This window comes from Sminthopsis crassicaudata, chromosome 1, assembly GCF_048593235.1.
Source record: "Sminthopsis crassicaudata isolate SCR6 chromosome 1, ASM4859323v1, whole genome shotgun sequence".
Lineage (NCBI taxonomy): Eukaryota > Metazoa > Chordata > Mammalia > Dasyuromorphia > Dasyuridae > Sminthopsis > Sminthopsis crassicaudata.
Window position 1 is genome coordinate 306815100 of NC_133617.1, and position 72089 is coordinate 306887188.

Sequence of the window (72089 nt, forward strand, 5' to 3'; positions counted from 1 at the left end):
TTTCTGTCTTTTTATCTCACCTTTTCACTTTTTCTCATATTATCCCCTTTCCATTTCTACTTCCCTTTTTTAATGTTATAAAGGTAAAATCAAATTATACATGTACTCTTTATGTATATCCACAACAGAAATACAGTTCTCAAGAGTTTTTGTTTTGTTTTGTTTTGCTTTGCTTTGCTTTTGTTTGTTTGTTTGTGTTTTTGTTTTTACCTTTTACTACTTCTCTTGAGTCCTATGTTTGGAGGTCAAAATTTTTGTTTAGTTCTTTCTTTTGTTTTTCCTTAGAAACAAGTTGAATTCATCAATTTAATTAAATGTCCAACTTCTTACCTGGAAGAAAATGGTCAGCTTAGCAGGGTAGTTTATTCTTGGCTGCATTCCAAGTTTTATCTTTTGGAATATCAGGTTGCAGGCCCTTTGATCTTTTAATGTGGAAGCAGCTAATTCTTGAGTGATCCTTATTGTGGCTCCTCAGTATTTGAATTGTTTTTTTCTTGGAGCTTGTAATATTTTTTTCCTTAGTCTTATAATTCTGAAATTTAGCCACAATATTCCCTGGAGTTTTTATGTTAGCATCTTTTTTCAGAAGGTGTTCAATGAATTCTTTCAATGCCTATTTTACCTTCTGTTTCTATTGCATCTGGGAAAGTATCTTTGGTGATTTCCTGTAAAATTTTATCTAGGCTTTTTTTTTTCATCATAATTTTCAGGAAGTCCAATTCTCAGATTATCTCTCTTAGATCTATATTCCAGGTCTGTTGTTTTTCCAAGTAAATATTTAATATTTTTTTCTTTTTTTTTTCCTTTTTTTTTTTTTTTAGTTTTGCTTTACTGATTCTCCCTGTCTCAATAAATCATTCATTACTAATTGTTTAATTTTGATTTTTAATGAGTTATTTTCTTCATTGGCTTTTTTTTTTTTTTTTTTTTTTACACTTCTTTTTGTATATGTCCATTTGAGTTTTTAAATGAGCTGTTTTGCTCTATGGAATTTTTTTTCCATTTCACTCTATTTTTTAGTGAGTTATTTTCTTTTTCATCTCACAAATCTTACTTTCTTGCAAGTTCTTTATTTTTTCCAGTTCACAAATCCTACTTTCTTGGGAAGTTCTTTACCTTTTCCAATTCATGTTTCAGGAAGTTTTTACTCTCTTGCATAGCTTCTCTTTCCTTTCTTCATTTTTCTTCTAGCTTTCTTTTAAGGTTTATTATAGTTTCTTTTAGGAAAGCCTTGTGTGATAGGGACCAGATCACATCCCTTTTGGGGTATTGTCTGGAGACTGTCTGCTATTAGTCTCCTTGAGGTTGAAAACCTGATCTCTTTCTTTATAGAAGCTATTGATGATCTGTTTGATTTTTTGTTCAGTTTTTTTAAAGCCCTAGTCTGACTTCAGTGCAAGGAGGTTATCAGCTTCCTCTGTAGAGCTGGGATAGGTTTATGGACAGTAGCTATCCTGCAAATGAGCTGAGGTGCAGAAGTGCCCTGGGAAAAGCTTCCAAGCAGAAGTGTCTCTGCTCTGGGTAGCATGGCACCAGCTGGAGAGGTTCCCTGCTAAGAAACCACCAATGTGGATTAATGACTGCCCTGGGCCCTGAGCACCTAATGTCATTGCCCCAGGCAGAAGCCCACAGTGGGATTAGCTGTTGTCCTGTGGATAACCTCTGCAGGGCATCAGAATTGTCTCTGCCCTGGGGACCACAGTTGTGCTGTGAAAGTTCTATTGCCCCAGGCCAAGACCCCCACTGTGCAGATTAAAGGCTGTCCCATGCTGTGCCCCACTTCCATGCAGATTTGTGACTTCCCCAAGGGAAAGCCCTGTGCTGTAGAATGGGGTTGCATAGCTGTGCTGTGGTCTGTGCTGAGTCTCTCACTTCCAGTTCTGTGTGGATGTGGCCATATCCTGTTATATTTTGGCCTTTTTTGATAGTACACTCTTCCTTTGGCTTTAATTTCTCTGCTGGTTTACTGCTTTGCAACCAAAGCAGAACAGCCAACCTATGGTAGTCCTCTTTGTTTGTTTTTCAACCACAGAGACCAACCCCACAGGCACAGGGTCTGCTCAATATGCTAACCTCTCGTATCTCCCTACTTGGGCTGGCCTGCTCCCCCTGCTTAGGACAAACCTTTTCTGGCAGTCTTCCAGATTATCTTCAGCTGGTAAATTGTACTTACAATTTTCATGAATTTTATCAGTCAAACACTATTTTTGAGGCTGAATTTGGTAATTAGTACTGAGGGTATGAGAGAAGTCTAGAATGTTGTATGTGTCTTCTCCACCATCTTGGCTCTGCCCCCAGAACATCTGATGTTTTTTTTTTGTTGTTGTTGTTTTGTTTTGTTTTGTTTTTTTTAGATCTCTTAACTATTGTGTTTCCAATGGAGTTATTTAAATTGTTGGTACAATAGAAGTTACTTGATAGGTACCTCTTCTAATTAAATTTTTAGTTATTGTCCATGATTTTTCATTGTCAATATGCTGTTGCACGTTCTTATTTATCTTCAAAATTTCTTTTGACTTTGCATGATAAATTCATATATTTGAGATATTTGGGTATTCCATGAAATAAAGTTGTAACATAACAATGACATAATACTGGTGTTAGAAATAAGAGATGTTTTAGTTCAATAAAAATACTTCTATATTTTTTTAAAAAGTGAGGGAAAGTTGTGAATTCCATTAGGTGATCTAATGATAGATTTTTGGAAATGGAATTAGGTATCATGTTAAATCCTGCCTTATGGCAAAACCTCTCTCAGTATCAGTTTTCTCATATGTAAAAGGGAAATATTATCACAGGATTATTGTGAAGGTCAAATGAAACACCATATGTAAACTATTTTTAAACCCCAAAGTTCAACATAAATGATAACTCTTTTTTATTTTTAATCATTATTTATCCATATATGATCCAAACATTTTTATAAATCCAATGATATGCTGTTTAGTATTTAATTAAATAAAAAGAATATTATATATGATGATCAGGATTCCACATAAATTACATTTTCAGTATGATAATTAGACTTTTACTTACAGTTCCTATAATGCAAAATTCAATCATATATTTTTATCATGTACTCTGCAACCATTTTCTCTAGAAAAACCAACTAAATGAATTAAATTTAACCCTTATGGATACATCACTATAATGAATGAAATTCAAATATCAGAGGGATTCCCAGTCAATAATAGCTTCTCTAGATGCCTCTTTTTATACACTGTATGTCCTGATTGCATTAAGTCCCAGAAAATTACAATGTCTCTTCTACTGAGATCTAGAAACTTAAAAAAAAACAAAAAAACAAAAAAAAAAACAACTTTGTTATTTTTCACTAATCAGAAAATACTGACTGCCACAAAATTAAATCATCTCCTCCCTAATCACATGCCAAACATATGTTCACCACAGATGTTTGTATCATTGATAGCCCCTAGTTTTCTCAACTGTAAAATAAGGCATTTCCATCACATGGTCTCTGATGACCCTAGCAATTGTAAACTTGTGGTCCTATTTCCAAGGTACATTTCCAAGGTTGCAAGGTAAATCTAAGAGAGATTCCTTATAGATGATGAAACCTTTCAAATGTTCCTGGTTTTGACTGAAATTTTGCTGAGCATAAAATTGAAGTTCTAGAATAGTTCAAATTTCTTAAATGAAATCCATAATCACTTAAAAGAGTACAGCCTAATTGTCCACACAAGGAAAATTTGGTGGATAAAGAGGGGGAAGTGAGCTATATAATTACATGCAGTTATATGTGTAACACCTTTAGTTGGTTGATCTATGCATATGTTTTAGATAGATAATTTCAATGGACTATAAATTGCTTCCTCAATTGAATTGTAGCAGATTAGAGATTTCCTTTAGAAACTAATATTTTTTGGGAGCATGTGTATGTGTATATGTGTGTTGCAATAAAAGACTGCAAGTATTGTAACAAGGTTTCTTCCCCCTCACAAAACGTGACTGGAAAAATAATTGTCATTACTTTTATAATTGTAATTATTGGGGGAAGGGAAGTAAATTTTAATCATATATCAAGAAAGGGTAACAACTAAAAGTTTATATATTCCATTACTACCAACAAAATTTCAAGGCATATAGAAAAAATTCATATCAAATTGGGTAGAAGTTCTATGGGACTTTTACAGAAACATAAAGATGGAATTTATATACAAGATAATAAGTTTGGTATATACTGAAATATGCTCCAGTGGATACAGTATCCACATTGTTAAGATCATAGATCCTTTGAAGTATATTTACTATAAATGTTATATGCCTGTGTATGAAAAATGGCATAACAGTGTACCAGCATAAATAAAATTATAAGTGACTTCAAAAGGTATTATATTTTTACATGCATGTATAACATATAAGCAATAAGATCTTTCATATGGGAAATGACATTAAATACCTCTGCAAACAGGCATAATAAAAAAGGAAATTAGTATATCATATAGCACAAGTACAAATGTATTTGTGTTTATATGTATGAATGTGTATATATATACATGTATTATGTTTACATATGTATATAAATATAATATGTATAATATGCTCCTCTGCCAAATATATATTAAAAGATGGAGTAGGTTTTTCCATCACATTGGAAAATAAAAAGAATATCCTTTCAATTTGATAAATAGTACTCACTTAATAGAAACATTCATGTAATCAATTTATTTCCAAATTTTATGATTTTCATGTTAATACATGGGCATTTGTAGAACTACAAATGTTTTGGTTCATTCAATGTAAATAGTACTTACATACCTGAATAGTCTCCCATTCCTGTGTTTGTATGAGCCTGTGTTTGTGAGCGTGTGTATGCATATGTGTGTGTGTGTCACTCATAAAATTTTTGTTGTAAGAAAGACTAAATGAATTATGGGAAAATATAATTTCAATGTGACACTGGTAAAATCCTACCATAGAGAATTTTGCATTAACCTGTCAAACTGAGTTTATGAATTTAATGCCCTCTCAGAACCTTAAGGCTACCAAATCATACAACATAAATTTAATGATAAAACCCTGAGAGGTAAGACTTTCCCCAGTAAGTAGGTTAACAATATATGTCATCTACTGATAATAACACTTTAGCTTTTGAAATAACTCTATTTGTGGTTTTTAAAAAAATCCAAGTCTTTTAAAAGAGCAACATTTTATCAATCAATATTTGCTTATTTGCTGATGTTTTGATATAAGAAGTTAATTTTCTGCTGATTGTGTTTTAAAACAGGATAGCTCTCATAACACACTTATTATGAATTGTAGTCAAATTGTGTTTTAGCCAAATTGTATTGGCTATTTTAATGATGCAATTGTTTTCATATTAGAAATGTTATTCTGGCATGCTTTATCAGATCCATGGGTTAAAGTCTTGTTTTCAGAGATCCACTTCATAAGATAAGATGAACATTTTACTACATATAATAGTTTTTTCCTCAATTTCCTTTTTGCCAGGGCAATCAATGATACTCTTAAGTTTTGGAAAAAGCAGCCTACTAAATTCTGAATGTCAAGGAATTGGAAAAATAAGAACACTTCAACCTCCTAAAGCTAAACATAATGCAGCTAGAATCTTTCCGATTCTAGTAGAATGGAATCAAATTAAATGTTTATTTTCTTGGGGCTACACTCCTTCCAAATGACTTTGCTTTAAACCAAATTTCCCTCGATAGCTGGTTTTCATGTATAAGAATATAGTACTTATTCTTGTCAGAATAAAAGGAATCAGCAAATATAAAATAAAGAAATGACCTTAGAGATTATTCAGTCTAACACTTTAGTTAATATGAGATGAAACCATGTCTAAGAGGTGAAGAGTTGTGGTTTTTTTGTTTGTTTGTTTGTTTTGTTTTTGTTTTTGTTTGTTTGGGGGTTTTTTTGTTTGCTTTTTTTTTTTTTTTTTTTTTTTTGTTTTATTTATTTATTTATTTTTTGTATTTTAGTACAGAATATAGAACCAGAAGCATTTGATAAAAAGTTCCAAAGAGAGGCAGATTTAGGGAACATAAGAAACTCAATATGGGAGAAATAATTCTTACAATTAGAAATCTCCAGGTACAAAATAGTCTACCTTTTGAGTTTAGTTTCATCTTTTTGGAAATCTCCAAAGAGTATGACTGAACATGGTTCAATGTATTATAATCATGATTTTTTTTTTTTTGTACTAATTGAACTAACTGACTCAAAATTCTTTGATTCTTTAAAAAAAAAAAAAAAAAAAAAGTAACCAATACAACATAACTTGTAGATAGGAGAACTTGGACTAGAAATTTGTTATATTGGCTCTACTGTGGAACTCTTTCAAATATACATGCTTTTTTTTCTCTTCTTATGACTGACATTATTATACGTTTTAATCATATTAAAAGCACAATTAATTAGCAAAATAGTAAATAGTAGTGATACCATCTTCTTTTGGGGAAAGATACTTCCCTTAAAGTATCTTCAGATTGAGTGATTGACTAAGAAGTCATCTATTTAACACTTACTAAATGCCAAGTACTAAGTTAATGATGGAGGATATAGTTATAAACAAGGGTAGTCTCTGCTTTTGAGGAACTCATACTCTAACATAGAAACAACAAAATGAGATTTCTGCAGGAGGCCAAATAGAAAAGCTCATTTACTTTAGTTTATAGAAATCAAACAGATAGTAGTACATCTGGTTACTTCATAGACTTAATGTATTTGATTTGCCAACTTGTCTTTTTATTTAATTGTTTTATTATTTTTAAAATACACATTTCTTTATGTGGCCAACACTTACAGTGATTAGCTGCTGAGTTCTCTACAAGGTTTGTTTTCTTAAACACTGGCTGTAATGGTCAGGTTAAAAAAAAAATGTGAACTAGGGAGTTGTGCTAATTCCAGGTTGTTCAAGAAAAAGTTCCTATAGCTACTTCTATGGGGATAAAAAGAAAAGTGGTAGGTCCTATGATAGAGTTGGTTTAATTTATCTACAATGTGGTACTTCCTATCCTTTCCTCAGAGATAAAACATAACCTAATTGAAATTAAAGATTTACAAAGATAAAACACTGAATTTCTAGAAGTCACCATTCCACAAGGACATATTATTTGGAGTAGTCCCTACCAGACAGTCCAATTCTCTATTTTCACCTCACTTTTTTTTCATTAAAATCTATTTTTCATATTTTTCTCTTCTTAAGACCATATATCTGCTTTTAAGGTGATGCCTAGATAGAAAAAAAGTAAATCTTCACTTGTACACCAAAAATAAATCAAAGTACAAGATAAAGAACAGATAATTTTCAGATCATGAAACTGAAATCATATATAGTCATATGAAAAAATGTCCTAAATTGCTATAGATTAATGAAATGCAAATTAAAAACACTCAGGTACCACCTCACAGCTCTCAGGTTGGCTAAAATGGCAGGAATAAATAATGACAAATGTTAGATGGACTAAGGACTAAGGACTAAGGACTAAGGACTAAGACTGATACATTGTGGAGCTGTGAAATAGCCAACAATTCTGGAAAGCAATCTGGAGTTATACTCAAATGGTTATAACATTGTGCATATTGTTTCATCCAGCAGTGGCACCCAGATAGTGGGTCTGTATCTCAAGGAAATCATAAAGGAGTTAAAAGGTCTCACATGCTTAAAAATATTTGTAGCAGCTTTTTTTGTGGTTCTAAAGAACTGGAAAAAGTTGGTAGATGCCCATCAATTGGAGACTTGCTGGAAAAAATTGTAGTGTGTAAAGATAAATGGAATAGTATTGTTCTATAAAAATGATTAACAAGCTAATTTTAGAAAAGTCTAGAAAAATTTCTAAAAATTGATGCTCAGTGAAACAATCAGGACCAGCAATACATTGTGCACAAAATAATAGTAAGAATATTTGATGATTTGTCATTTCTGCAGCTTTTGTCACAGAAAAAGAATTGAGAGAAACATATTTTAGTGATTTTCTTAGTCTCATACAGATAATAAGTACCACATTTAAATGCTGGTATTCCTGATTCCAGACTGGCACTCTGTTAACTGTGAAATTTAAAATATTATCTTATTTTTAAAAATAAAAGAGAAGGAAGAAGGGATGACATTGGAGAAGATACAGGAAAAAAAAATAAGTAGCATTTATCTCCTACAATTTGGGTTGTGCAGCACTGTAAAGGGGGATGGGAGAGCAGGAGACAGAAATTGTCCTTTGACTTGTAAGAGACAAATGAGGGTTAAACACTTTTATACAAAAACAAATAATTTGTTGCTAAATACATTAACCTTAATAAAGAATCAGGAGGAAGAGATTTAGAAGCTACACTGATTAAGAGAGGGATCAATCATATAAAAAAAACATTTCAAAAGAAAAGTTTATTAAACTGTGATTTGAAAGGAAGAAGCAGAAACTGAGAAATAGCCTATTAACACAAATATTACTAATGTTGAATAAGCTCCTCGTACCATCTTTTTTGAGGGTGGCAAGAGGTATGGAAGGAAAGATGTAAGAAAATATGTGAAATGTTGGAAAAAGATATAAATTAACAATCATATTTATTCTTATTAATGAATGAACTCAAGCATAAAATGGAGGAGTATGTCACAATAGACTAGAAATCAGAAATCAACAAGATATTGTTTACAAGAAACATAATGGAAATGAAAAAAAAAATTATACCCAATTAAAATAAGAGGTTTGAAATATATACATATCCAATGAACTAAAACAAAATGAGTAAAAATCATAATGTTAATTAAAGCAACAATGAAATGATTTAATTAAAATTAAAATTAAAAAGAATACAATATGATTAAAGTATCAGAGATAATCAATTCTAGTAATTAACACATACTTCAAGTAGACTGTCATCAATATAGTTAAAGAGAAAAGAGAATTATTCTTTCATTGTTCGTTTCCAACCTGGTATTTTGCATAAATTATTGGTCTTGATAAAGTATATGAGTATACATAAAGTTCTCTAGGTCCCTCTCCGGACTTATGAAAAAAATATCCTCATATGCCAAATGTCTAAACCTTTGTTGTTAGTTCATAATTTATTAGTGTTCCTCACAGAGATGTCAGCTTAGTTCAATTCCTATTGTATCTTTGTGTCTTCTCAATGTTATTGGTGCAGTTTTATGGAATGCTATCCTGGTTATAAAGTCATCCTCTAGTTCAATGAGTAGTATTTTTTTTGTTTTATTTTGTTTTGTTTTTTCCTTAATGGAGTCTAAATGAGGAAAAAAATTTTAACATCATTGGGAAAGAGTGAAAGAATTCAATAGATTTATAAGGAGATCAGGTCCTCCACTTAACCCAGGTGAGAATAGGTTGGGAATTTACAGGAATTTTAAAAATAAAATTGGGAAACTCTGAAAGACAAAAAAAAAAAAAGTAAATCCTAATATTCAGGCTAATAGTAATTAGACCTAAAAATAGATTTTCAAGTGTAATGCTAATAGTGAATTATATAATGGAATTTAAGCATTACTCAAGTCTTAACATTAGGTATTATTGTTATTATTATTATTATTATTATTATTATTATTAAAATCAGGCTACTGTTCCTATATGGCATTCTGTTTCCTGTTTCCACAATTTTGTGAAGATTTTTGACATTGTTATAATGCATTCTCTCTACATTTCTGCCTGTCAGGATCTCTAGGTTCTTTTTAATGTAGCTCAAGTATAACTTCTTGTAAGGAGCCACTCCTGATCCCCACAAGTGCTAGGAACTTTTTGAAATTATTTACCTTATATTGATAAATATAATGCATTGTGTTATATTCCACTACACCTTTGGGAACACAATCCAAAAGTTAATATTCCAATGTATCATTTTGAATATATTACCAAAAGAGCAATAAGTCCTTAAATTCTTAATATGCTATTAGCTTAGTTCTGGAGGTTCTAGTATATAGAGGTATTTTAGTGGGTGAGGGTTTGTGGTATACTGATAATTGATGCAGTTAGGAGTTGGTAAATCATAAATATTCATGCTAATTTCAAGAATCATGAGTGGCTAGCAGCCAATTCCATATTGATTGAATATTTATACAACCTAATATTTTGACCAAATGTAAAATACATGCTTTAAGGACAAAGATCCTATACAAACATAAACCAAATCAAACTGTTTGCCATCCATTCTAAGTCCCACCCCTAGGGGTTTCATATATGGTCCTCTAATAAAGCTCAAGCTTATCATCCAAATTTTGTGTGTCTTTTCTTTTGAAATTCATGACGCTACCTATAGGGCACTTTGTTAGTTTTGCCAGTAAATATTGGAATAATTATCAGGATTCACTTGACATGGGATAGGCAAGAGAGGGAAAGTGTCAAAGAGATTCTAAGATGGCTATCTATAAGAATATGGGTACCATTAACCAAAAGAATAAATTTATTTGTGTTACCTGTAGAGTGAAGGGAGAACACCCTCTCAAATTCTGCAATTGCTAAGCACCCTAAAGACAGAGATGAAATTGCCATCATTGTCAGAGACTAGAGCAGCAATTGCTAAAATAAAAGTTATTTTTAGCTATTTTGTACTATGTGATCAAGCACTAGTTACCTGTTGAGACTTGAGTCAGAAAAAAGATAACTAGAAAGACTTCTATGAATTAAGTTCTATGAATGACTAACTTCTAATTAACGAGGATATTACAGAAAAGAGTAAAAAAAGTGTGGGGGGAAGCACCTCTCTACCTTAGCATATCATTTGGAATGACTTAAACGTTGCTACATACCAAAAATTAAAGTTAGAAATTCTGTACCATTTAAGAATTTGGACCTACAGATAGGGATTCAGAGGAGGAATGTAAGGTGCATCTGAATATGAAGAGAAGAGATATAATGTGAACTCTGCAATCAAATTAGATTAGTATTAAACAGTCAAATAAAGAAGTCATATAGAACATTTTCAAGATTTGCCACCTTCAGTACAATATATTCTGAGCCTCAGAGGCTACACCCTAGAAAATGGATATTTTAGCCAAAAAGAAATCTATTCTTGGATGAATGGGTCAGTAAGAAAGATTGTAGACCAGATGGAGTTATGTTATGTGGGTCCAAAGCTAAAAAGATAATTTGCCACAAGACCAAGCTTGTAACAGTGATTGCATGGCAACAGAGGAAATCTAGATAATCATTCCCTTTTATTTTGTAGTATTAATGCCTACAAGAATGCTTGACGGAACCCTAATAATTTTTCAGCATTTAAGGGCCCCCTACCGAAATATAAGAAAAACCCAAGCTATTATGTGGGGGATGGTCTTGTAGTCTGCCATATAAGCCATCTGATGCATAATAATAATATAACATGCTAGAGTTGGAATGAGGAACAAACCATCAAAGTTAACCTCTACTCATTGAGAGTGGGGCAAAGGCCTATTAGCTGAGGGAGCATGGATCAATGCCTTTGGAGGAACACTTTCTAAGTTGACTTAGATCAGGTTCTATTCTATCAGAATAAGAGACAAAAAAAGCAAATGTTGTTTCATCTGATAAAGGCTGGAGTGTCTTGAGGGAAAAACAACAACAAAAAAAAAACAATAAACTACCTGATACATAAAGAGATAAAGATTCTGAAACACCATCAGCAATATATAAAACCAAAACCTAACAACAACAACAAAAACTTTATCAGTTTTTTCTGAAGAAAGTAACACCTGGAAAATGAGGAAGGAAATTAAAAAGTACCCAAACTTTGCTGCCTAGAAGTTGCCTGACTAAGGGTGGGGCTAAGGCTTTTCAAATTTGGATTGGATTGAGGAAAACTAGAGGCCACATGAAAAAAGTAATCTTGATTGCAACATAAGCAGAGAGTCCTCAAACTATGGATATGGGGGCAAACAATTATTTTTGAAAATCCACTTAAATTTCTTCTCTCCTAGTTTATATTCATGGTTATAGCAGCACTGAAATTTCCCAAAAAAGAGTAATAAAGTTGTAGTACAAACAGTATGCCCCAGCCCCAAAACATGATATTTTTATTTCACTAATTTCTGAAAATATTAAAATAATGGTATTATTTGGGAGAGCTTTGCAAACTACCATGGTAAATTACTGGTTATGGGTACAAATGGAACAAGTAATGCTTCAGAGCTTTGCCAAATGGACACTCACTTTCCTCCTACCACCATGAAGGATAACTTTGAAAAAAATACAGCATTCCTGGGAAAACATTTTTACAGTTAAAGGTTCTGATAAAGGCTTCATTTCCAAATATATATAAAGGATTGACTGTAATTTGTAAGAAATCAAGCCATTCTCCAATTGATTGACCAAAGCATATGAACAGACAATTCTCAGATGAAGAAATTGAAACTATTTCTAGCCATATGAAAAGATACTCCAATTGAAATTATATCCACTCATATGAAAGAGTTTTCCAAATCACTACTGATCAGAGAAATGCAAATTAAGACAACTCTGAGATACCACTACACACTTGTCAAATTGGCTAAGATGACAGGAACAAATAATGATGAATGTTGGAGGGGATGTGGGAAAACTGGGACACTAATACATTTTTGGTGGAGTTGTGAAAGAATCCAACCATTCTGGAGAGCAATTTGGAATGATGCCCAAAAAGTTATCAAACTGTGCATACCCTTTGATCCAGCATTGCTGCTATTGGACTTATATCCCAAAGAAATACTGAGGAGGGGAAAGGGACCTGTATGTGCCAAAATGTTTGCGGCAGCTCTTTTCGTAGTGGTTAGAAACTGGAAGATGAATGGATGTCCATCAATTGGAGAATGGTTGGGTAAATTATGGTATTTGAAGGTTATGGAATATTATTGCACTGTAAGAAATGACCAGCAGAATGAATTCAGAAAGGTTTGGAGAGACTTACATGAACTGATGCTGAGTGAAATGAGCAGAACCAAAAGATCACTACATACTTCAACAACAATGTATGAAGATATATTCTGATAGAAGTGGATATCTTCAACATAAAGAAGATCCAACTCACTTCCAGTTGATCAATGATGGACAGAAACAACTACACCCAGAGAAGGTACACTGGGAATTGAATGTAAACTGTTAGCACTACTGTCTATCTACCCAGGTTACTTATACCTTCAGAATCCAATACTTAACATGCAATAAGAAAATTGGATTTACACACATATATTGTATCTAGGTTATATTGTAACACATGCAAAATGTATGGGATTGCCTGTCATCAAGGGGAGGGAGTAGAGGAAGAGAGGGGATAATTTGGAAAAATGAATACAAGGGATAATGTTATTTAAAAAATTACTCATGCATATATACTGTCAAAATTATAAATAAAATTAAAAAAAAAGAAAAGATGCTCCAAGTAATTATTAATCAGAGAAATGCAGATTAAGACAACTCTGAGATACCACTACATACCTGTCAGATTGGCTGGAATGACAGGGAAAGGTAATGCAGAATGTTGGAGGGATTGTGGGAAAACAGAGACACTAATACATTGTTGGTGGAATTGTGAACACATCCAGCCATTCTGGAGAGCAATTTGGAACTATGCTCAAAAAGTTATCAAACTGTGTATACCCTTTGACCCAGCAGTGTTACTATTGGGCTTATATCCCAAAGAGATCTTAAAGGAAAGAAAGGGACCTGTATGTGCAAGAATGTTTGTGGCAGCCTTCTTTGTAGTGGCCAGAAACTGGAAATTGAGTGAATACCCATCAATTGGAGAATGGATGAATAAATTGTGGCATATGAATATTCTGGAATATTAAATTGTTCTGTAAGAAATGACCCACAGGATGATTTCAGAAAGACCTGGAGAGACTTACATAAACCGATGCTGAGTTCAATGAGTAAGACCAGGAGATCGTTGTATACTTCAACAACAATACCATATGATGATCAATTCTGATGGATGTAGCCATTTTCAACAATGAGATGAACCAAATCAATTCCAATAGAGCAGTAATGACCTGAACCAGCTACACACAGCAAAAGAACTTTGGGAGATGACTATGAACCACTACATAGAATTCCCAATCTCTCTATTTTTGTCCGCCTGCATTTTGGATTTCCTTTACAGGCTAATTGTATGCTATTTCAAAGTCCTATTCTTTTTGTACAGCAAAATAACTGTTTGGACATGTATACATACATTGCATTTAATTTATACTCTAATATATTTAACATGTATTGGTCAACCTGCCATCTGGGGGAAGGAGGGGAAAAATTAGAACAAAAAATTTGGCAGTTGTCAATGTTGTAAAACTACCCATGCAAATATCCGGTAAATAAAAACTATTAAAATAAAAAAAATAAAATGAAAAAGATACTCAATATACAAAGCCAAAAAAAAAAAAAAAAAAAAAAAAAAAAAGAAAAAGAAAATATAGCATTCCAAGCAGGCACTTTCAAAACCTCAAAAAACATCCTGGAATTAGCTAATATAAATGTCATATAATGAATTCAGCTTTTTTTTTTCCTCTTTTTTAAAATAGCTAGTGGTAATGAACTAAAAACAGACATAGTAACTGTCTTAGAAAAAACTGACCAAAAATTGGGACAATGGCTTATTGTATTAAAGGCCTTTTCTCCCCTCCCCCAGTATTCTCTTAATTGAGATATTGCACAATGAGTTTTCATCATTTAATCATTTCCATGGGATGGATGGAGATGAATGAAATTTCTAGGTCCTACCCTATATATATATATATATAATTATATGATATACACATGACATACATATATACATTCATGTATATGTACACACATATACATGGGTGTGTGTGGGTGTATATCCCAACAATATACAACATATATACTGATTTGTTTGCACATGATTTAGATAACATGCTGGCCTCTATGGGCATTTACTATGAATTTTACATTGAATATTTTATAACTAACATCTGATGAATTGCATTATGACAGTAACATTTTGACCAAATATACAATACCAGCCTCAAAAGGGAATGTGCAATAGAATCCAGCAAAGTGTAAAATTTAGGACATATTGTGATGTTATTAGATATGGTATGGTCAAGAAAAATATGGGTTATGCCTGAGAATCTCATGAACACAATTCAAGCTTTATTTCTACAAAGATAAATATTTTGCAAATTTTGGGGGGGATTGTGGAATTATTGGAGCATGTTTATTTTTCATCTTGCTCAAAGATTTTATCCCCTACATGCTAGCAGGAAAGAGCAGAGTAGCAATGGGACAATGAACAATAAACTGCCTTTTCTAAATCTATGGTACTAATGGCAAGTTAGTGAACTATATGCTGTAGAGCCTAGTGTCTCAAATGAATTAGAATTAGATGTTACTGTTTAATAAGTAATTTGATTAGGTCCTATGGCAGTGCCTCCAGCTTAAAGTAAAATGGGATATAAGTGGCTATTCCTGATTGTGTTCATGGAGGCACACCCTAAAGAGCTGAAACTCTAAGAGATGTCTATTATAATTTAGAGATGTTTGTGAATGAAACTAAGACCATGTAATATGCTCTATGTTCTCTTATAATTGTAATTTATGTTCTTCTCCTATCACATGCATGTGTTTATGCTATTGGTGCTTGCAGTCTATGAATTTTATCAAGATGAAGGTTTTACAGGCAAACAATAAAGATTAAATTATGGATTAAAAAAAAAAACATAGTTGTAATAAGGAGTATTGTGAACTAAATGGATTGTGGTTGCAGTTAGAAGCATGAAACTAATAAATATTCCCATTAGGTCATAAATAGTTTATGACTAGAAACCAATTCCAATTTGTTTGAATGTTTCTGTATCCTACATTAGCCAACCCCCCACCTTCAAAATACAGAATATTTTAACATACTCCTGTCTTAATCAGTTTCAGAAAACAATAACAGGAGAAGCAACAATGACAGCAGATTAAGGACAATGGCCCTTATAGAGAGTGTGCCCTACTGCACCAGAGGGATCTTTTACAAGTAAATCCTCTTTCCTTTGAATTCATCTTTCAAAAGTAGGTATAATTTGTATGATGAGGTAGAGAATACTTTCCTGTATAAAACTGAAAATTTCAGTAGTTTCAAATTAACTAGGTCAAAGCAAGAAGGAGAAAACCACCAAAATAATCACCTTAGTTATCATAATTTTCTACAAGACTAAAATTGCTACAAAACATCTATTATGAGGAAGAAACCAGTAGGAAATAGAAATATATAGAAAATCACCTTGATTTTCCTGATTGCCATAAACTATTTAACTTATGCTAAACTTATGAAGAAAAAGCAACCAAAATAACTGACTACTTTTTCCAGTAATCACTTGATTTGTGATTAGAAGACCTGGATTCAGATTCTACTGAATTTAATGATGAAACAATTCAGTTGGATTAAAAGAACTTTCAAGCCTTTACTACAGTAAATCTGTGATACTGTTATTTATGCTAAGATACCAGATATGGCTGACAATAAGATTATTATTATTCCATAAATAATTTTAAAATTGCCCAAGATTCTCTAACTCATGCAATTACAGAGATAAACATATTTTTAATTGAACTTTTGCTTGTTAATTTTCAAGGATGAAATAAAAAAGGGAAGTAAATATTCAGAAATGTTGTTGAATTATGGAGAGTACCTTTTGAAAGGTTAGTAGATGACCATTTTGTACTATCACACAATCAAAAAATAGCAGAATGATATCAGAGAGGACTGGAGAGACATGTATTAATTGATGCCAAGTAAAGTAAGTAGAACCAAGAGAACACTGTATATAGCAACAAGTTTATCAGATGATAAATTCTGATGACACTTTTCAAAAGGGAGATGATTTAGGCCAGTTCCAATGCTCTTGTGATGGAAAGAACTATCTACATCTACATGCAAAGAGAGGATGGTGTTAACTGAGTGGATCACAAAATAGTATTTTCATTTTTTTGTTGTTAGCTTGCATTTTTTTTTTCTCATTTTTTTTCCCTTTTTGATCTGATTTTTATGCAGTATGATAATTTTGGAAACATAGAGGAGAACTGTTCATGTTTAACATATATTGGATTATTTGATGGTGAGGTTAAGGGAAAGGAAAGGGAGGGAAAAATTTGAAACAAGGTTTTGCATGTTGAATGTTGATAACTACAGATGTGTCTTAGAAATAAAAAAAAACTTTATAAAATTGTTTTGTTTTTTTTTTTTCTGGTTACAAATCAGAACAAAAGGGAAAATTACAAGGGGAAAAAAAGAGAAGAAATAGAGGGGAAAAAAGTGAACATAACAAAATAACAACAAGGGCTATAAAACTGTGCATACCTTTTGAACTAGCAGTGCCATTACTGGGTCTGTATCACAAGGAAATGATAAAGGAGGGAAAAGGACCCACATGTGAAGAAATGTTTGTAATAGCTCTTTTTGTGGTAACAAAGATTTGGAAAATGAGTGGATGTCCATTAATTGGAGAATGGCTGAATAAGTCTTGATATATAAAGGTAATGGAATATTGTCGTTCTATAAAAAATGATGAACAAAGTGATTGTAGAAAGGCTTAAAAAGATTTATGCTGAGTGAAACAAGCAGAACCAGGAATATATTGTATACAACAATAGCAAGAATGTTCTATTATCAACTATGAAAAACTTGGTTCTTCTCAGTGGTTCAGTAATCCAAAGCAATCCCAATAGACTTTGGGCAGAAAATACCATCAGAATGAGAAAAAAAAAAAAAAAAGTATGGAGACTAAATGTAAATTAATACATTCTATGTTCACTTCATCTATTTTTTAAATCTCCCCCATGATTTTTCCCTTTTGTTCTGATTTTTCTTTTCCAACATGATTCATAAAGCAATGTGCATTAAAAATACATAAATTAACTAATTAAAATAAGTTAATGTATAATCTTCCATATGAATTCTTTTTTTATTCCTTCTAATTGCTAAAACTATTTTCCCATTACCCTAGTCATTGTTATGAATATATGGTGGTTGTCCTTCATTCTTGAAGAAGACTAAAATGACATCACAATGTTGGGCTAAAGTATGCAGAAATGTAGTTCATCAGACCCATGCAAGTTCAGAGTTCATGAAGGTTCTTGACTGGATTAGTTTTTATCTTGAAATCTACATCAGCTTTACAATGTTCTCCATCACTGCTGTCACTGCATAAAAATGTGTATTCAATTAAAACTTTGAGAATGTAACCTTATTTGTCAGTGTTATTTTGTTCAGGACTAGAATTTAGAAATAATAAACATTGAGTACCACTACAACAAAAAGTCCATCTTTTAGTTCTGCTAGATTTTGTGTTGTTCATAAGGACACTCACATTCCACAAGCCATTGTATCAAAGTCAAGTTGAATAATTTTTGCAAAACTTTTTTGTATTTATGTGTTTATGTGTGTGGGGGGGTTGACTACAAGGTAGGATCTCTATTCCTACTTGCTGCAATGAGCAAGATCGATTTAGGTTAGGTAAAATAGATACTTTTTCAGAGATCTTTTCTATACCCTCTCTCATACCAGGTTCAGTACCTGGCACATAAGTGCTACAAATGAATCTAGTAGTTTCTAGATTCACCACTAATTCTGCTTTCACTCCTGATGATATTTCCATGGGATAAAAAAAAAAAAATCAAAGTTAATCAAGCATTTAGAATTCAATTGAACTAATGTGAGTATAAAACTTCCACAAGAATACTACTCTGATGAATCTTTGTGGCATAGATTTGACTTTAATTCTTTGACAGTTGCATAAATATAGTTAAGATTCTAAAAAGTCTTATTAAGCTGGAAACAGTTTTAATATGCAGAAAGTTATGTTCTATAAACCAAATAGCTATGTTCCAGATTAGTTAAGTCCAGAATTAATATACTAGATTTTCTGTAAAGTCATTAATGTTTTTGCTTTGCCAAATCTCCAAGGCTATACACTAAGTTAAACAATGGTGGTAGGTAGCAAGAGAAATTCTAATATTCAAGTGGCAAAACTATATAACATTTAGCTACTGGGGACACAACAAGATGAAGGGAGGGGGCGAAGCCAAGATGGTAGAGAAGATACACACAAATTTGTAAGTTCCCTTCTTCCCTCATTACAATTAGTTAAATCAGCCTCAAAAATAAAGCTGGATTGATAGAAATCACAAGGATTAAAAGCACAATTTACCAGCTGAAGAGAATCTGAGGTCTCTACAGAAAAGGTCAGTTCCAAGGGGAGGAAGAAAAAAGGCCAGCCCAGACTGTGCCTATCAGGCTGGGGAGAACCCTGGGATCAGAGAAGCCACTGAGATAGAGGAATCTGACATAGGCTGTTAGCTCTTTTCTGATTATAAAACAGCAGTTCAGAAGAGAAATCGAGCCACTTTAAAATATAAAGCTAGATACTAGAACCACCCCAATCTGAAGTGACCTAATAGATCTCGGCACAGCTGTGAAGCTGCCTTCTGCTGTCCCAGCTACACCTTGGGGTACATAAGAGCCTGAACAGCAGGACACAGCCCAAGGCAACATCTAATCCACATAGGGCCAGGCTTAGCCTGAGGCTGTGGAACTCTAGCAGCCATGGAATTCCCAGAGAAGAAGAACCTTTGAAGTAGGGACCTCAGGTTCCGGGCAGACACTTCCAGTTTGAGCTCAGGGCCTTTTCACATCAGCTGCTGATATCCACGCTCCACAGACTCATTTGCTGGGCTTTGTGTCACTTTTACTGTTCAGTCTTAAACCTCAGGGCAGTCACTAGGCCAAAGAGTGGGGTCCTTCACTGGGCAAATCTCACAGCACAACCTTATCACCTCTGAGGCATTTCCAGGGAGGAGGAGGGGAAATCTCTCCCAGAGCTTTCTCTTAGCTCAGGCACAGGAGCCACTGCATCCATCTAGTCTGGGAGGAAGCTGGTAAATAAATAAATAAATAAACTTCTTACCACAAGGGCAGACCCCAAAAGATTTTTAACAATGAGTAAAAAAGCTGAAGAGAACTATTGATTCCTTCTACACAGAGAAAGAGCAGGTATCCAACCCCAAGCAAATTAACAGCAGACAGTCAGCAGATAACACTCTAAAGGGAACGATACCTGCTTCCCATCACATAACTCTCTCCTAGAAGAGACTATTAAAAAGTTAAGAGAGTTTGAAGAAAAATGGGAAAAGCAAAAAGAAGCTATGATAGAGAATAACGATGTCCTGAAATTTGAGTTGGAAAAAAGAAAGAATTCACAGAAGATGCAGGGAAACAAAATTTGTGAACTAGAAAAGGTTAAAAAATCACAGGAAAGTAGGATTTCTAAATTGGAAAAGATAAAAAAGTCTCAAGAAAGTAGGATTTTTGAACTGGAAAAAGAAAATAACTCTCTAAAGGGAAATGGAAAAAAATTCAATAGAGCAAAATAATTCATTTAAAAACTCAATTGGGCATATACAAAAAGAACTAAAAATTGTGAAGAAAATAACTCATTAAAAATCAGGACAGAACAAATAGAAATGAATGATTCATTGAGAACGCAAGAATCAGTCAAACAAAACAAAAAAAAAAAAAAATGAAAAGCTGGAGAATAACGTCGAATACTTATGGGAAAACCTATAGACCTGGAAAATAGATCTAGGAGAAATAATCTGAGGATCATTGTACTTCCCGAAAACTATGACCAAAAAAAAGAGCCTAGATTCTATTTTACAGGAAATCTGTCCAGAGATAATAGAAACAGAAGGGAAAATATGTGTTGAAAGAATTCATCAAACACCTTCTGAAAAAGACCCTAAAAAAAGAACTCCATGGAACATTGTGGTTAAGCTGCAGAACTACCAAACAAAGGAAAAAATATTGCAAGCAGCTAGAAAAAAAAAAAAACAATTTAAATATAAAGATGTCACAATAAGGGTCACTCAAGATCTGGCTGCCTCCACATTAAAACATCGTAGGGCTTGGAACCTGATATTCAGAAAGGCAAAAGATCAAGGATTGCAACCAAGAATAAACTACCCAGCTAAGTTTACCATTTTCTTCAATGGATGAAGATGGTCATTTAATGAAACAGAGGAATTCCATTTGTTTCTAAGGAAAAAAAAAATAGACTTAAACAAAAAAATTGATCTACATCCACAAGACTGAAAAGAAACAGAAAAAGATAAAAATAACTCTTGAGAACTGTATCTCTTGTGGATATACAGAAAGTCCACATGGATAATTTGATTTTACTAATATAAAAAAAAGGGGGAGTAGTAAAGGGAAGGGGGTAGTATCAGAAAAAGGGGAAGGAGTGATAAAAAGAGGGAAACTACATTCTAGGAAGAGGCATAGAACAATACACCACATCTGAGGGAATTTAGAGAGGGGGTGAAACATTGTATGAATCTTACTCTCATCAGAGTAGGCTCAAAGAGTAAATAATTGACATATTTGTTTTTCAGAGAAATCTCTCTCTCCTCATTAAAAGGGGGGAGAGGAAAAGGGAAAAGGAAAAGGGGAATAAGGTAAGGGCACAAGAAAAGGTAAGGGACTTGGAAAGAGGGGGGGGATACTAAAAAGGGAGGGCTGCGCATCACAAGTGGGGTCTATAAATTAAATATTGGGGAAGGAGTTCAGGGGGGTCAAGGGAAAAAGCATTATCTGGGGATAATATGATGGAAGGAAATACAGAATTAGTAATTTTAACTGTAAATGTGAATGAGATGAACTCTCCCCTCAAATGGAGACGGATAGCAGACTGGATCAAAAGTCAGAACGCTACAATATGTTGTTTACAGGAAACACTTGAAGCAGGGAGATACATACAGAGTAAAGGTAAAAGGTTGGAGCAGAATCTATTATGCTTCAGGTAAAGCCAAAAAGCAGGGGTAGCCATCCTTATCTCAGATAAAGCAAAAGCAGAAAATGATCTAATTAAAAGAGATAAGGAAGGAAATTATATTCTGCTAAAAGGTAGCATAAACAATGAAGCATATCAATACTAAACATATATGCACCAAGTGGTATAGCATCTAACTTTCTAAAGGAAAAGTTAAGAGAGTTGCAAGAAGAAATAGACAGTAAAACTATAATAGTAGGAGATCTCAACCTTGCACTATCAGATTTAGACAAATCAAACCACAAATCAAACAAGAAAGAAATTAAAAAAGTAAATAGAACATTAGAAAAACTAGGTATGATAGAAAGAAAATTATAGACCAATTTCCTTAACGAATAGTGATGCTAAAATCTTAAATAAGATATTAGCAAAAGACTTCAGAAAATCATCCCCAGGATAATACACTATGATCAAGTAGGATTCATACCAGGAATGCAGGGCTGGTTTAATATTAGGAAAACTATTAGTATAATTGACCATATTAATACTCAAATTAATAAAAACCATATGATCATCTCAATAGATGCAGAAAAAGCATTTGACAAAATCCAACATCCATTCCTACTAAAAACGCTTGAGAGTTTAGGAATAAATGGACTATTCCTTAGAATAATCAGGAGCATATATTTACAACTGTCAGTATGCAATAGAGATAAATTGGAACTTTTCCCAGTAAGATCAGGAATGAAATAAGATTGCCCACTATCACCATTACTATTCAATATAGTACTAGAAACGTTAGCCGCGGCAATAAGAGCTGAGAAAGAGATTCAAGGAATTAGACTAGGAAATGAGGAAATCAAACTATCACTCTTTGCAGATGACTTGATGGTATACTTACAAAACCCCAGAAATTCTAATAAAAAATTATTAGAAATGATTCACAACTTTAAAAAGTTTCTGGATACAAAATTAATCCACATAAATGTTCAGCATTTTTATACATCACCAACAAAATGCAACAGCAAGAGATACAAAGAGAAATTTCATTCCAAACAAATGTTGAGAGTATAAAATATTTGGGAATCTGTCTTCCAAAGAAAAGTCAGGAATTATATGAGAAAAATTACAAAACTCTTGCCACAAAAATAAAATCAGATTTAAATAATTGGAAAGCCATTAATTGCTCTTGGATAGGCAGAGTGAATATAATAAAGATGACAATACTCCCCAAACCAATCTATTTATTTAGTGCTATACCAATCAGACTCCCAAGAAACTATTTCAGTGACCTAGAAAAAATAACAACAAAGTTCATATGGAAGAATAAAAGGTCGAGTATTTCAAGGGAATTAATGAAAAAAAAAAAAAAATCAGATGAAGGTGGTCTAGGTACACCTGATCTAAAGCTATATTATGTAGCAGTAGTCACTTAGCTGCTGTATAGTAATAATACTTTATGACATTAGGTTCTTGTAGAATGTCTCCTACAGAGCTCTTCAAACATTATACTCTAGCAAAAATTCTTTCTTAACACAGTGGTGTTTTAGCACTATGTAGAAATAATCAATTAAAGGGGAAGGGAAAAAGAATCACACTGCAATATTTAGACACACAAACACAATCTTAATGAAACAAATATGGATGTGTATTTACACTTTTCTGGTATTTATACCATTTATTTTAAAAAGAAATTTAAAGTGAAATTCCTTAACAATTCTCTATCTTTATAAAAATATCAGTTCAAATGATTTTTTTTTTTAGATTGATAAAAGAAAGAGGTTTATTATGGGGTTTGGAAGCAAGGTAAAAATCTAGTAAGTAAAGAGAAGAGGATACTGGAACCAGTGTTCCAGTGGGAAGAGATCCTTTGGCATGCCAGGTGTAAAACTGCCATGGTAGCAACCTCTGCAAAGAGAGGACTCCAGCTTGGCTTTTTTATAATGAGAGATTTAGCTAAAGGGGCCTGTGGGTGGTGTCCCAAATTGACTCAGATCTAGGTGGGAATTGTGAGAGTCTGGATCTCCCATTGGAATTCAAAAGGATGCTTTTGACAGGATTTGTGAATCAAAGCTCCTAGCTTCCTGAATTGATAATGCATCAGCTAGGAGGGGCTGGGAATCAGAAAAGAATAAATTCATCTGAAAGGCTTAGTTTCTTAAAGGGAACACAACCCACATCATTCCCGCCTCAAGAAGTTAGAACTTAAATTTATTTAAGAAAAAAAAAAGACTTAGGGCAGAGTTTCCTATTGAGCCAGAATTGAAGATTTCCTGCTGGGGCCCCATGCTGAAGCCCTATACCCTAAACAAACATCCTGCTTACTCAACAAAGCATGGGAACATCCTACCTCAACGGTCATAAAGACCCAGATACTAACAATAAACCATTCTTTCTTAAATATCCTGCCATAGGATAATACAAGATCCGCCACAGATGTTTCCTAACTAGCAAAAATTCCCCTAGTCACGTAGTCACAGAATTGTTTTTTCAAACCTATACTCTGGAAACATATAAAAACCTTGTATTTCCCTCTAATAAACGAGCGTTTCTGCATAACACAGAATCGTCTCCGCTTCTTTCTTTTCTTCACCCATTCCCAGGTTGTAGCCTTACCTAGCATTTTGCTTACAGGTTGGCACGGGACTTCAGACCCCCCTAGTTCTAGACCCGCAGGTCGGGTCAATTGGCGCCCTCGAACAGGGACCTGAAGATTCGTGGCAGCCCGGCAGATCAGCGAGGAGAAGGAACGTACCCGTCTGGCCAGACCCCCTGCTTCAGCAACCAGAAGACTACGAACGGTGAGTATGCTATCTGTCGCAATCATGGGTTCCCCAACTCTCTAAAGAACAAGCTTTTATAAAAGATCTTAAAAGAAAGCTTTAGAGAAAGAGGCTTAAAAGTTAAGAGAGTTCTGTGTCTGTCTGTGTATGTTTGTCTGCTTTGAATTTTTTGTTCTGTGTTAAAAGTTAGCAAGCTCATAAGAGATAAGAATTCAGCCTCTGTGTTACAGGCTTAGAAAAATAACAGGCTGAATTGGGGAAATTGGAATTCATTCAGAATAGTAATTCTTTCAGATTGGTCTTAAATCATGGAATATCTAGGCATTCCCTGTGAAGGCAGAGAAATGCATTAAAATGGGCTTGGAAGTTTAGAGAAACTCTGTTTGGATTCCGGGAGGGAAGAATGTTCAAGGTGAAACAAACTTCTCTCTGGCAGCGGGGGTCCTAGGAAAAGCCTCTAGTTTGCTTTGGTGATTTAAGAGCTTTGTTAAGTTTTAAAAACAATGATTAAGAAATTTGGGAATTGATTATTTTAATGTTACTTAATATAAAAATTGTTTGTGATTTTAAACTTTTTAACCTGTTGTGCTAATTTGTAAGTAAAAGAAAAAACTTGACTATTTTAAACTAGAAAGTTTTTTCCCTTAAAGCAGTCTTTAGAGCCTGCTAGAGTAAAGGCCCTTATCTGATCAAAACTCTAGCAGCACAAAAAAAAAAAACAAAAAAAAAAAAACAAAAAAAAACATTTGATTATTGGGAATTAAAATTTGGCTAATGTCCTTTTGCATATTAGATTGTTTATTCTGAGTATAAGATCTTGGAATTTGTTTGAAAATTGATGCATTTACTGCTAAAAAAGAGAGATTTGCTAATTGCAGTTAGGCCAACCCTCAGAAAGGAAAAATTTGTTTGGGTTTGATTCAGGGTTATAGGCTATACAGTGTGAATTTTACAGGTTTTGAAGGAAGAAGGATGAGCAAGGTATGTTGCAAGAAGGAAAGAGAAAAGTTTTTAATGGAAGGATGAAAGGAAAAAAGTGTTTTTAAATAGGGGAAGGGTGAGCACATGGAATACTTTTCTCCCCTCCCCCCCAGGTGTTTCCTGCCTTATTTTCGTCAAGTTGCTGCTGTAGCAACAAAAGAGTGCTTTAAAGTGCCTGGATCAAGTTTAGGTTAATTGATTGAATATTTGTTTCTTGATACAAAATGTGCAATATGGTCATAAATGTGATCCATATTAAAAGTTTAATGGCTACTTTAAGAACTTCTTGAATTCTTGTATGTAGTATTTGGACATTTTGTATAAGTTTAAAACATTTAAAGTTTAAAGATTATATTGGGTCATTATGAGATTATTTAAAGAGCCTCTAAAGTAATAGGTTTTTTCTGGGTTTCTTTTTTTTTTTTTGAAAGTGTTTCTGTTAAGGACAATATGCAATTTGGGATATTTTACTATGTATTGAGTATTTTAAAAGCAAAATGCTCATTTATGAAACATCTATTTGAATATGATAATTGTTTAAGTTGTGAAATTATTGAGACAAATTCCTTACTGATATCAATATAAGGTTATGACAAATGTTTAGAATTTATTAGAAATCTGATGAATGGAATTTATTATTGGGAATGAAAATTTTCTTGAACTTAAAGTTAATTAGTTAATGCTTTTTTGGGGAGTTGTAAAGCTCCACCTTTTTATATGCAATCATTGTATCCTAAATGCTTGGGCAAATAAGCATTTAGTCTGGTCATCTGTCTGCTACTGTTAGAAAACACAAATGTTTTGTTTTAAAGTTTTTAATCATTTTTTTTCACATAGGAAGCTGCTGGCCAATCTGTTTTGGCCTGTTTTTGCAGCAGTCCTCTGGACCAGTCTTTCTATCATAGACTGTTCTAACCTTTATTTGTTAGATTTATGTTTTGTTCTAGATTTTGGGTCAAATTTCAGATATTGACTTGCTTCTGGGACCTAGATCAGCTTTGATTGTCAGCACAGCAGACCCATCCCATGGAATGAGAGCCTCCAACCAAAAAAAAAAAAAAAAAAAAAAAAAAGCAAACTGATAAAGGGTCAAGCCACTCTTACAAGATGTTAATTGAGTGAACATTTGTTTCTAAAATGCATAATGGCTTTTGTGTTTAAAGAATATGATCAGAAATGTGATATATAGTCTGAAAAGGTTATTTATTAAAAAAAAAATGTTTAATTGATGTTTTTAAGAACTTTTCAGATTCTTTTATGTGAAAAAAGAAGTTTTAATTAATTGTATTGATGCCATCTATTTAAAGGGATTCCAAGTATAATAGTTTTTGCCTTTGTCCTTTTGAAAATTTTTTGTTATGGCAATATGTAATTTGGGATTTTTCTGTGTATTGGGTATTTTAAAAACAAAATAATTGGTACAATGTTCAACTTATAAAACATCTACTTGGGTATATAAGAATTGTGTGAACATTCTGGGATAAATTTCTTATTGTTAAAAGTCTTATAAAATGTAAATGATCTTTTTGTGACAGGAAGAAAAAGAGTGGCCTTGTCCAAGTCACTATCAGTTTGTTAAATTATTTAGGAGCACAGGGACTGAGAATTTCTTAAGACAAATTGCAATTTGTGAAATGTAAGATAAAATATTTAGGTCATTGTATAAATGAAAGTAAAAAGAAATTAGATCCTGTAAATTACTTGAGGGAAACAATGGGAACAGTAAAGGAAAGGGATTGGCACACAGGGCATTGGTCACTGAAATTTTGACTAATCTTATGTTACCTAAGAATGCTGCAGTGATTCATGTGCAGGGGCACCAAAGAGGAAATTCATTTGAGATAAGGAGAAACTGCTTTGCAGATGAGGAAGCAAAGCAGCCTGGAGAAGAGAAACTGTAAGTACAGAGGAGATGGTGGAGCAGGTAGATTTAGGCCAAAGCACCTGTTTCACAGCTAAGATCCTCCAATCTGTGGCCCAAGCTATAGCATCCTCCCTCATCATGTAAAGTGGAAAGGGTGGATAAGGAAATTAAACAGCAACTGATTGAATTGGCATTAGAGACACAATTGCCCTGGACCAAGTGGCTTCCCCTTGCCTTATTAAGAATTAAAACAAAACCCCTGAAGAGATGTGGAATTGTCACCTTATGAATTGTTGTATGGTCACCCTTATCCAAAAGGGATTCAAAATTCTTCCTTGTATCCAATATTTGAAACCAAGGATTTGTTTTTAAGGAAATATGTCTTTACTGTAACATCTGAAAACTTTATAACTAAACAGGCTTATTGCTCAGACTCCTCCCTTAGGATTTCAACAGTGCATGAGTTCTAGCTTGGAGATGGGGTCCTGGTTCAGACATGGAAGAAGGACAAGCTGACCCTGAGCTGGAAAGGACTGTTCCAGATCCTCTTGACATCAGATACAGCAGTGCTACACAGGAAAGAGAGTGGACTCAGCACATCAGAATTAAAGGACTGGTGGACTCTGAGAGTGTGGACTTCCCAACTGAATGCAGAGAACAAACTGAGACCAACATTGAAAAGCAACTGATGAACTGTGCATGTAAAATCTTAATGGCAGTATTGAAACCTCACTATTAGATAAAATGTCTATTATTGACACCTCCCCCTCCTACAAAACATCCTCCATCAATCATAAGAGTTCCTAAAACTTGTACCAATAATGTAACTTTTCCTCCTCTGATGAATTGTGTTAGAAAGAAAAGAACCTGGTATGATACCCTATTTGGTGGTGCTGGAACTGGTTTGGGTATAGTTAATTCAATAGACATTGAGACCTTGGCCAGCAGACTGCGCAGTGCTGGACAAGATGTTTCTCAAGCTTTGACTGTAAATGCTCAAATATTTGCCCACGACGATCCTACTCCACCAAAATACATTATAATATCAAAGCCAATTTCTACAGATTTTTGATGATAGTATTATTACTAGTTTGGGTTTTACTGGAAATATTAGTAAATTATTTAAGTGGACCAAATGCTATTTACAAAATATGTATACCTTGATACAAAAAGAAAATGCTCAAAGATTGTTGCAATGTGGGATTATATGTTTAATTTACTAGAAGCATGGAAGAAACAATTACCTGAAAATGCTATGTATATTTCTTTTTGGTGTATCTTAAGGCCAAATGAAGAGAAATTTAAAATTTCATATTAGGATTATAAACTCACTCAAATCTAACAGGCCTCAGCTTCCAAATTATGGGAACTTGACCATTCCATGAACTCTGTATATTTTTGACACTAGATGATAGGAACTAGCCATTCCTAGAGATGTTTGTGCTCCAGAGAAGAGTGGCTCCCTCCCTGGGCATAGACAATTAAAGAACTGTCAAGATACAGACGATACGGAACGAGTCAACTAGTAAAGCCCTTCTGTACCCCGCACCTGCACAGATGTATGTGCCAAACCCTTAAATAATTTTTTGGTAAAAATCCTTCTTTGTCTATAGACATGATAAGAAAATTAACTAGAATGAAATGAGACAGTTCTTTTGATACAGCTATATCATTGGTTAATTTGGCTCTTAATGTGATAGAGGAAATACTAATATATAAAATACAACAGGAGGTAGCTTTTTTAGTTGCGAGTCTACCACAATTTATGATAAAAAACAATGCTGCTTGGCGGCATCAAGAAAGTTTGGATCAGATAATGTTAAATAAAATCTCACAGTTATCTGATGTAATGAAAATTGTTGTACATCAATAGGCATTGGCCTTTACCTTTGATATGAGAGAAGGCAAAATGATATTCATAAGAATTAGTCCCTCAAATTCTAACCTCTAATTGGCTGATAAGCCTTTATAAAAGGCCAGGCTTTCTCATACTCTTGCTAGGGGAGAGAAAAATGGAGATGGAGATGCAAAACTCATAATGCACTGGCTGTTCCCTGAAAGGCAGAAAGGTACTGACCTCAGCAACACACGAGCACTGGAAGATCATCAGGACTGTATGCTTGATACCTGTCTCAAATCGGCCTGCAATACATATGGTCATTAGGAATTCTGCCTACCATAGAATGGACAGGACCACCTATGACTCAATGGCCTAACAAAGACAGACAAACTCAACAAAAATTGGTGTTCCCCATAGCTGTTGGTCGCAGTGGACCATCTGACCCTAGGGATAGAAGCCTCTGCTAATTCTCCGCTCTGTTCAATGCTCTCCTCCCTATGCATAGAATTGAGAAAAACCATAACAACAGGATTATAATAATTAAAATTTCAAATTGGCTAGACGTGATTCTTCTGAATCAAAATGCCTTCCCTCCTATATTTTTTTTTTTAATTGAAGAAGGGAGACATGCTGGGGCCCCATGCTGAAGCCCTATACCCTAAACAAACATCCTGCTTACTCAACAAAGCATGGGAACATCCTATCTCAACGGTCATAAAGACCCAGATACTAACAATAAACCATTCTTTCTTAAATATCCTGCCATAGGATAATACAAGATCCGCCACAGATGTTTCCTAACTAGCAAAAATTCCCCTAGTCACGTAGTCACAGAATTGTTTTTTCAAACCTATACTCTGGAAACATATAAAAACCTTGTATTTCCCTCTAATAAACGAGCGTTTCTGCATAACACAGAATCGTCTCCGCTTCTTTCTTTTCTTCACCCATTCCCAGGTTGTAGCCTTACCTAGCATTTTGCTTACAGGTTGGCACGGGACTTCAGACCCCCCTAGTTCTAGACCCGCAGGTCGGGTCAATTTCCTCCTTCAAGGATTCTGATTTAGGGGTCCCCTCTTCATTCCTCCCTCAGGCAGTCATCTCCAAATGCATATGGGAAAAGGGGTGATGATCTCCTCTTAACTGCTTCTAGCTAATAAGTGTTGTAGAGATTTGGGGGTTCATGCCAGGAGGTGAAGCATGAGATCTGTGGTTTGGGGATGGACAACAGGGAATCAAAGGTATTTTGTTCCAGTCAGTCATCCCAAGTCATCCCATGTTTTCCAGGCTGAAGGGCAGTTGAGAATCCAAAGTTTGAAACCTAGAGAAAACAGATCTTGGCAGCAGATTAAAAGTGAGGTCTCATCCAGGGTGAAGATGGCAACATTTGGGAATGGGCAAATGCATCAGGTCTCCTCTGTAGGTAGCTTGTAGAATGCTGATGGCCCATCTAAATATCAAAGAGAAGTAGAAGAAAATGTTGAGAGCAAAAGATTATTTGTCTATAGCAAAAGGTGTTTAAGCAGCCTAGAGTTTAACCCTTTCACTCTTACTTTCTAGGAAAGCTAATTTCTCTTGGGGTTGGGATTAAAGAGTGTGGACTCAGAAGTCAGGGGAGGCAGTAGGCCTTAATATCTATTCAAGATAAGAATGCAGTATGAGATGTTGGAAATCTTTTAACTGTGCTGCTTTTCTTTAAAAGAAGAGAGTTGGTTCCTCAATAATCAAAGATACTGAATCTTCCCTCCTACTTTCCACACTCTTAGAGGAGTGGAAGGGGTTAGAGGGGGTGCCAAGCATCAGCATTGCCAACCTAGCTTACTGGCTCCTGAGGTGTTTGGACTGTCCTGGGATAAAAGGGGAAACAGGGCCAGACCCCAATTTTCTACCAGGGATCAGGATGCCAGGGGACCAGTTCAGCCCCTGTGGTGTTCGCTGATGTAGTTTCTCCAGTTTTCCTCTTACTCAAACACAGGACTGAGACTGGGGTCTCCTCAGACAGTTTCTAACAGGCCTAATTTTGGGAGAGATTTGTATTAAAAGAAAAGCACACCTGCTCTGAGTGTTTCTTTCAGGAGGCAGAAATTGACCTGAAGAGAGCTGAGAATCTCAGGTTAGAGAGTTAAAGGGAAACCAACAGGTATTAGAAGCAGAATGAAAGAAAATTTGAGGTTTTTTTCCTTTGAAAAAGCCAAGTGTGCTGGGTGTGATTGGCTCTCTGCTTTTTGCCCGAGGGCAGAGGTAAAATATCAGTCCCAGGGTTTGAAAGAGAAAAAAAAACACTTTTAAGACTAGACTTGTCCAGAGAGTAGGTGGGTGGAATTCAGCTAATCTCTTCAGAGTTCAGGTGTTGAGATTGAGGTATTTTTTTCAAGCCTAGTGTGTCTCTGCATTAAGAGACAGCTTAAAGGAGAATCTCTAGTCATGGAAGAGGGAAGCTGACTCATCTTGCCACAAGCCAGAAAACTTCCCAATGCTATAGCTTGATCTTCACTAGACATCTCTTATGAAGATTCAACAAACACTCTCTTCAGTAAGAGGGCTATTTGTCAATATACAGTTATTTGTTTGCACCTGGTGTCCCTGGGGCAATGAGTCCTCAGAGCTGCTTAGGTGCCCAACAATTCTGGCCATAATAACAGGGGATTTTGAACTGCCTCCACTACAGAAGGGTTCTATGTTGGGCTTGCCTCAGTGAAAACCTTGTGAGAGGGCCACTGATGAGGGCAGGGCAGCGAGAGGTGTGGTAGGAATGGGTGTATTCTCCATTCAGTAGCTCCTCACCTAATTCTAGAGAGTATTCATATTTTATAGCCCCTGGGCTCCTTGAGCTGCAATGGCAGAAAAACTGAGGTAGAACTGTGACACAACAGAGCAAGGGAGAATTTGTCAGAGACCAGATATAGAACAGAAAACAAGTCTAGAGAGAGCTTGAGAAAAGACAACAGGAAAGACATATTTTTTTCCTAAAGGTGTTCACCGAATTGAAGGAGTTTTGAAAATAGGTTCCATCTTTCCCAACTCATTTCCTGCTGCAGACAGGTGTAAAGGACTAGTTCTAGCCCTTTACAGACAGGGAATAAGAGAAAAAAAAAAAAAAAAAGAAGCCGCCATATTTACTCTCTTAACAATTAATTTAATTTGCCTTGATTGGGAATTTTTTTCCCCAGCCATCCATTCCAAAGGTCTTTCTTGAAGCTGCAACCTGGCAGGTTTGGAGCCTGGAAAAGAAACCTTATTGTTGGCAGAGGCATAGAATGCTAATCGAGAAAAATAGAAAATGTGCTGAGTGAAAGATCTTAGGACTGAGAAAATTAGGAGTTAGGAGTGAAAAGTTCCCACCTGTAAGGTTAGGTAGGAAAGTGAGAGAGTGAGACATAGCCAGGTTTCAGGAGATAGCTAGGCTATTTATCTCTCCAGCAGGTGAGGAAAGTTTAAGGAAAAGTTTAAGGAAGTGCCCTGAGGCTAGGGAAAAAAAAAAACAAAAACAAAACAAAAAAAAAAAAACAGCAGTTTGAAATCCCGGTTTTTGTAGCCATCCTCTTGAGCATGCAAAAGGGTAATTTTGAGGCTTCTACAGTTAAAAAGCTGTGATGGGAGGCATTGTTCTAAGTCAAGATGAACAAATAAAGGAAACAGAATCCTGTTTTAAAATGTATGGGACAATCTTCCTTCCTGAGGGCTGGAAGCTGCAGCTCCTTTAAGAGCCAGGTAAAAGGTCTGGGGGAGAGGGAAGTGTGGCCCATTTGTCCAGATTGCAGGCAAAATTCCATTTTAAAACTTGATGGGAAACTTTTCTGGAATTTGAGAGTAATCCTCTCAAATTTTGAGTCCCCAATCTCTCCACTGTACAGTACCCCAAGAAGGGGACAGGTTAGGATCATTTAAATGGTGGGTTGCCAAGCCACATGGGAGCAGTCTGAAAAGACCTTGAGTTCTGTCATCCCCACTCCATGGGGAGAAGGGGGGAAAGGCCAGAACGAGAATGGGGGAAAAAGATGTCATCTTACCTAGTGTGTTGCATACCGAATGTTGACGCCTTCTTTAGCGATTTCAGGCAGGAACTTGAGGGCGGGTTAGCTCGTCCAAGCCCCCAAACCTTGCTGAGAGAGCAAGACCTGGAGGAGAGATAGCTTACCCCTGTTCAGGGAGTAGCAGCCAGGTAGAGACATATACCCAAGCTCCCCCCAAATCAGTGACCTTTCCCCACGTGACTACAGCCTAACCATTACAGACTCCATTGTATTTAACAGTGGAGTGGGAGAAGGGCTCAAACACTGCTCCTCTTAAATTTCTCCAGTTATCTCCCCAGAACTGATCAAAGAGAGTACTGGTCTGGGATTCGCAAGAGGGGTGGGGTCCCCAGAAAGGCCATGTGTCTTCTTGGTCTGGGGGATGGTGTTAAAGAGACACTCCCTCTCATGTCTTGGAGTTCCTGTAGGAGGGAGCAGAGTTTTCTGGTGAGAGGAAAAATGATTAGAAATGCCTTAAGATGCAAAAGAAGTTCCTTTGTCATTGGAGGGAGTTTCCTCAAGCCAAGCATCTGCTAAGGAAGGATTTTAGAGGCAGAGGTGTGTCTAGATTGTGGACAGGTAATAGCTTTTAGTTTTCCAAATTCTTGCAGCTTCTCTTGTATCTCTAGATACAGAGAGTGAGACAAAAGGAGGCCTTTTGTCAATCCATGGCAATTTGTAAAGAATTGTGCTTGAGTATAAAGCTCTAGTAACGACCTAACCCTGAAGTTGCTTGGATGTCCACTGCAAGATAGGGAAAGAAAAAAAGTCTTTTACCTCGTCCAGAGTTCCTGATTTCCTGGTCCTGCTATCTTTGAAAAATAGAGTGTGATAAAAAGGGGCATTTTTGCCTGAAATGCAAATACTCTCCTTGGGAAAATACTGCCCACAGCCCAAACCTGGTCTGGGTACCCACTATTTTTAGAGATAAGGTGAGATGAAAGAAGGAACACAGATATTCTTCCCAGAAGAATATTGCACCAACAACTCAAAACCCAGATTGGTTCTAAGAGCTCTGAAAAGGTTGAAGTTCTGTTTGGTCGCCAAACTATTTCCAGGTTTTGGGGATTTTGGTCAGGGAACCAAAGGTCAAGAATTGGGGTACCTAAATAAAATTAGGGTTTAATTGAGGTCTAGTGGCAGGTTCGGGGTACCAGGGAGTCAAATAGAGCTCCCCTGCAACCCCTTTGGATTTGGTGCAAAGATACAGAGTTAAATGAGGTCTAGTAGTGGCACAGAGTCCCCTGTAAAGGAATTTACAGACCCGGAAACCTAGATTGATAAAAAAAAGGTTTATTATGGGGTTTTGAAGCAAGGTTAAAGTCTAGTTAGTAAAAGGTATTAACTAAAGAGAAGAGGACACTGGAACCAGTGTTCCAGTGGGCAGAGATTCTTTGGCATGCCAGGCATAAGGCTGCCATGTTAGGAACCTCTGCCCAAATGATATTTCTGAAAAGAAGATTATCAAGACCCACCAGTTATTACTGCTCCCAGGCCATTTTCTATATCTTTATATTTGTGGCATGTACATGCATAACTATATGTCTATTTGTATATCTATATATCTATATCTATATCTATATCTACATGTGTGTGTGTGTGTGTGTGTGTGTGTGTGTGTGTGTGTGTGGAGATATGAGCACCTCTAAGAAAGAGACTATGGCTTACTTTTATATTTTTATTTAGTTTATCCTTACTTCCAATATTTAGAATAATGTCTGGGGTATTTTTCCTTTCTGTTACTCAGTAAATATTTATTGGGCATCCACCAGGTACTGTAATAAGCACTGAGGATACAAAGGAAGAAAAAGATAGTACCTGCCCTCAAGAAGATCACAATTTAATGGGAAGAAAATAAGCAAATATATGTACAAATAAGCTAGAGAAATAGAGAGAAAGTATTGGAATTAAGAAGTCTTAAGAATGGCTTCCTGAAGAAAAATGGATCATATTTGGAACTTGAAGGAAGTCAAAGAAGCTGGGAAATGAAATTGAGGAGGAGGGGTGTTATTCTATACATTCTTCTGACTGAGGACAGTCAGAGAAAATTCTTGGAGGCATATTTTTGGTGAGAAGTAAGATATATGAACACTTAAAATTTAAGGAAAGACAAGGTTAAGGAGGACTTTGAATTCCATTAAGAGGATTTCATATTTCATATTGGGGGGACAGAGAGTTTATTGGAGTTTATTGAGCCCGGGAAGGGTTGTGACATAGTCGGACTTGGTCTTTAAGAAAAATCAGTTTGTCAGCTGAATGGATAATGACTTGAAGTGAGAAGAGACTTCAGATAGGAAGGACCACAAATAGGGCACTGAAAAAGTGTAAGTGTCAGGTGATAAGGAACACCAGTCCTATAGCAGAGTCAGAGAGAGCATAAATGAGGGTATATAAGGGCTATGAAGGACTGCAAGATAGACATTCTAACTTTGACTATCTTCCTGGAGGCTCTCCTGGCTCTTGCACTATAGGGGAGACTGGTAAACTGTAAGACTGCTTGGAAGAGACTGACAAACATAGGCTGTGTGGAAGGGACAATAAAGAATTTGGACTCTATTCTTGTCCATTCTCATGGTGTCTAACCTGTTGAGAGACCAAGACTCTTCTGGAGAAAGCTAGCCCAAACATCACAACTTAACCCCAATTGCCTCAGGAAAAAAAAAAAAAAAAAAAAAAAAAAAAGATTATGACAAGATAGATATATTGAAAAATTGTCAAACATAATATGAATACTAAATCCATGGAAGCTGATGAGATTACCTAGCAAAGCAGTAAAGAAAAACAGAAGAGGGGCTAAGAAAGGACCTTGTGGATCATAATTATTAGACAATATAATCTGGAAAAGATCCAGGAAAGGAAACTGGAATGTAGTCAGATAGGAAGTTTTTATTGAATAGTGAATTCTTATGCCAAAAGCTGGGGATCTTTGGGTTTGTCATATACTAGATTGCCATAATCATTGGCTATTTTGTTCTGTGAACCCAACCTATTGCATTGATCACATTCTTTATTTCATAGCCAATACTAAATGGTTTTGGTGACCACTGCTTTGTAGTATAATTTTAGATCAAGTACAGCTAGGCCACCTTCATTTGATTTTTTCTTATTAGTTCCCTTGAATTTCTTGACCTTTTGTTCTTCAGGTAAATTTTGTTGTTATTTTTTCTAAGTCAGTAAAATCGTTTTTTGGGACTCTGGTATAGCACTAAATAAATAGATTAGTTTAGGCAATATTGCCATCTTTATTATTACTCACTCGACCTATCCAAGAGCACTTGATATTTTTCCTGTTGTTTAGATCTAACTTTATTTGTGTGGAAAGTTTTCTAGTTTTGTTCATATAGTTCCTGAGTTTCCCTTGGCAGACAGTAGAAAATATAAATATTTTATATTATGGACAGTTATTTTATTTTATTTTTTCCTGAGGCTGGGGTTAAGTGACTTGCCCAGGGTCACACAGCTAGGAAGTGTTAAGTGTCTGAGATCAGATTTGAACTCGGGTCCTCCTGAATTCAAGGATGGTGCTCTGTCCACTGCACCACCTAGCTGCCCCTGGACAATTATTTTAAATGGAATTTTTCTTTGTATCTCTTGCTGTTGGATTTTCTTTGTGATGTATAAAAATGTAGATGATTTATGTGAATTTATTTTGCTAAAGTTGTGGATTAATTCTAATAGTTTTTTAGTTGCTTCTCTGCATTTCTCTAAATATACCATCATACCATCTGCAAAGAATTATAATTTTGTTTACTCATTATCTATTCTAATTACTTTACCTTTTTTTTTTTTTCCTTTTTTATTGTCAAAGCTAGCATTTCTAACACAAAATTGAAGAGTAATGGTGGTAGTACGCAACCTTATTTCACTTGTAATCTTATTGGGAATGGTTCCAGTTTATTTCCATTACATATGATGCTTGATGGTTTTAAATAGATGCTACTGATCATTTTATGGAAAAGTCCACTTATTCTTATACTTTCTTGTGTTTTTTAAGTAACGGATGTTTGATTTTATCAAATGTTTTTTCTGCATATATGATCATATGATTTTTGTTAATTTGATTATTGTTATACTCAATTATGTAAATACATTTCCTAACATTGAACAAGTCTTGCATATCCTAATTGGCCATGTTGTATTATTCTGGGGAGGACTTTCTGTAATCTCTTTGCTAGTATTTTGTTTAAGTTTTTGCATCAATAGTCGTTAGAGAGATTGGTCTATAATTCCAAAGATCTATCATATATAGTTTTCTAGGATTCTATTTACCTCTTTAAGTTCTTTCTTATATGTTTTTGTGTTTGATTCATCTACTTCTGAGAGAGCAATGTTGAGATCTCTCACTTTTAGTTTTGCTGTCTGTTTCTTAACTTCTCCTTTAGGACTATCCATATTATACCACTTGGTGCATATATGTTTAGTATTGATATTGCTTCAATATTTATGGTGCCCTTTAGCGAGATATAACTTAATTAGATCAAGTTTTGCTTTTGCTTGATCTGAGATCAATATGGCTACCACTGTTTTTTGTTTTTTTGTTTTTGTTTTTTTCACCTGAAGCATAATAGATTCTGTTCTAGTCTTTTACATTTGCTCTGTATGTATTAATCTTCTTTAAATGTGTTTCTTATAAACAACATATTGTAGATTTCTGTCTTTTAATGCAATTTGTTATCCACTTATGCCTTATGGGAAAGTTCGCATATATGGTTAAAACTACTAATTCTGTATTTCCTGCCATTTTATTTACCCCAAATTATACTTTTCTCTTGCATTTTCTCCTTTCCCTCATCCACAGTATTTTACTTACTTGCCTCAACCAGCCCTCTCCCTTTAGAGTCTCTTTGCCTTTCTTCTTCTTCTCCCTTACTATTTCTGTTTTCCCTTTTCTTTAGCCTACTTCTTCCCTTTTCCCCTTTCATCTCCCACTTTTCTATAAGATGAGAGAAATTTCTCTGTGAAAGCTAATATGTCTAAAATTTCCTTGTTGAACCAAATCTTATGAGAGTAAATTCATACAATGTTCACTTCCCTTCCTTCTTTCCCTCAATTACAACAGGCTTTCTTTGCTTCCTGAAATGTAATTACCTCCACTTTCCCCTTTTTTCCAGTATAATCCCCTTTCTATCTCTAGTTCCTTTTTTATAATATAACAGTAAAATAAAATTATATATGCATTTCCTACATATACCTATAACCAAAGTAGAGTTCTCAAGAGTTCTTTTATTTTTACCTTTTTATGCTTCTCTTTAGTATGTGTGGAGCAACTATGAAGTAAGGATATGGTGAAGAACTTACAGCAATGTCAAATTCCTTTTCTGTATTCTATCTTCTCTAGGTCTCTGTGATCTGCATAAGTATGTCCAATGTTTAGGCTTCTAATTGCTTAGATTTTTTGATGACATTTATGTCTGTCCAGACTATCGATGTTTAGGCTACTAATTGTTTAGTTTTTGAGATATATGATGACATTTATGTCTGTCCAGGCTATTGATGTTTAGGCTACTAATTGTTTAGTTTTTGAGATATATGATGACATTTATGTCTGTCCACACTGTCAATGTTTAGGTGACTAATTGTTTAATGTATGGTTCTTCGCTGAACTGGAGAATCTGTTGTTTTTGACATGAATGATAACATTCAATTAACTGGTGGGAAAGGGGGGGGGCACCTATCCCTTAATGTTCCCCAAACTCATGATGTAATTCTTTTGCAATTAAACCTATAAAAACTGTATGTCTTCCCTTAGTTCTTTAGCTCTTCTACTGTGAGCTTTCTTTCTTTCCCTGCTCATGGTGGAATTGCTCATTCTCATGAGAATTTGTTAAATAAATAACTTTTTCTGCTTTTTCCTTCAAGAGGACTCTGAGAAGTCATTTTTGGATAGGATTTTCTACCCTCACAAGTTCTATACTTGTAGGTATTTTTTTTTTTTTGTTTTTTTTTTTTTTTGTTTAGCTCTGGTCTTTTCTTCAGAAATAAATGGAATTCATCTGTCGCTGAATGATCATCTTCTTAACTGAAAGAAAATGATCAGTTTGTTGAGGTTAATTATTCCTTGGTCCTATAGTTCTGAAATTTAGCCATGAAATTCCTTAGCATTTTAATTTTGGAGTCTCTTTCAGGAGGTGTTTGGTGAATTCTTTCATTGATTATTTTACTTTCTTATTGTATGACATTGGGGCAAAATTATGTCTAGACTCTTTTTTCATCATGGCTTTCAGAAAGTCCAATAATCCTTATATTGTCTCTCCTTGACCTATTTTCTAGGTCAGTTGTTTTCCTAAGTAAGTATTTTACATTCTCTTCTATTTTTTTTTCCCTTTTTTTGGTTTGCTTGCTGATTTTTGATGTCTCATTGAGTCATGAGTCATTCATTTCCAATTATTTATTTCTGATTTTTAGCGAATTATTTTCTTCATTTGCTTTTTTAAAGTTGATTTTGTATTCCTCCAATTAAATTTTTAAATGAGTTTTTTTTTTTTTTTTTTCTATTTTTTTGTTTTTATACCCATTTCACAAATTCTGTTTTTCAGGGAGTTCTTTTCTTCTTCTATTTTGTCAAATCTATCTTTTCATGTCTTATATGTTTTTTTCCACTCCATTAAGTCTATGTTGTAATGAATTTTCTTCAAATAGTGTCTGTGTTGCCTTTTCCAGACCCTCTTGCAAAGTTTTAATTTCCTTTCCCCATTTTTCTTCCATCTCTCTTTTAAGATCTTTTATAGTTTCTTCTAGAAGAGCTTTGTGTTATGGGGACCAGTTTACATCACCTTTTGTGTCTTTATTTGGAGAGGATCTGCTTTGAGTCCCCTCAAGGTTTGAAATCTGTTCTCTTTCACCATAAGAACTGTCTTTAGGCAGGGTTCTTTTTTTTTTTTTAACTCATTCAAAAAAAAAAAAAAGTTATGCTTTTTGGGCAGGGGAGGTTTTCCAAGCTTCCTTTTCAAGCAGCCACTGCTGTTTTGGGTCATTGCTGACTCCTTCCAGTGCTGGATGGGCACATCCAGTTCCCATGAGTTTCTGGCATTTTGGGGTTCAGTATTGATCTTTTGTGTTTTATAACTTCTCTGCTGATCTACTGGTTTGCAATGAGGATAGAGTACAACACTGCTGTTAATTCCTACCCTTAGATTCTCCACAGTATAGACCCCAAATCTCCCTGGCTCTGCACTCTCTGCACTAATGTCTGTGGTTGTCCTGCTTGCACTTGGCCCACCTCTCTCTGTTTTCAGATCTTTTCTGGTTATCTTGTAAATTATCTTTTACTAGTAATGTGTTGCACACCCGATATTTTTGGATTCTGCTAGTCCAGAGCTAATTTGGAGGCTGAATTTGCTAATTAATCTGAGGGTTGTAGGAAATCAGAAAGAAATTTGTGTTCTCTGCATCATCTTGGCTCTGCCCCTGATGGTTTCTTTTAATATGATGGAAACATGTGAATGTTTCTAGTGTCAGTGAGACAGAAGAGCCTCTAATCTGCAGATGGCCAAATTCTACAAAATAGGATAGAGACAGGAGAGTTAAGAATGAAACAGAAGTTTTATTTTAAAATGAGTGAAAGGATTGACAAACAAAGAAACATTTCAGAACCCTGCCCCTAGAGGGAGAGACCCAAGGTTATGTGGGGATATCTTGATACTTATATCTATGCCTATATGGTGAACAATAGCCCTTTACAACAAGGGGTAAAACAATAATGTGACAACTTTGTTTTTTTTAATTTTTTTATTAATTTTATAACTATAACATTTTTTGACAGTACATATGCATAAGTAATTTTTACAACATTATCCCTTGTACTCCCTTCTGTTCCGAATTTTTCCCCTCCTTCCCTCTACCCCCTCCCTTAGATGGCAGGCATTCCCATACATATTAATATATTATAGTATATCCTAGGTATAATACATATGTGCTTAACTGAATTTTGTTGTTGTTATTACAAGGGAAGAATTGGATTTGGAAGGTAAAAATAACCTGGGGAGAAAAACAAAAAATGCTAACAGTTTACACTCATTTCCCAGTGTTCCTTTTCTGGGTATAGCTGATTCTGTCCATAATTGATCAATTGGAATTGAATTAGCTCTTCTTTATGATGAAGATATCCACTTCAGCAGAATACATCCTCATACAGTATTGTTCTTGAAGTGTATAATGATCTGCTGGTTCTGTTTATTTCACTCAGCATCAGTTGATGTAAGTCTCCCCAAGCCTCTCTATATTCATCCTGTTGGTCATTTCTTATAGAACAATAATATTACATAACATTCATGTACCATAATTTACCCAACCATTCTCCAATTGATGGGCATCCATTCATTTTCCAGTTTCTAGCCACTACAAAAAGGGCTGCCAATGTGACAACTTTGATTCCTAGAAGGGCTTTGAGACCAGAAACAATGCTGAGATTTGGCATGATTGAGATCATCCAGAAGATGAGCACAATAATTTTGTTATGCCACATTCTGGCATCATGTGCTTGCAAGTTCTTGATCTGGAAAATAGGGTTTCACATAGTATTTTGACACTAGACAGTAGAGAAAAAGCCAATAAAAGGGAGAAATTGACAAGTGAGAGTTGGAGTGACACAGGGGACAATCTGCTAAAGAGAAAGGATGCAATGGGATTACAAGCAGTAGAAGGGTTTATCTTGGTAAGGCACTATAGTGGAAGAAGACATCTTAGTTATGTGTATCAATGATGAGGAAAAGGGAAAATGAGGACACATGTTGAATGGCTACAAAATTTTTTTATATATGATATGAGGCATGACTTTTAGCTTCTGGGGGAGAAGAGGAATGTAGAATGTTTGTGGAAATTGGGACAATGAGTGAGTAACAGAGATGCCAAAGGATCTCTAGTTGAAGGCCCAATTGATATTGTGTAGCATGAACATAGTGTATCCATACAGACTATACCTGCGATTTTCTCCAACTTTGTTTAGTAATATGGGTGTAGGAGTTTTAAGAGTAATCCAAAGCTGAATCTTGCCAGAATAAATCAGTTGTTGTTGTTGTTGTTGTTGTTTTATTTAAAACTTTTTTTTTTAATTTACAAAAATATGCATGGGTTATTTTTCAACATTGACCCTTGAAAAGCTTTCTGTTCCAAATTACCTCCTCCTTCCCTCCCACCCTCTAATTTAGATGTCAGGTAGTCTAATACATGGTAAATATGGTAAAACATATGTTAAATCCAATATATGCATACATAGTTTTACAGTTATTTTGCTGCACAAAAAGAAAAAAAAATGGACAAAGAAGGGGGAAAAAAACTGGGAAAGAAAACAAAATTCAATCACACAACAGCATAATGCTATTTTGTGGTCTGCATTCAGGTCCCAAGGTCCTCTCTCTGGGTGTAGATGGCTCTCTTCATTACTGAACAAGTGGAATTGGTTTGAATCATCTCATTGTTGAAAACAACCACATCCATCAGAATTGATCATCATATAGTCTTGTTGTTGCCATGTATAATAATCTCCTGGTCCTGTTCATTTTACTCAGCATCAGTTCATGTAAGTCTCTCCAGGCTTCTTTGAAATCATCCTGCTGGAATCTGGAATTATGCCCCAAAAGTTATCAAACTGCATACCTTTTGATCCAGCAGTGCTACTAGTAGGCTCATATCCCAAAGAGATACTAAAGAAGGGAAAGGGACCTGTATGTGCCAAAATGTTTGTGGCAGCCCTTTTTATAGTAGCTAGAGACTGGAAAATGAATGGATACCCATCATTTGGAGAATGGTTGGGTAAATTATGATATATGAATGTTATGGAATATTATTGTTCTGTAAGAAATGACCAACAGGATGACTACAGACAGGATTGGAAAGACTTATATGAATTGATGCTGAGTGAAATGAGCAGAACCAGGAGATCATTATACACTTCAGCAATGATACTGTATGAGGGTGTATTCTGATAGAAATGGATATCTTCAACAAAGAGAAGATCTAGCTCAGTTCCAATTGATGGACAGAATCAGCTACACCCAGAGAAGGAACACTGGGGAATGAGTGTAAAATGTTTGCATTTTTGTTTTTCTTCCCAGGTTATTTTTACCTTCTGAATCCAATTCTTCCTGTGCAACAAGGAATTCAGTTCTGCACACATATTGTATCTAGGATATACTATAACACATTTAACATGTATGAGACTGCCTGCCATCTAGGGGAGGGGGTGGAAGGAAGGAGGGAAAATTTGGAATAGAAGTGAGTGCAAGGGATAGTGTTGTAAAAAATTACCCATGCATATGTACTGTCAAAAAAAAGTTATAATTATAAAATTAATAAAAAAATGTAAAAAGAAAAAAAAGAAATCATCCTGCTGGCCCTTTCTTATAAAGCAATAATATTCTATAACATTCATATACCATAATTTATTCAGACATTCTCCAGTTGATGAGCATTCCCTCAGTTTGCAGTTTCTTGCCACTACAGGAAGGACTGCCACTAATATTTTTGCACATGTGAGCCCCTTTCCCTCTTTTAAAATTGCTTTGGGATATAGGCCCAGTACAAACACTGCTGAGTCAAAGGGTATGCACAGTTTGATAACTTTTTGAGCATAGTTCCAAATTGCTCTCCAGAATGGTTCGATCTGTTCACAGTTCCACCAAAAATATATCTTTTTTTTTTGAGGCTGGGGTTAAGTGACTTGCCCAGGGTCACACAGCTAGGAAGTGTTAAGTGTCTGAGCCCAGATTTGAACTGGGGTCCTTCTGAGTTCAAGGCTGGTGCTCTATCCACTGTGCCACCTAGCTGCCCCCCACCAATAATATAGCAATGTCCCAGTACAAAACAATTTTAAAAGACCAAGAGAAAAACATATTGTTAAATTGTTTTTTCTAAGAGCTCAAAATGAAGAACATATGAGATAATGACTAATTCTGGGTTTTATCTTAAGACAAGTGAGAGGGCAAGAAATTAGACATCACAGTACATATGAAGATAAAGGAACAGACAATGTGGGAAATTAATAAGTCATGCTCAAATAAGTGAATTTATGAATTTGTGATCATGAAGATGGTACATTTGGGCATTGTGGAAAGATGACAATTATCACTATTTTTTCATGGTTGAGGTGGTAGAGGAGTAGGTTATATGAAGTGATTAGACTGATAAACTGAGTTATTAGAATGTATGAAAATCCATAAATATATTGCATTTTATACTGTGAGTGTAGAAGTTGGAGAGAAGATGAAAAATATAAGCCAATTCCAGAAAACATTGAATAAGGAAGAGAAGTGTCTAGGAACTTTATTAATAAAAGCCATTAGAATATTTTATAAACATTAAAAAAATAGATATTACTGAATGATAGAAGTTGGGGGAGAACCCAGAAACAGCAATGGGATCAGAAATATACCAATATTTTGGTTTGGATGATGATTTAGAGAGATTCAGACTCACTATGATATGTAAAGTATTACCAGCTGTGTATAATCATTATTAAATGTAAGTTACAACTTCTCTTCCCAGAGAATGCTAGAGATCAGTCAAATGTTAATTATCAAGGAAGATGGGAGATACTGTGAGATGGAAGACACAAAAATTGTAGTTTTCTTCTTTTTTCCCAAAAGATGGAGATTAGGAGGAAGTTACATCAGGAAGTCAAACTTGTTAAATTGCAGAGTAAAGCCCTAATAATGCTCATTAGTTTTTCACTTTCCTTAGGTAATTATTGTAGCAGGAAATGAAACATTCAAAGTTGAAGAGAAGGTAAATCTTAATAACAATGTCTCTTCACATTCCTGTTGACCTGAAATCAGACTGGTAGACCAAGGTGGAGGTGAAAATTTCTTTGTGCAGAAGAAAGTTTTCCTCAGTCAGTTTCTAATAACCTGAGGTTAGAAATCTGGTCCAACAAGAGATAAACAAATAGGCAAAGAAAAATTGCTTTTCTTTTCACAGTAATCTAGAAGAAGTAGTCTCATGCACAGGGGAAATCAGAATGGTACAAAAAGAAGGCATTCTATTTCCTTACAGGGTGTTTTTCTTTCTAATATTATATCCTTTTATGCTTTTTGGCTAATCTTTTCCATTTTTAGGTATTATATATGTGATTATTTATTGTACAAAGTAAATTTAATAATAGCTAATCTTTATTTAGCATTTTAAAATTTACAAGATACTTTACATAAATAATTTTATGCAATTTTGAATATATAATTTTAATACGTATATTCTTAAATTCTTACATATTTAATATTAAATATTGTATTAATAATTGGTAATTAGAACTATTCAAACTCTCTTTAAATTGCCAGGAAAATAAATTCTCTATTATTAGCTACTTAACTTTAACTTTTATTATTTATGATTTATTTATTAATATAATATTACAGAATATGTTTATATTACATACCTGTCCATTATTATGTACCTATATTTATCCATAATTTTATGATATATTTATATTATACATTTATGGAGCATATGTAGACATTGACATTTTTTTTTTAATTCCCCAGTTTTGGATAGTGGAATTTTAAAAAACAAAACCTTAGGCAGTAAAACATATTTTGTTGTTTAGAACAAAATAGTTTGAGGTTCTTGGGTTTTGAATTTTTTTTTTTTTTTTTTTTGGTAATACAAATTAAAACCTCAATATAAAATGGCTGGGAATTGTTTTGTTTTGTTTTATTTTTTAATCTGAGAATCCATATCACTGAAAGAGATCATCAAATAACTTTGGGATAAACTTGTTTCACACTTTTCTATTATTCAGAATTTTTTGTGTAAGCAAGAGAGTAGTAAGTATATGTTCAATAAATCCTTGTGATGTGAAATTACAAATTCGTCTCCTCTGTTCTCATGCATGTACTTGTGACAGAAATAAACTTTGTTCTCTTTTGTAAATTTTCTTATATTCTGATTTCATTATATTATTATTTTGGTTAAAGAATTTAAGTTTTAAAACATAGCAAGAGGAAACCAACCTTCCCCACAGCTGACCACTGAATTTTTTTAGACAATCCTAATTATGAGGAAAATCCCCCTCTATATAATATAGATATCTGTCTCTTTTCCATTTTGATCCACTGCTTCTAATTTTCTCATGGAAACCGTTAAAAAACATAGGTAACTATCATTTTCTCTCCCCACCTCTCCCACATACACCATGGGGAGAAAATACTTTGTTTGGTGTTTTTCTTTTTCTTTCTTTTCCTGTGGGATAAATATTACTAAGTTCTTTACAGTATTTGCAAGGTGATATATTCTGAAGTGTTTGAAAGGTCTTCTCTTATAAATTCTGATAAATTGGAGATATGGGACTCCAAGTTTTCAGAAAGCCTCTGGAATTTGATCTTACTCTGAGTACTTTTATTATTTCTGTATCTCTTTTTTGTTATTGAGAAGATTTTTTGAAGCTTTATTTTCTATAGAAGTAAATTAGAGTTTGTTCTACCACCAAAAAAAAAAAAAAGGAAGTAGGGTAAATTCTATTATGATTTGGAACTGATTTATTGGATATATCCAACATAACTTGAAAAGTGTTTGGTAGAGTAAGTACCACAGCAATCTGCATATAGCTTTACCCTGTTTAACAATCATTCAATAACTTTATGTAATGGTGTACACATTTACAAGTGCCATTTCATTAAAGGGGCAATTAGCAGGTACAATGACCAAATGATGATTCAAAAATATATTTGCACAGAAGAAGTTTTGACTTATGACTAAAAATGTAATTAAGGATTAAAATACTGTTTTGAACTTCTATGATCAACTTCATTTTTATAATATGGAAAAATGTAGTTAAATTACACTTTATTTGAAAAAAATAATTTTGGGCTTCTAAGTTTCAAGTTAACAGTGTTTTATGACAACAGCAAAATGTTTGACCTTAGGTTTCAGTAATAGTGATATAGTAACCTGAAGAAGAGATTTGTCATCAGGCCTAATTGAATATTTTTCTGTTAAAGGTAACAGGATAATAGATTACAGAACTTGGAATATGTGTGTTCTCTGAATAGTGCTTAGAAGTTTCCAATAAGTATTTCCCCAAATAGGGAATGCTTAGGAGCATTCAAAGTGTATTGCATATGCTGAAAGTTAAGAAGCTCTACTAGGCAAGGCTTACTATTTTTAAGAAGGAGAAACTTTAAGTAGAGAAGCATTTAGAGTAGGGCAAATAATGATTTTGGGTAGCAAGGTGGTACAGTGGACAGAGTACCAGACCTCAAGTCAGGAAAACTCATCTTCCTGAGATGAAATCTGGTTTCAAAAACTTACTAGCTGCATGATTCTGGGCAAATAACTGAATCCTTTTTGCTTTATTTGCAGAATGAAATGGCAAATCACTCCAATATTTTTGCCAAGAAAATCCTATAGATAAAGCAAGACTAACAGCAGCTGAATAATAAAGAATAGCAAATGATAATATTAATTACATTTGAACCAATGTTATTTGAGTTGAAGTAACTGCAGATATTTAACATATACATATCTAGTATCAAAAGAGATAGGGTATGTGTCTTCAAGTAGTTGAATAATTGACAGGTAGAATAGTAGATAAAATAGTTTATATCCTAAGGGCAGAGTTCAGAAGAACATGTGGGTTATGCTTGAGTGTTTAGGATTGACATGAAGAGAAAAACTTACTAAAAATTGGTTTTCACATGTAAAATCGATACATTTTGAAAAGTGTGTGTTGCCTTTCAATTCAGCAAAGATTAATAGTCATTATGATTATTATTCTCATAGATGGTAATGGGAATACTTGTTCAGGTATTAATACAACTATTTGTTCCTAGGGATTCTCCCTCTCACTCAATTGATAGATTCTTTGACTCTTAAAATGTCCCTTTTAGACAATGATTTTTTTTTAAGAAGAAAGAAATGTGATAATAATTATTGAACATATTCAAGTTTGCAACCTTTCTAACTCAGTATCACAGCTATCTCTCAGGAAGAAGGAAGAAAAAAATGACAACTTTTACCAGAAATTTCACTTTTCACAAGAAATTGTATGCTTTTCTCTCTGGTTATGCAGCACCAAACTAGTGAGAAGTTATATATTTTCCTCTTTCTCTCATAGCCTGGAAATGGAGATTGATATTAGAGAATTCTTTGATTTTTTGACATTTTATTTTTGATGAATATAATTTGCTCTAATCACCCAATTCTTCTCATAATAACATTTCAGTACAGATTTATTGTTGTTCCAAAATGGAAAAATCAATGGGCTTCTTTATAAAAGAGGCTTTAATCCTTTCTTTTCTCCAGCTGAGTTTACACAATAGCCCCAATATGTTTTGAAAAGGGAAGGAAAATTAATGATTTCATAGTTGGCACCATAACTGTTGAACTTATGCTCTGACAAACAATCCTATCTGTGCTACTCCTGCCCCCAACACACTAAAAACAGAAATTTCAGTCTTTTCATACATCAGACCATTCCAAACAATTCCCTCCCCTAATTTGTATCTCATTCCAGTCTAGTTTTGAGGACTGGCTACACATTAAAGGAGAAGCATGTATGAGAGACCTTATGAGCAGAAGTGAAGGCTACAGATAGAGTACTGCAATCACTAATATGGGATTTATGGCCTCTGTAATCCCTTTATGCTGAAATTTTGCAAATTAATCAAAATCTAAGCATATGTATTTATAAGTTGTTTTCCTTGTCAAAAATTCAAATCCCAAAGAACCTAGATTACTGAACAAATGGACAATTTTCAGCTTAGAAACTTTTTTTTTTTTTTTTTTTTTTTTTTTTTTTTTGCTGATGCAATTGGAGTATTGTGACTTCCCCAGGGTCACACAGCCAGGAAGTGTTAAATGTCTGAGGTCAGATTTGAACTCAGTTCCTCCTTACTTCAGGACCAGTGCTTTTTCCACTTCACCAACTAGCAGCTCCAAAACATTTTGTACACTTACTGGAAATTTTTTTTGGGGGGATATTTCTTTTTTTATAGATGAAAAGGAAAGGCAAATAAAGTTTTGCCCAGAAAATGTAATTCAAGATTAAGGAAAACATTATCTATTTTCAGGTCATGACATTATATGGATATCACTATTTTAAAATCCCAATCTTTCACATTTATTAGTATTTATTAGAAGTTCCTAACTGAAGTCCTACAGAGTTGTACTTCCATGTTACTTTATACTAGAAGTGACACTGAATTTTATTTTTCAGTATAAAATACTGAGGTAAATATTCTGATATGGGAACACAAGAATGGACTAAGATTCAAAATCTTTATGTTCTAAACCATTCTTTCATATTACCTGTCATGTTCCCTTGACAAAGCACATTATCTTTTGGATCATAAATTTACAATTGGGAAACTGACACTTGTTTTTTTATCCATTACAAGGTTATCATGAAGGCCAAATGAGATAACACTTAAGGAAGGCATTTTTTTTTAATTGAATAATGATGATCATGGGACTGCATATTTAGAGTTGTAAAAACGAAAAAAAATTAAAGATCATCTAGTCAGTTGTGTCAAACAAAAATTTGTCTGCATGATGTGTGTTGATTTAGTAAGCACACACATTAACATTAACTTTGTCTTGTTGTATTGTTATTTATTTTGTTAAGCTTTCCCAATTATATTATAATCTGGCTTTGGCTAAATTCCTGAAGAGTCTGTATTTCTGTGTGTATGTGTGTGTGTGTGTGTGTGTGTGTGTGTGTGTGTGTGTGTGTGTGTGTGTGTGTGTGAATGCATATGAATCACAGTATGCGACTGCTTCAAATTTGACACATCTGAAAGTCCATCCCTCTCATTTTACAAAGGATAATACTATAAGGTTTGGAGACTCAGAGAGGTCAAGAAAACTACCTCAGTTCACAAGTAAGAATTAGATCTAAATTTTGAGATTCATATTATCTGATTCTAAAAGATCTCTTTTTACTGTCCCAAGTAAAAATTAGATCTAAATTTTGAGACTCATATTATCTGCTTCTAAAAGAAGAACTCTTTCTATTGTCGCACTATATTTTAGGATTTGTTCCTAAAATTCTTCTACTGAAGATGTTTCATAGTGAAATAGGAGATACAATGGTTTCTGGAAAGTTATGCCTGAGAAAAGAAATCCTTACCAAACTATCAAAGCTTTGAATATAGACCTCATACAAGATTGTCACCTGAGGATCCAAGAAGTTTGCTCTAGGTTTGCTACCAATTAATGATAGTGTTTGCTTCATAGGAAATATAGAAACCATATCCTAATTTTTGATGATATTATGATGTTCTTCAATGACATCACAGATTTCTAGAAATATTGAAGAAGCATAAATACTATATGTCCAATTGATTAAAATTAATAATAGTAATACTAAATCTACATTCTTTCCTTTATGACCAATGTGATTTCTACAGCACTATCAAAAAGATGTGGAACTATCAATTATAAATAGAGCTTTAGGGTTTTAAAAATATACCTGATTTCATCTCTGAAGTAGGAAACAAGGGAGGAACAGAGATCCTGTGTGCATCAGGTTTATTCAAAGATAGATAATTAAGGGGACTCTGTTAAGTGTGATCATTGACCTGTGATGTTCATAGCCCCTCCAGTCAAGCCAGACTTCTGAAGTGTTTTTCATGTGCTGCCACTTAGTTTTCCTGAGCAGTTCAGTAAGGAACCCTCCTGACAGACTGGCATCAAAAGAAACAATGTTGTTCCCCTAAGCAAAAAGGACGCAGCTTTGGGCAGCTAGCTTTTACAAGTGCCAAAAACATTTCTTTCAAAGGCACCTGCTGTTACACATCAGCACCAACCCGCAAAGGACAGAGACACTGACAGCATCCTTTTCCTGGAGTGTGTGAAAATAGAGTAATGAATTCTATACAGACAGTTTAATTTATAGCACATAGACAAGCACTTGCTTGCTTAACCTCCAGGCTTGTGAAACATAAATATTACCAATGAAAGGAAAGAGGACTGAGTGTTTATAGAAAACAACCCAAGATTATTCAAGTGCAAAAATATTTATAATTGTATTTATGGAAAAATTATTACCAATTTCCCCCAAAACTATTGATAGTCAATAATTAAAATATATATATATATATATTTTTTTTTTTTAATTGCCATGTGCTCTTGTCTCAAGATATTCTGCTATATCAAATCCCAAGTCTTTGCTCAATGAGTTCTCCTAAAACAAAAAAACAAACAACCACAAAAACAACAACAAAAATTAAGTCTGGCCCAAAGGACAAATAGGAAAGTAGACTTTAAAAATAAGCCATTGAGATGGCACAGTAGATCACTGTGGCCCAGATCATTGGGCCCAGAGTCACCAAGACCTGAGTTCAAAGTTAGCCTCAGTTATTAATTGAATGATCCCGGGTAAGTCACTTAATCATATTTGCTTAACTTTTCTCATTAGTAAAATGAACTGTGAAGGAAATGGCAAAATGTTTCAATATCTTTGCCAATAAAACCTCAGATATAACTGTAGCAATAAATTTGAAAGGCTTTTTATAAACATAAAGTACTATAAAATTAGAAGCATTACTAACTGTATTCTAATCTGGTTATAAATGGCATTTTTAAAATCCATTTATCTTTTTTAATGCTTCTATTTTCCCCTAAATTATCATGGATGACACAATTACAATTAAAATCAAGTCTAAACTTATGAATTATATATTAAAATCCTTTCATAACATAAATAATGAGAACAATGATCAACAAAGAAGAACTTCACTACTACACAACTAGATAATGACAATGCTAGGATTAAAGATTTGGTCTCATAGCTTCTTGCCCATACTCTTTCCACTACATTATGTTGGTTTTCAAATAGGGAGAAAAGGCAGATATCACTTTTGTGTATAGTATTTGTGAAAGAAAATGCTATCTTTAAAATGTTAAATGTAATCTTTAAAAGCTATGCTTGTTAAGAACTCATAGCTCTGAATTAAGATTCTGGCAACATCTTTTGCAATACCAGCAAAGGACTTGGGGGTGACTACAAGAACAATAATTCCCTCAGCCCTCTCAGCTTTAAGAGCTTTCAGCCCATAGAGAATAAGAGCATGGGAGCATAAATTACAAAGAGATTTCAGGGGACCTTTTGCTAGCTCTGAGTGTAAGATACTATTGCAATGCCCATACACAATCTAGGACAGAGTTCCATGGCAAAGAAGAGCACTAGCACTTTCATGTACATGGACACCAGTCCCTAGTGGAAAGCAGAAAAGAGTGTTTGCTCCTAAAGGGAGCAGTCCTGATTCTGAAGAAGAATGGAACACTAGTGTTTGCAGTCGCAAAAGAACAGCCCGGGCCATAATTACGGGCCAAGGGAAACACTAGAATTGCAAATATAGGGGAACAAGACTCTTTTCTATGTAAAGACCAAAGTATGGATCAGGAAAACAGTGACTACACCTTATCTTAGATCATAACCCATTGGAAGCACCAAAAAACTTATAGACCCTCAAACTATTTCAGAAAAAAGTATAAAAAACCCTGAAGAGTAAGACATTGCTCCCTCAATCCCAGCATAATTATAATAATATAAGAAATAATTTTAAAAATTGTTTTGAAATGATAGAACAGTAGAAAAAAGGAGAAATAGAAAAAAATCCACTAATTACAATCTGAGAGAGATCATATAACAATGATAATTAATAATTATACATCTTTGAGTCAGAATAATTACAGTTCTATTATTCTGACTCAAAGATGTATGTATGGAGACACAAATAAGTTGAATTTATGTTTCATTTATCCAGAAACTTAGTTAATAACAACAGGTTTTCTAATTTATAAAAATCTTTTCTAAGGACTAGAAATCCTTATTTTTTTTCTTTTAAACTTACTTCTTCCCTCAATCTCCTTGAATTATAAGAAATGTTAAAAGAGAAGAATTTGTGGTATATCTTCATTAATTCTTTATTTGATATGCTTCTTTTATATTTGTTTTTACCTATCTTCTCTTTTAAAAAATCAGTCTAGTCTTTTTAATCTCTTTTCATATGGAGTCTCCCTCCCCTTCTATTCCAGCTCATGATTACAGTCATTTTCCTTGTCTTTCATCAGACCTTTTTGTCTTTGTATCGTTATATTTGGCATTTAAGTGACCACAAGTGAATATAATATTGAAGATAAGCTGTACTTAAAATATAATGCATTATATGAAAACATAAATATAACTGGAATTTGTTTTATTTTAATACCTCATTCCTCATGTTTATTTCATTTTAATGAATTCACAATGAGACTGCTACACAATTATCCACAGATAAGATTGTACTTTTTTTTTTGCAAAATTTTAAGTATTTAAGATGTACAAATGGTTTCCCCCTTCCTATGTCCTCTAAATTCATTCCTTCATCATCTGCCATGATGATTCATTTTGTTCTATAGTTTTTTAAATTTCTTTCTCTAATCTGTCTCCTGGACAACAAATCACATTTGAAAAAAATTTATCTCTTTCTTTCAAAATAATCATATATTAAGGGTATAATTAACTATAAAATCTTTATAGAATCTCTAGATACATCATCTTTTAAAAGTAATAATATCTTTCTGTTCAAATAAGTAGATTTAATTAATTGCTGGTCAAAATGGATTAATCAGATGTAAGAGAACAGTGCTTTTACTGTTGGTATTTCATATAGTTAGTTCATTACAGCATTTAAAAATTAAATATAATATACATAAGTTCTAAAATATAAATAGTATTATACTGAATTAGGCATCAAAAGCAAAGCTGCTCCTAGAAATGGATAGGGACCAAAATAAATAGCCAACTAGTTTACAAATTAGAGAGAAGAAACCATATGTTTAAAATACAATATGTACCTCTGTGCTATACAGTGAAGTGGTGTGGGACTATATATAGAAACCAGTGTCCCCAGCTCCCATTTCCAGGTAAACTTTTTATTATTTATAAATATGGACATTTTTACATCCAGAATATTTGGCTCTCTGATGAAAAATCACAGGATTGTATAACTAAACATGAGCCATTCCAGTTTGATCTTTCATTTTATGAATGAGAAATTCAAGATCCAGAAACATTACAGGATTTGTTGAAATTCACAAAGGTAGTAAGCAATCAAAAGACTAAATTTGGACCAATGTCTTCTGACTTAAGAATCAGCAATTTTTCTCACACGTGTGAGAGAAAAAAGCAATAAGTTTTCTGTACAAATTAACACATTGAGGATGAAATTGTAATGATTTCTTAAAGGTAAATATTTTATTCTGTTCCAGCTTAGACTTGAACTCTGGGTATTGGTCTACAAATAAGAAGCTGTAGAAGATTGTATAAAATCAATCTACAACTTTAGCATATCTAACATTTCTGAAATATGTTAGTAAAAAATAGAATACTGGTAGATTGAAAATTTAGGAAATAGAAGGTCAGGTTCCTGTGACCACCAAAACCAGAGATTGGGAAAATATACTTTTTCTTCATACAAATCTTTATAAGATTAGTTCTCATATTATACATAGTAATTTTCTGGTTACTAAGATATTAGCCATGGAATACACAGAAAATGCAGAAAATACACAGAAAACACAGAAATTGAAATTGGTTTAAATCATCTTATTGTTGAAGAGAACCATGTCTATCAGAACTAATCATCACATAATCTTCTTGTTGCTGTGGGTGATAATCACCTGGTTCCTCACATTTCACTTAGTATCAGTTCATGTAAATCTCTCCAGGCCTCTCTGATATCATACTGCTGGTCATTATACATAATAATCTTTGTATTGTCATATTTGGCATTGAAATGACCTTAAGTGACTACAATATTGAAGATAAATTGTACTTAAGATATAATGCATTATATGAAAATATAAATATAAGTGGAATTTTTTATTTTAATACCTCCTTTGGAAAAACATTAACTGCTCTTGGATAGATTGAGAGAATATAATAAAGATGACAATACAATCTTAACTAATCTATTTATTTAGTGCTATACAAATCAAACTCATAAGAAACTATTTTACTGAACAAAACAAACAAACAAAAAAAAATCATTTAGAAGAAGAAAAGGTCAAAAATTTCAATAGAATTAATGAAAATAAAAGCAAATGAAGGTGGCCTAGCTGAACAAAATCTAAAACTCTATTATAAAGCAGCAGTCATCAAAGTCATTTGGTATTGGCTAAGAAATAGAGTAGTTGATCAGTTGAAGAAAATACTCAATAACTATAGCAATCTAGTATTTTACAGACCCAAAGACCCCAGTTTTGGGGATCAGAATTCACCATTTGGCAAAAACTGCTAGGAAAACTAGAAAATGGTATGGCAGACTAGGCATTGACCCACACCTTAACACTGTATACTCAGATAAGGTTGAAATGGGTTCATGATCTAGACATAAAGAATTATATTATAAATAAATTAGAAGAACATAATAATCTGGGCAATCATCAGTTTTGTAGGTATTCCTCTGTTTCACTTAGGTTATCAAATATAGTGGCATAAATTTGGGCAAAATAACTCCTACTTATTGCTATAATTTCCTCTTCTTTAGTGGAAAGTTCTCTTTTTTCATTTTTGAGACAATTTGATTTTCCCCTTTCCTTTTTCTAATGAAATTAATTTAAGATTTATCTAATTTGTTATCTTTTTCATAAAACCAACTCTTAGTTTCATTTATTAATTTAATAGTTTTTTTTTTTTTACTTTCAATTTTATTAATTGCTTCTTTAATTTTTAAAATTTCAATTTTGGTATTTGGGTTTTTTTTTTAATTTGTTCCATTTTTAGCTTTTTTATTTGCAAGCCTATTTCATTGATTTTCTCTTTCTCTCTCTCTCTTTTTTTTTTTTTGCAAGTAAGAATCTAGACATACAAAATTTCCCCTTATTACCACTTTGGCTGCATCCGATCAATTTTTGTATGTTGTCTCATTATTGTCATTCTCTTAGATGGAATTATTGATTGTGTCTATGATTTGCTGTTTCACCAATGAAATTATTTAATTTCCAATTGCTTTTTGTTCTGTTTTCCTCTGGCTCGTTATTGAATGTAATTTTTATTTCATCATGATCTGAAAAAAAATAATCCATTACTATTTATGTCTTTCTGCATTTGATTTTGATGTCTTTGTCCTAATATATAGTCAATTTTTGTATAGTTTCCAGAAAAATGTGTACTCCATATATTGTATTTAATTTATACTTTAACATATATTGGTCAACCTGCCATCTGAGGGAGGAGGTGGAGGGAAGGAGGGGAAAAAAAGGTTTGGCAATTGTCAATGCTGTAAAATTACCCATGCATATTTCCAATAAATAAAAAGCCATTAAAAAAATGTACTCCTTTCTATCTCCATTCAATTTTATCCAAAGATATATTATACCAAACTTTTGTATTTACCTATTTACCTCTTTAACTTTTTTCTTATTTATTTTGTGGTTCAATTTATCTACTTCTGAGAGAGCAAGGTTGTGATCTCCTACTGTTATAGTTTTGCTATCTATTTCTTCTTGCAGCTCTCTTAACTTCTTCTTTAGGAATACCTATGCTACACCACTTGGTTTAGTATTGATATTGCTTCATCATCTATGGTACCCTTTAGCGATATATAACTTCCTTCTTTATTGCTTTTAATTAGATCAATTTTAGCTTTTGCTTGTTCTGAGATCAGGATGGCTACCCCTGCTTTTTTACTTCATCTGAAGCAGGATACATTCTGCTCCAGCCTTCTACCTTTACTATGTATGTATTCCTCTGCTTTATATGTATTTCTGGATTCTGGCTTGTAATCCAATTTGCTATCCATTTATGCTTTATGAGAGAGTTTACCCCATTCACATTTATGGTTAAAACTACTAATTGCGTATTTCCTGCCATCTTATTTACCCCAAGTTATACTTTTCTCTTTCCTTTTCCCCTTTTCCTCACCTGCAATATTGTATTTATAAACATCACTTGCCACAACTAGTTCTCCCTCTTTTGAGTTTCTCCCCCTTTTTTATATTTTTCCTCTACTATTTCTGTTTTCCCTTCTATGTTTATCACTTCCCTTTTCACCTTTCCTTCCTCTCCCACTTTTCTAAAAGGTGAGAGAAGTCTCTCGGTGAAACCAAATATACCAAATATTATTTCTTTGCATCAAATTTAATGACAATTACATTCACACACTATTCATCTACCTCCTTTCTTTCCTTCAATTATACTAGTTTTTTTGGTCTCTTTGTGAGATGCAAATTTTCTCATTTTACCTCCATTTTCCACTTTCCCCAGTACTATCCCTTTTGCACCTCTAGTTTCTTTTTAAAATTGTAATCATAAAATCAAATTCTATATGTACTCTCTATGTATACCCATAACAGAAATACAGTTCTCAAGAGTTCTTTTTTTTTTTTTTATTTTTTTTACTTTTTTATTCTTTCCTTGATTTATGTAAAGGTCAATTTTTTTGTTTAGTTCTGGTCATTTCCTCAGAAATAAATGGAATTCACTTGTTTCATTGAATGTCCATCTTTTTTCTTGAAATAAAATGCTCAGCATAACCAGAAGATCACTATACACTTCAACAACAATACTGTATGAGGATGTATTCTGATGGAAGTGGAACTCTTCAACATAAAGAAGATCCAACTCACTTCCAGTTGATCAATGATGGACAGAAATAACTATACCCAGAGAAGGAACACTGGGAAGAGAATGTAAATTGTTAGCACTACTGTCTATCTACCCAGGTTACTTATACCTTCAGAAGCTAATAATTAATGTGCAACAAGAAAATGGTATTTACACACATAGATTGTATCTAGGTTATATTGTAACATATGTAAAATGTATGGGATTACCTGCCATCGGGGGGAGGGAGTGGAAGGAGGGAGGGGATAATTTGGAAAAATGAATAAAAAAAATTAAAAAAAAATAAAATGCTCAATTTGGTGGGGTAATTTATTTATAGCTTCATTCAAGTTCCTTTGCCTTTTGGAATATCAGATTTAAGGCCCTTTGATCCTTTAAGGTGGAAACTAATATGTCCTGGGCAATCCTTATTGTGGGTCTTCAGGATTTTAATTTTTTTTTCTGGCTGTTTGTAATTTTTTTCCCCTTTTTTTGATAATTCTGAAATTTAGCCATGATATACCTTAGAGTTTTAATTTTAGGGTCTCTTTCAGGAGAAATAGCTATTTTACCTTCCGATTCTATTTGCCCCAGGATCTTAGAACAGATGTGTATTTACAAATACACAGGGCATGATTAGCAAAGGAGATGAATTAGAAATCTTAATAGAAGGATCTCATGCTTAGGTACCACTGATACTTGGTCGCATGATGTCAATGACTAAAATATTACTCTGGAAAGTCATATGTTATTAGGACCAGGGAAAGGTTTTGGTGGGAGCCCAGTTATTAAGCAGATTTACTCATGGGATAAAATCTAAGAATGAGGGTAAGGATGTTTGTTGAAGAACATTTAGGCTAAAATTAATAGAAGCAGAAAATAAGAGGAGATTGTCATCAAGCCATACTCTTAGAATGTTTGGCAATGTGGTATAGTAGCTGCCATACTGAGCTTAAGAAGACCTATGTTGAAGTTTTGCCTCAGACATTTGTTAGGATCTTTGGCAATACATTGAATCACTCTGAGTCCCTATTTCCACATATATAAATGGTAAGACTAATCAAATTCTTGTCATAGAATTATTCTGAGGATCAAGTGATATCCAAGTGATGTATAACAATAATAGCAATATTATAATATGTATATAATATTTTAAAGTTTTAAAAACATTTTTACAAATGATATATCAATTTGTTTTTATATCTACTCTGGTAGAGAGGTACTATTATTCCCATTTTAAAATTGAGGAAACTGAGGCAAGAAGAGATTAAATCACCCAATGACCCATAGCTTAGTAATAATCTAAGACTGAATTTCAGCTCAGTTATTTTTTAGTGTTCTTTCTACTCTGCCACCAAAATTTTGAACTATTTTGCATTCAAAACACTTTTAAACAAAACAAAAAAAAAATCATAAAGGTATCAATTATTTTAATACTATGGTGAAACCATGTAATTCTGTAGATAGAGGAGTTGTTAGTTAGTGTTGCTTCACCTTCCTTATCAAAGAAGGCTATGACTTTAGGGAAGCAATGCCAAGACATGAAAATAAATTTTATTTGAATTAGAGAGGACTGTGCAAGATTGCCTGTCTCAATTTCTCTTGTAGAGCCACTGGGTCCAGTGGGAAGATATAGGGGATTGAGCTTCAAATCAGAAAGACTCAAATATTTCAAATATTGCCTCAAGCACTTACTGATCCCAGACAACTTATTTAATCATTTTAACCTCAGTTTTCTCATCTTTAAAATGAGCTACAGAAGGAAATTCCAAACTACCACAGTAACTTTGTTAAGAAAACCTGAAGTGGGGTCACAAAAAGTCAAACTTGACTGAAGGTACACAACAACAAATTATTAAGAACTAGAGTAATGGGAATTAAAAAAAAATTCAGAAACAAATGAGAAACATGTTAAGTATACATTACTGAAAAAAATTTAGGAATCATCAATTATCCAGTCAAGTGTTGGAATTCTATCTTTGTGAAAATACAGAGGCAAAATCAGCTAATAATTTCTTTACTTCCTTTAATTTCAATATTATTTGAAAGTATTCAGGGAAATCCATGAAGTCAATTAAAATTCTAGTTTAGTTTTCACCAAGATGAAAACAACTTATTCGTATGGTGGAAATTATATTCCTTGGGTAAAGATTAGTTTTCTGTTTTTGAATTTATAGTAAAGAAGATTACAACCATACATACATACATACATACATATATATATATATATATATATATATATATATATATATATATATATATATATATATATATATATATATACATATATATATACACACATATATTTGTATTTTTCTTTAATATTATATACGTGTGTGTGCATATACATGTAGGTGTATATAAATATCTAATATCTATACTTTTCAATTTAGGAGAAGAGATTTCAAAAATATGTGAGAAATTTATAAATACATATATATGTGTACATGTGTGTATATAGTGAAAATGTATGTGTTTTATGGAAAATCAATGAATTGAGGTTCCACAGCAAATAATATGAAAAAAAAAAACTATTTTAGTTATATTAGGGATTGTTAAAGGAGGGATAAGATAGTTGTTCAAGTTGGGTGGGATGATAAAAACAGTAGATTGCAAAAGGCAATTTCTTTTCAACTCCCATTTAATTTCTATTTTATATCCTACAGAGAATTATTTCTATTATTAAATAATTTTAAGATGAAGGAGAGCTCTGGGGTGGATCTTGAGATGAAGCTCATCAAGTTTCCCACAAAAACAATATGAAATGAAGCCTCTGAAGAGACTTTGATAGAATGAAACCACTCTCTAGCTCAAGATTGAAAGGACTTGAAAGAAAAATCAGTTTTACTGGTCTGAAAGGGGTGTTCAGCCCAGCTTAGATGTTGTCTTAATGACAGCAGATCAGCAACTGAGAAATTCAGTCTTGGCTCAGTACCAGAGCTGACAACTATGGCAATCTCCTTAATCAAGAGCCTAGAAAAATACTATGGGTACTAGGAAGAGCAAAACACCAACTTAGACAAGGACAAATATCCACAGAGGAAATCTCAAATAATGATATGAATTGGTCTCAAGTCTAAAGATGTTTTTTAGAAGAGCCCTCTCATAAAAGCTTTTTAAATGTTAATGAAATAATTTAAAAAAACAAGAAAAGAAAAAGAGAGAAAAAAAATTGAAGAAAATAATTCTTTAAAAAATATTATTGGCCAAATGCCAAAAAAAAGGACACTTAAGAAAATAATACCTTGAAAAGTAAAATTAATCAAATGGAAAAAGAGATACAAAAGCTGACTTAAAAATCACATATTAAAAACATAAAATGGGAAAATGGAAACTAATGACTATGAGACCATCAAGAATAAGTCAAATGAAAAATGAAAAAAAAATGTGAAAAATGAAAAATACCTCATTGGGGAAAAAAGCTGAATAGGAAAAATCAATAAATGTGATAAATGAAAAATACCTCATTGGGAAAAAACAAAAAACAAAAAACAAAAACAAAAACAAACAAATAAATAAACAAACAAACAAAAAAACAGCTGAATTGGAAAAAATCAATCCACGAGAGACAATTTAAAAATTATTGGTCTACCGTAAGTCCATGACCAAAAAAAAAAAAAAAAAAAAAAAAAAAAAAAAAAGCAAAAAAACAAAACAAAACAAACAAACAAACAAAAAAAAAAAAAAAAAAAAAAAACTGATAGTATTCTTCAAAATAACTGCCTTGATATAGTGTATATGGGAGCAGTGAGAGCAGTCTGCTACTGGCTGCTGAGGATGTAATTCTGTCCAGCAGAATAGATCCCTTCATGTGAGAGGAATCCTTTCCCAAGCCATGCATCACTGCTACTTGTTCAACAAGGGGATTTCTGCAACATGGCAGAAAACTTATTGTGCACCAATGGTCGAGGTGGCCTCTGTACTCCCTCTCAGCAGGGTCCCATACTCTAGCAAACTGGCCCTTCTCATAAAGATCAACTCCTCTTACATGTACCCTTTATTCCATGTTTGTTTTATCTAGAATACTTCCTTACTATCACCTTCCTTCCCCTCCTCATCCCCTTTTCCTTTTCCTCTCTCTCTCCCTCTTCCACTTTCCCTCTCCCTCCCCCCTCCTTTCTCTCTGGCCATTTTTTTTTTTTTTTTTTGGTCTACTCTTACTTTCTCTACTAACCACAAATATTTTCCCTATCTAGCCAATACTTTTAGGTTGTTTTTTTTGTTTGTTTTGTTTTGTTTTTTTGTTTTGTTTTGTTTTGTTTTGTTTTGTTTTTGTCCATTGTTACTAGTTTTCATATTATAGTTCCCTTCTTGGTTAAACTCCACGAGAAAGCAATTTATATTGAATATGTCCAAAAGCTCTCCAGTTACTCTCTACCAAAACATATTTACTCTGTCTTCTGATCTCATCAATCCACTGAAATATTTTTTCCTAAATTACCAATGACTTTTTATTTATCAAATCCAATTACTTTTTCTCAATTTGTATCCAAACTGTCAATCACTTTTTCCACTTAGCTACTGCCTCCTCACTAGATTTTCATGACATTATTCTCTCCTGGTTTTTCTCTGATCTGTCAATATCATTTTAAATGTATTTTCTCAGTTTTCTTCATCTTAAATCTTGAGTATCTTTCAAGTCTCTTTCCTCAAATGTGTTGTCTTCTCCCAGAATACTATATATTTTTGCTTATTGCATTGCTTACATTTGTTTAATTATGATGTCTTTGCTAAAGATATCCAGATTTATATATCTAACCTTAACCTTTTCATTGAATACCAATACTAAATCATCCACTAATTCTAAATACCTAAAATATATATTTCCTGTAGGCAACTCTGATACCACATGGCTAAAACAGAAGTTTTCTTTCCCTAAAACCTTAAACTGTTTCCCAATTTTTTTTTTGTTATTGTTCAAAGCATAAATACCCTCCCAGTCATGTAGATTTGAAATTTTGTTGTCATTCTTAATTTCCAACTCTTACTATAATACCAAATATTTTAATTTCTAATTGAAGGCATCTCTCATATCAAAACATCTCGAATGAAGAGCAATCAAGGATTAAAATGTACTATCCTGAAATTATTAGGAATACCAATGGGGGGGGGAAAATTACTCATAGAACTTTACAGATTCATAGCTTTAAAGATGAAAGGTCCCTAAGAAATCATGATAGGAAACTGAGTTCCAAAGAGTTTTATCAAATTGTATTCACTCAATTCACATCCCCAGTGTGTATTATATTAACTCTCCATTACTCCCAGTACAAGATTTTATCCATCACGTAAATTGTATCTTGGATTTGTAATTGTCCTAACTCTAGTTTCTATCCCTACTTCAGTCTATCCTTCATTAAGCTGCCAACTTATTTATCCTAAAGTACAAAGTAATTTCCATACCAAAAAAACTTAGTGGTTTCTGACAATCCCAACATTCTTATGTAGAATTATCTATTTGACATTTAAAGGCTTTTGCAATTTGTTCTCTTTCTGTTCTACCTTACACTTGACTCCTCTGCATATATTCAACAATCTAACTACAGGGGACTGATTGCTGTTTTTCTTATACAATACTTGATCTCTGGACTCTATATCTTTTTTTCTTGGCTGTCTGAAGTACTTGAAATATTCTCCCTTCAGTTTTTCTTCTTGTTTTCTTGGATGACTTCAAGTCTTATGACAAATCACATCTTCTCCATGAGATTTTATTTATTTCATTTACATTATACATGTTCTACACAGTCATTACTACTTGTCACAGTGACAAATGTCTTTTAGCAAGAGTTATTAATTGGACATATTTATCTCTCTCTTTAGAATGTGATTTCCTTGGAAGATACCTTGTATTTTTTATTTTTTATATTTTTCTTACTTTCTTCTATTCCTAGCTCTTAATCCAGTCAGTATTTGTTTCAAAATAAGCATCTGGTAAATTATATAAATGACTTATTCATCTATATGCTATCTAAATGTCCATTATAATTATAAAAGGTGAACACTAATAGTCATTTGGTAAGAGCTAAAATGCAACAGTCTACTTTTTCCAGGCTTTTGGATTTTAGAGAACAAGATAATTTCTTTGGGTCTCACATTCTTAGTCCATAAAATGGAGATATTGCTTGCCACCTGTTTGTCTCATTTATCTTTATGGAGTCACTTCCCCTTTTATTACAAATCAATGTTTCCACTCTCTTTACTCTGCATTATGTTCTAATCATGAAGTCTGCTCACTGTAAGTTTGATATCAGTATTGTCAAATGAAAAATCTTAGTGATAAAAGCAGGAGGGCCCAGCTTTACAAAAAACTTGAAACATACAATTTATACTTATAAAACTTGGTAAGTGATTATGTGTAATGTTGGAGGATATTTTACTTTACAAATTATCAAGAATTTCTGGAAATGAGATGATATTTTGGTTCATTTTAATCTTTACTTTTAAATCATCAATCACTAGCTACTTAAAAGAAAATCTGGCTGTGTAAGAAGGAAGACAGAACAACTTACATCTGAGGTATTGTGAATGACTTTCAACTGAAGATCAATCAAGGATTAAAATGAACTATCCTGAAATTATCAAGAATGTCAATGGGAAAAAAAAAAAAAAGAAAAAGAAAAAAAAAAGTTTAATTTATAGAACTTCACAGACTCATGGCTTTAAAGATGGAAGGGCCCTAAGAAATCACGATAGGAAATGGAGTCCCAAATAGTTTTATCAAATTGTACATGTCACACAGGTATTAAAGTGGTTGACTTAAAATTCACGTTTAGTTTCTCCAACTTCAAATCTAGCAATCTTTCTATTTTCCCACTTTCAACTAATATTTTTGAAAGTTATTTCTTCTCCTCATAGTTTCTTTTTAATTTTATTTTTTTCTGAATTCTTTATATCCATTGTTTCTTATAAATGTTCATAATTACAAGGTTTTTTTGGATGATTTTTTGAGGATTTTCAAAATTTTTATAAATGGCTTTATTTTCAAAATATATGTGTAGTTTTCAACATCTACTTTTGTAAAGCCTTGTGTTCCAAATTTTATTTTCTCCTTCCTGTCCTCTCATTCTCTCTCCTTGACAACAAGTAATCCAATATATTTAAAGCATATGTAATTCTTCTGTACATATTTCCACAATTATCATGCTGTACAAGAAAAATCAGATCAAAAAGAAAAAAGAGAAATAAAACAAAATGCAAGCAAACAGCAACAAAAAATGAAAATACTATGTTGTGATTCACATTTAATCCTCACAGTCCTTTCTCTGGGTGCAGATGGCTCTCTCCATCAAAAGTCTATGGGGGGGTGGAGTCAAGATGGTGGAGAAGTCACAAGTAAATTCTGAGCTCTCTAATTCCCTCACTACCAACTATTTAATTCAGCCTCAAAAATAGTGCTTGACTGATAAAACCCACTAACATTAGAAGTACAACAACTTATTAGCTGAAGAGAATTTGGAATTTCATCAGAAAAGGTCTGTCTTAAGGGGGGGGGAAGACTAATGCAGGCAGTGATAGAACTATGCTAGCATATTGTGGTAGATCAGGCTAGGAAGGCCTCTGGGGTTAGAAGAGCTATAGAGACAGATAACTCTGGCATAGGCTGATTGCTTTACTTTACTTGCAAAGCAGCAAATAAGCACAGAAATCAAAGCCACTTTAAAAAACACCAGAATGTATAGTCTGGCCACCCAAAACTGGAAGAAACTCAGCACAGATCCCAGCACAGCTGTGCAGCCCCATTCTGCTTTATGGGGCTATTCCTTGGGGCAGTTCACAACCTTCAAGGCAGGGGGACACAGCCCGGGGAAGCCTCTAATCTGCACAGTAGGGGGCTCAGCCTGAGGCAGTAGAACTTGCACAGCAGTGAAATTCCTGCAGCAGTGACTATGCTTCCTCAGGGAAAGAGACACTTCCAGTTTGCACTCCAGGGCTATTCACTGGTCAGCTGCTAATATCCACCGCCCAATGATGGGCTTTGGCCTGGGGTTATGACAGTTTCAATGTTCAGCCTATCCTCAGGGCAGTGACAAGGCCATAGAGCCTGGGCTCTTCACTGGGCACTTCCACAACTCATCCTTGATAACCAGCTCTGAATCACTTCTATTGGAAGGGAAACTTTCTCCCACCCTCTTACCTTTGCAGCCATAAGAAGCTGGTAACCTCCTTGCCCTGAAAGCAGACCGTATAAGTTTTTAAAAATGAGTAAAATGATTAAAAGGATGATAAATAGCTTCTCTACAGAAAGAGAGTAGGTTTGCAACCCCGAGGAGACTAATAACAGACAGGCTCTAGATAATACCCTGAAGGGTAATGTTACTGGGCCCCCATGACATAACTCTCTCCTAGAAAAGACTATTAAAAATCTCAAAAGAAAGTTAGAATAAAAATGGGGAAAGGAAAGAGAAACTATGTAAAAGAATAACAGCATCTTGAAATGTGAATTGGAAAAGATAAAGAATTTCCAGGAAGTGCAGGGAAACAGAATTTGTGAATTGGAAATGATTAAAATATCCTGGGAAAGTAGGATTTGTGAATTGGAAAAGATAAAGAATTCCCAAGAAAGTAGGATTTGTGAATTGAAAAAAGAAAATAACTCAATAACAATAATAATAATAATAATAATAAGAAGAAGAAGAAGAAGAAGAAGAAAGAAAGAAAAAAAAAGAATAAAAAATAAAAAAAATAGTGAAATGGAAAAAAAAATTCTATAGAGCAAAACAAAACATTTAAAAACTCAATTGGACATATACAAAAAGAATTAAAATTCGTGCTAATGAAGAACTCATTAAAAATCAGAACTGAACAAATAAAAATGAATTATTCACTGAGACACCAAGAATCAGTCAAGCAAAACTAAAAAAAATGAAAATCTAGAGAAGAATGTCAGCTATCTACTTGCCAAAATGACAGACCTGGAAAATATATCTAGATAATTTGAGGATTATTGGACTTCCCAAAAGTTATGATGAAAAAAAGAGCCTAGATTCTATTTTACAGAAAATCATCAAAGAGAATTGCCCAGATGTAATAAAATCAGAAGGTAAAATAGGAATTGAAAGAATTCATCAAACACCTTCTAAAAAAGATCATTAAAAACAAAAAAAAACAAACAAAAAAAAAAAACAAAAAAAAAAACCCTCCATGGAATATTGTGGCCAAACTTCAGAACTATCAGACTAAGGAAAAAATATTACAAGGACAGGAAAAAAATAATTCAAATAGCAAAGTGCCACAATAAGGGTCACTGAAGATCTGGCTGCCTCCACATTAAAGGATTGAAGGGACTGGGCCTGGAATCTGATATTCCAAAAGGCAAAAGAACTCTGAATGCAGCCAAGAATAAACTACCCAGCTAAGTTTAGCATTTTTTTCCATGGAAGAAGATGGACATTTAATGAAATAGATGGATTTTATTTGTAAGGAAAAAAACAGTTCTAAAAAAAAAAAAAAAAAAAAAAAATTGATCTCCAAACATAGAACTCAAGAGAAGCAGAAAAAGGTAAAAGCAACTCTTAAGAACTATATTTCTGTTTTGGATATACATTAAGACCATATGTATAATTTTATTTTACTGATATAACATAAAAAAGGGAAGTAGAAATGGAAAGGGGTAGAAAATGGGAAAAGGGGAGATAAGAAAAAGGAAATTACATCCCAGGAAGAGGCAAAGAAAACTTATAATATCTGAGGGAATTTAGAGGGGTGGGGTATTGTGTGAATCATACTCTCGTCAGAATTGGCTCAATGAGAAAATAATTGACATATTTGTTTTACATAGAATTCTCTCTCACCTCATTAAAAAGTAGGAGAGGAAAAGGGAAAAGGAAAAGAATAATAAGGGAAGGGTACAATAAAGGGGAAGGGAATTAAAGGGAGGAGGGAGGGATACTTTCATGACACAAGTAGGGCCTATAAGTTAAATACTGGTGAAGGGGTTCAGGAGGGCAAGGAAAAAAGCATAATTAGGGGATAATATGATGTCAGGAAATACAGAATTAGTAATTTTAGCTGTAAATGTGAATGGGATGAACTCTCCCATTAAACGGAGGCTGATAGTAGACTAGATCAAAAGTCAGAACCCTACAATATGTTGTTTACAGGAAACACATTAAAAGCAGGGAGATACATACAGAGTAAAGGAAAAAGGCTGGAGCAGAATCTATTATGCTTCAGGTGAAGTCAAAAAAGCAGGGGTAGCCATCCTTATCTCAGATCAAGCAAAAGAAAAAAATTGATCTAATAAAAAGATATAAAGAAGGAAATTATATCCTGCTAAAGGGTAGCATAGACAATGAAGAAATATTAATACTAAACATATGTGCACCAAGTGGTATAGCATCTAACTTCCTAAAGGAGAAGCTAAGAGAATTGCAAGAAGAAATAGACAGCAAAACTATAATAGTAGGAGATCTCAACCTTGCACTCTCAGAATTAGATAAATCAAACCACAAAACAAATAAGAAAGAAATTAAAGAGTTAAATAGAACATTAGAAAAAAAAAAACTAGGTATGATAGATATTTGGAGAAAACTGAATAGTGACAGAAAGGAGTATACTTTCTTCTCAGCAGTTCATAGAACCTATACAAAAATTGACTATATATTAGAACATAAAGATCTCAAAACTATTGAACTAATCAATAAAACTAAAAGTTGGTTTTATGAAAAATGCAACAACAGTAAAATAAATAAAACTATGGTAAATCTGATTAGACAAAAGAGAGAGGAAAATTAAATTGTTAGTCTTAAAAACTGAAATGGGGAAATTTCCACCAATGAAGAGGAAATTTGAGAAATAATAAGGAGTTACTTTGCCCAACTTTATTCCCCAAAATTTGATAACCTAAGTGAAATGAATGACTACTTCCAAAAATATAGCCTTCCCAGATTAACAGAGGAGGAAGTAAATTCCTTAAATAATCCCATTAAAAAAAATAGAACAAGCTATTAATCAAGTCCCTAAGAAAAAATCTCCAGGACCAGATTGTTTTACATGCAAATTCTACCTGACATTCAAAGAACAATTAGCCCCAATGCTATAAAAACTATTTGAAAAAATACAGAATGAAGGAGTCCTACCAAACTTCTTTTATGGCACAGACATGGTACTGATCCCAAACCAGGTAGGTTGAAAATGGAGAAAGAAAACTACAGAGTAATCTCCCTTGTGAATATTGATGCTAAAATCTTAAAAAAGATATTAGCAAAAAAACTAAAGAAAATCATGACCAGGATAATACTACATGATCAAGTATGATTTATAACAGGAGTGCAGGGGTGATTCAATATTAGGAAAACTATCAGTATAATTGGCCATATTAAAAACCATATGATCATCTCAATAGAGGCAGAAAAAGCATTTGATAAAATCTAACATCCATTCCTATTAAAAACAACAACAACAACAACAACAACAACAACAACACTTGAGTGTATAGGAATTAATGGATTTTTCCTTAAAATAATCAGTGGCAGGGCGGAGCCAAGATGGCGGAGAAGAAACACACGACTCAGTGAACGTCCTCACTCCCTCGCAACCAATTAGATAAATTAAGTCTCAGAATTAGCTCAGGACTGATAGATACCACAAGGACTGGAAGCACGATTTACCAGCTGAAGAGAATCTGGAGTTTCAACAGGAAAGGTCAGTTCTCAGGGGAGGAATAAGAGAGACCAGCACAGACGGTGGGGTAGGGGCACACTGCGCCCATTAGGCTGGGAAGGGCTGTGGGATCAGAGAAGCCACTGAGGTAAAGGAATCTGGCACAGGCTGTTAGCTCTTCTCTGCTAATTATTTAGCAGTTCAGAAGAGAAAGCCAAAATATTTTAAAACTCAAATTAGATTTTCCCCGATCTTGGGGGTGACTCAGCAGAACTCTTGGCACCAGGGGGTGTGGCCTCAGCTACCTCCTGAGAATAGTTAAGAGATTGACAAGTGGGTGGATACGGCCCAAGGCAACACACACTGCCTAGCTTAGCTGGAGGGAGTGGAACTCAGCTCCAGGAAGTCCCAGAGAAGTGGAACCTTTGAACTAGGGACCACGGTTTCTGGCAGACACTTCCAGTTTGAGCACAGGGGCTTCTCACGTCACCTGCTGCAGACATCCACTCCCCACCCGGACACATAGGCTGGGCTTCGTGCTGTCTTCACTATTCTAAGCCCTCGAAGCACAGTAGTGCTAATCACCTCTGAGGCACTTCCAGAGAGGGGGTGGGGAACTCTCTCCCAGAGCTCTCTCTTAGCTCAGGCGCAGGGGCCGCTGCATCCATCCAGTCTGGGAGGAAGCTGGTAAAGAAGTAAATAATTTCCTACCCCAGGGACAGACCCCAAAACATTTTTTTAAGTATGAGCAAAAAAGCTAGAAAAACTATAGATTCCTTCTATACAGAGAAAGAGCGGGTATCCAACCCCGAGGAAGTTGACAGCAGAGAATCAGCAGACAACAACCTAAAGGGGAACGATTCCTGCCCCCCATCACATAACTCTCTCCTAGAAGAAGCTCTTAAAAAATTGAGGGAGATCGAAGAAAAATGGGGAAAGGAAAGGGAAGTTATGATAGAGAATAACAACGTCCTGAAATTGGAGTTGGAAAAAATAAAGAATTCACAGGAGATGCAGGGAAACAAAATTAGTGAATTAGAAAAGGTTAAAAAAACACAGGAAAGTAGGATTTCTGAATTGGAAAAGATAAAAAAGTCTCAGGAAAATAGAATTTCTGAATTGGAAAAAGAAAATAATTCTCAAAAAAAAAATTAGGGAAATGGAAAAAAATTCAATAGAGCAAAATAATTCATTTAAAAACGAAATTGGGCATTTACAAAAAGAACGAAAAACTGTGAAAGAAGAAAATAACTCCTTAAAAGTCAGGATGGAACAAATAGAAATGAATGATTCACAGAGAACCCAAGAATCAGTCAAACAAAACAAAAAAAATGAGAAGCTGGAGAACAACGTCAAATACTTACTGGGAAAATCTATAGACCTGGAAAATAGATCTAGGAGAGATAATCTGTGGATCATTGGACTTCCAGAAAACTATGAACAAAAAAAGAGCCTAGATTCTATTTTACAGGAAATTATCAAAGAGAACTGTCCAGAGATAATAGAAACAGAAGGGAAAGTAGATGTGGAAAGAATTCATCGAACTCCTTCTGAAATAGACCCTAAAAAAAGAACACCACGGAATATTGTGGCTAAGCTGCAGAATTACCACACAAAGGAGAAAATCCTGCAAGCAGCTAGAAAAAAACAATTTAAATACCAAGGTGCCACAATAAGGGTCACCCAAGATCTAGCTGCCTCCACATTAAAAGATAGAAGGGCCTGGAACCTGATATTCCGAAAGGCAAAAGATCAAGGACTGCAACCAAGAATGAACTACCCAGCTAAGTTTAGCATCTTTTTCCATGGAAGAAGATGGTCATTCAATGAAACAGAGGAATTCTATATGTTTCTAAGAAAAAAACCAGACTTAAACAAAAAATTTGATCTACATCCACAAGACTGAAGAGAAACAGAAAAAGGTACACAGAACCCTTGAGAACTGTAACTCTGTTGTGGGTATATAAAAAATACTCAAGGATAATTTGATTTTACTGATATAAAAGAAAAAAAGGGGGGTGTAGTAAAGGGAAGGAGGTCGGTTCAGAAAAAGGGGAAGGAGTGATAAAAAGAGGGAAACTACATCCCAGGAAGAGACATAGAAAATACACCATATCTGAGGGAACTTAGTGAGGGGGAGAATCATTGTGTGAATCTTACTCTCATCAGAAGAGGCTCAAAGAGTAAATAATTAACATATTTGTTTTTCAGAGAATTTTCTCTCACCTCATTAAAAGGGGGGAGAGGAAAAGGGAAAAGGAAAAGGAGAATAAGTGAAGGGACTTGGAGGGAGGGGGGAGGGATCCTAAAAAAAAAAAAAGAGGGAGGATTGCGCGTCACAAGGGGGGGTCTGTAAATTAAATATCGGGGAGGGGGATCAGGGGGGTCAAGGGAAAAAAGCATAATCTGGGGATAATACGATGGCAGGAAACACAGAATTAGTAATTTTAACAGTAAATGTAAATGGGATGAACGATCCCATCAAACGGAGACGGATAGCAGATTGGATCAAAAAGCAGAACCCTACAATATGTTGCCTACAGGAAACACACTTAAAGCAGGGAGATACATACAGAGTAAAGGTAAAAGGTTGGAACAGAGCCTATTATGCTTCAGGTAAAGCCAAAAAAGCAGGGGTAGCTATCCTTATCTCAGATCAAGCAAAAGCAGAAGTAGATCTCGTTAAAAAAGATAAGGAAGGAAACTATATCCTGCTGAAAGGTAGCATAAATAATGAAGCCATATCGATACTAAACATATATGCACCAAGTGGTATAGCATCTAACTTTC